Source organism: Leptodactylus fuscus, chromosome 2 (genome assembly GCF_031893055.1).
Source record: "Leptodactylus fuscus isolate aLepFus1 chromosome 2, aLepFus1.hap2, whole genome shotgun sequence".
In the NCBI taxonomy this organism is placed as follows: domain Eukaryota; kingdom Metazoa; phylum Chordata; class Amphibia; order Anura; family Leptodactylidae; genus Leptodactylus; species Leptodactylus fuscus.
This window is the reverse complement of record NC_134266.1, coordinates 252,546,842-252,618,930: the sequence shown is the minus strand read 5'-3', so window position 1 is coordinate 252,618,930 and position 72,089 is coordinate 252,546,842. Positions and strand designations below refer to the sequence as shown.

The window sequence follows — 72,089 nt, the reverse complement described above, 5'->3', positions numbered from 1 at the left end:
GAGCAGGGCCCTCAGTCCCATTGGAAGAAGTGACTAGTTCTCTGTAATGTATCTTTTTGTCTGTACTTAAACCCTGCAAATTGCACAGCGCTGCGGAATATGTTGGCGCTATATAAATAAAATGTATTACTATAATGATGAAACTGAAGCTGATGCTTTCTAAAGACAATATAGCTATATAAGGGGAGCAAGACATCAACGATTAATCCCAATTACATAATAGAAAGACAGTACGTTCCAAAATTTTTTACAATCTGATTTTCTTACCTATCCCAAAAATTTTTGGGTGACAGCTTAGCTTTTATAGTTAGTGGAATTTTCCTGGCCCTAATGCAGGCCGTTTGGAAAGAATAATGTAAGAGAGGAATCTAATGAGTTCCAGGCTCGGGATCTGGCATACTTCTTCGGTTTCTCTGAACCGACTACTCCTTGGGGAAACAATCAAATGGCATTTCAGCCGTCAGGAACAGATGATATTAATATTGCATTGCTTGGCTCAGCTTATCAAATATTTAGTAAAGAAAAATCATGTATGGCACGATGGCTGCACGCCTATTACGCCGTGTCAAATAAATTCATCTTTCCTGTACATGTATTGTTTGAACATCAATAATGTGGTAGACACGTAAAGGAAATGTAGTTCAGGATATCAACAAGGATTTCTATTCCTTCATAGCGAGTAGGCTCTATAAATAACATTACGGTGTATTGGAAAATCAAGGAGCGTTCCCCTACTTAGTAACGCAACTTATACATTTCTATATGGTAATCCCTACGGCGCTAGGAGTTGGCGCACATATGGTTTGCCATATTTTATCTCCTCTTAAATATTGTTACGTTTATTGGAGCCTGCCAATTCATTTGTCAAGAGAAATAGGGAACTGGGATGTGAAGTCTCAGGGGGCGTTCACACGTAGTAAAGTGGCGCTAATTCTGCCACAATAACTCGCGCAAGAATCAGCGCTGCAAAACAGAATCCCAGTGACTTCAATGGGTTCCGTTTAACACGCGTAACACATTGAAATCAATGGGTTAAAAAGCCTACCATTGATTTTAATGTGTTATGCGCACTAAACGGAACCCATTGAAGTCAATGGGATTCTGTTTTGCAGCGCTGATTCTTATGCGAGTTATCGTGCCAGAATCAGCGCCGCATTACACCATGTGAATGCCCCCTTAATACACGATCCTTTTGTTTCCACCCAATGTTTCCAACAGCTTTTATGCAAAACATCCCTTTGACTATACATACATGCATGCTTGGCTGAACCAAGTTTGTATATCTATGGGGAAGTTGAGAGGAATAGCTGTTGACGTTTACACCAATAGCTATGGTAGTTGTATGGGCAACACAAGACTTGAATATGCTTCTAGTGTAGGGCCAAATTTGTAGCAGAATGCGGTCACAAATGTTCAGAGTGAAACCTGAGTGCCTTACATTATGTATTTACCTCTTATATGTTCTCCCTCCACTACACAGACATACTGATAGGGAATGTAGATTGTGAGCCATATATGAGACAGTGGCTCACAATGTCTGTGAAACGCTGCGGAATATGATGATGCTATTTGAAACCCAATATACACAATCTGGTCCGCAGTGGCCCCCAAGCACAGTACAATCTGCCCCGCAGTGGCCCCACCCACACAGTACAATCTGCTCCGCAGTGGCCCACAAAAAGGATTATACCTGTATACTCCACAGTAGCCCCCTCCCCACACAGCATGAAATGGTCCACAGTAGCCCCCTCCCCAGACAGTACACACATACACAATATACTTACCTGAAGAGCTGCCGGGTGTCCTCTCTTCTGTTCACTGCACGCGCTGATGACTTACGTCATCATGCCCGCACCGGTGCAGAGGTCACACTCTGTAGTCAGTGTAGGCCACGCGGTACTACATACACTGACAGCGTTCAGCTGGATGTGAATTTGTACAACCAGCTGAAGGCAGCGATCGCTCACTAATGGGGAATCATATAGCAGATTCCCCGTAGGTGAGCGATCCGGGCGACCGCACGTGTGTCGGCAGAGGGAGCTCTGCGTGCCCTGCCTGGCACGCGTGCCATAGGTTCGCCATCACTGCCCTAGATAAACACGTACAACTTGGTCTGTGTATCTGCCAGATTTACTGACCTGAACATCAGGCTCGGAGAGGGGTTCTTAGCAATACAGTTATCTATAATGCTAATAGTCCTTACCTCCCAGGGACCGTGTCCCAAACCAATTATAGCACAGGACAGTATGTTGAAGGGAGGCAGGGACTCCTATCATTATAGATAACTATACTACTAGGAGTTTCTATCCTGGCATGATGTTCAAGCCAGTAAAAACCAACGAACACACATAAGCAAACTCTGTAGTCTGTATCTAGGCTTATTGTATGTGGTGGATCCATTAAAGGGATCCTATCATTCAGACATCATTTTTTCTAAGTGCCACGTCGGAATACCCTTAAGAAAGGCTATTCGTCTCCTACCTTTCGTCGTTTTCTCAGCGCCACCGTTCTCCTACAATCCCGGTCTCTCTCGGTATGCAAATTAGCTCTCTCCCAGCTCTGGGGACGGGCCCCAGCACTCAAACAGCACTGGGGGCATCCCCAATGCTGGGAGAGAACTCTCTCCAGCACCGCCTCCATCTTCTTCAGGAACGGCCCCTTCATTCTCTTCTTCCGGCGGTGTCTTCTTACTTCCAGGCCTCGGGCAGAGCAGACTGTGCATGCCCACATGCCCCGAGAAAATGGCCGCTTACAATACTATGCAAGCGGCCATTTTCTCATGGCCTATGGGCATACGCAGTCTGCTCTGCCCGAGGCCTAGAAGTAAGAAGACACCGCCGGAAAAAGAGGTTGAAGAGGATGCTGCTGACAAAGATGGAGGCGGCGCTGGAGAGAGTTCTCTCGCAGCATTGGGGACGCCCCCAGTGCTGTCTGAGAGCTGAGGCCTGCCCCCAGTGCTGCAAAAGAGCTAATTTGCATACCGAGAAAAACCGGGATTGTAAGCGAACGGCGGCGTGGAGAAGACGACGAAAGGTAGGAGACGAATAGCCTTTCTTAAGGCTATTCTGACGTGGTACTTAGAAAAAATGGCATCTGAATGATAGGATCCCTTTAAAGGGATTCAATCATTTGATTCCCAGTTTTCTTCCTAACACATAGGAATAGCCTTAAGAAAGGCTATTTTACTCCTACCTTTAGAAGTCCTCTCTGGGCCGCTGTTGGGTAGATATCCTGGTTTTCTTCGGTATGCAAATGAGTTCTCTTGCAGAACTGAGGGCGGGCCCCAGCACTCAAACAGCACTAGGGGTGTCCCCAATGCTGCGAGAGAACTCTCCAACACTGGCCTCTGTGTTCTTCTGACACGCCTCCCCGCGATGTCTTCTTCCGTCGGCTTCTTCTAGAGTTAAAATTCACACATGTGCAGAGCGTACTGTGCACGTGGCCACAAGAAAATGGCCGCAGACATGCGTAGTCATTTGACAGAGCTGACTGTGCATGCGTGAATTTAAAATGTAGAAGAAGCCAATGGAAGAAGACATTGTGAGTAGGCTTGCGAGGATGCCCCCAATCCTGTTTGAGCGCTGGGGACTGCCCCCCCAGAGCTGCAAGAAAACTTATTTGCATACCGAAGAAAACCAGGATTTCTACGGAACAGCGGCGCGGAGAAGACGTCTAAAGGTAGGAGAAGGATAGCCTTTCTTAAGTCTATTCCTACGTGTTAGGGAGAAAAAATGGGATTCAGATGATTGAATCCCTTTAAAGATTTTGCACTGGGGTCGGGAGCTTCAAGTATTTACTTCTACCATTCATCAACACAATTTACCCGTCTTCCATTCCAGCATCTGGAGATCACTTGGTACCATTTCGCCATTCCCTCTGTTACATTGTGTTCCCTGTAAAATATGTGGTAGCCATTAACACACCATTCTAATGGGGCACATATTTACCTAGGATATAGCTATAAATACAGATATTTAGTGTAACAAATCCAGCTCTCCCCCACAGGGCTATAGGGATAGAAGACATTCCACACAATACGTGGAGCACACTGGGCATGCTGTGGTATGTATATCTGTCAGGTCTCAGATTTCCTCATCATGATGAATTTGTAGCTATGTAACCCCTTGATCTGGATGTATCCCTTCTGTATATGGGGCTACGTCAGGCCCACGCTGCTACAAGAAGAATGCAATTCATTTTATCCCTGCACTTTAAACTGTTTAGCAGATCGGTATTCACAAACTAGCGAATGTTCCTATCTGCTTCACTTCTTCTCCAAAGTGTAGATTAAGGTTAGGAATAAGGTTTCCTATAGGGAAGAACATGGCAAGCAAGCTTGGAAATCGGAGCCATGTTGGCTTTTTGTTTTGTTAGGTAGCACGCTACTTTCTTCCCCATAGGGAAACATTAAGATTGTGTGCAGACCACATATTTTAGCACTGTAACCCCTTCACGTTTCTTTCTACACAGCAGCGCCCCCACCACCCGCTGTGCAGGGAACTTCAACCTAGGAGATTATACATAAAAGGTATTCCCAAACACATACGGTATTTACATATGTAGACAATTAAAAGTGAAATATTTTTGCAAATATAAATAATTTGACAAGTTTTAATGACGGTCTTTTGTTCTGATCGGTTGCCAGTGGATACGACCACGGATTCAGGAACTTTCTATGGTCTGGAACTTGTCAGAAACCCCCGACAAAGTAATTCCAGCCTCCCTTCTGCCCCTGAGGGGGCATTCACACGATGTAACGCGGCACTGATTCTTGCACGATAACTCGTGTAAGGATCAGCGCTGTAAAACAGAATCCCATTGACTTCAATGGGTTCCGTTTAGCACGTGTAACACATTGAAATCAATGGGAGGCTTTTTAACCCATTGATTTCAATGTGTTACGTGCGCTAAACAGAACCCATTGAAGTCAATAGGATTCTGTTTTGCAGCGCTGATCCTTACACGAGATATCGTGCTAGAATCAGCAAGGCGTTACATCGTGTGAATGCACCCTGAAGTTACACCTCAGTTATTATAAGGGGATGGCATATGTTAGGTTGCGTTCGGTGACCGTTTCGCTTCAAATATGCAGAGAGAAAGTACTTTTCTCTCCACCGATTTTGGGTGGAAACCCGGCAGACTCCATTATAGTCCACAGGTAACCGCTTTATAAGTGAATAGGGTTTCCATTTTCACTTCCCCGTGTGAACTTGATGGACGGAAACCTGAACACTAGTGTGAACCTAGCGAAAATAATACTGATATGGTATCAGTATTGAGGTTGCAGCTTCCATCTGGCCCATAAACCAAGGAGACCCACAGATTACCCGAACCACACTAAGGTGGATTAAACTCCTTATCTCCCATAACCATCACTATCAAGAATTTGCTGTAGGGATTGGGATTCTGTTTTGGGAGGCCCCGGAGAAAAGATTGCACCGGGGTCCACAAGACTTTAGTTACACCACTGCATACAGCTCTGTTAAGGCTGGTTCACACTGAGCTTTTTGCAGGCGGATTTTGATGCGGAATCCACCTCAAAACCCCCCTGCAAAAACGGCTGCCATTGACTTCAATGGGAGCTGCTCGCTTTTTTTTCTGCTAGCTAGTAGCAGAAAAAAGAAGCGAGATGCCAGATCTTGCTGCAGATTCCACGGCTTGAGACACGCTCTTGTTTAGGCCCATTCATTCGGGCCTAAAAAGGAGTGGGATGCCGCGACAGAATACTACATCGGCATCCCGTTGTGGCTAGCCACGCAGAAAAGATGTGTGAATAGAGATGAGCGAGTACTGTTCGGATCAGCCGATCCAAACAGCATGCTCCATAGAAATGAATGGATGCACCTGGTACTTCCGCTTTGACGTCGGCCGGCTGCTTAACCCCCCGTGTGCCGGCTACGTCCATTCATTTCTATGCGAGCGTGCTGTTCGGATCAGCCTCAGTACTCGCTCATCTCTAGTTGTGAACATACCCTTGAGGTGTCTGTTAATCTTTTGTAGATTTGCTAGTGTGCTTGGGATCATTGTCTTGTTGTATGTCCCAGTTTTGGCCAAGCTTTAGCTGTTGACTAGACAGCCTTACTGTCTATACTTTGGTATTAGAGCCCACCATCTCCACTTTGGTCTCATCTGTCCCTGAAAGTTTGTGGTTTGCAAAGAAAAAAACGTGCTGCCATGTTCTTTTTAGAAAGAAGAGCCTTCGTCTTGACAACCAAAACTTGTTCAATGTTTTTCTAATAGTGTTTTCATGAACCTGAACATTTAGCATGGTAAGCTGTAGAGTCTGAAATGCACAGTACTGTGCAAAAGTTTAAGACAGGTGTGCAAAAAATGCTATAAAAGTAAGAATTCTTTCAAAAAATAGAAGTGTTAATAGGTTATTTTTGTTAATTAACAAGATTAAGTGAAGGAACAAAAGGAAAATCTAAATCCCATGAATATTTGGTGTGACCTTTGCCCTTAGGTGGAGTCCTGGAAGTGATGATCCGGCCCCCAGAGCCCTGATCTCACCATCATCCAGTCTGTCAGGGATTACATGAAGAGACAGAAGGATTGGAGCAAGCCTACATAGAAGATCTGGACTCAGTTCTCCAAGACGGCGGGAACAACCTCCCTGGTGAATTCCTCCAAAAACTGTCTGTAAGTGTGCAGAGAAGAATTGATGGAAGGGCAAAGGTCACACCAAATATTGATGTCATTTAGATTTCCCTTTTATTCATTCCCTTTATTGTGTTGACAGACATAAACTATTAACATTTCTATTCCTGAAAGCATTCTTACTTTGCAGTATTGTTTCAACACCTGCCCAAAAATTTTGCACATCACTATAGTGTTGGGTTATTTGCACCTTTTCTAAGCGCTACATGGTCTGACCTTGAAGTCAATCTGCTGGGACGTCCGCTCCTGGGAAGATTGTCAACTGTCTTGAAACTGTCTCTACTTGTGAATAATCTTTCTAAATGCAGAATAATGGACTTCAAATTATGAAATGTTCTTTTAACCCTTCCCAGACTGATGGGCAGCAACAATTTCTTCTCTAAGATCATTGCAAATATCTTTCCTCCTTGGCATTGTGGTAACACATGCTTGAGTACTTCAGACTTGCAAACTGCCAAAACTTCTGCTTTTCAAGGACATTTGATTAGTAAAATATGCCTGATACTTACCCTCTAGTTTTCTATGGAAGCAGTAAGGGTGGACGTAGTTATTCACACGTGGCTTTTTACATCTTGGCTTAAGTTTGTTTTAATAAATATTACAAGGGCAGAATCTGTTGTCTGAGGTCATGTTTATCAGGTCATGTTTTATGTTTCGATACATAACACCGTAGAATTCGAAGAGGGTGTACTTTGTTTTCCGCATGACTGTATGCTGCCACTTTACCAGATGGCAATAACCCTTTAATTCTGGTGTCATTGAATCATCTGGGGTCTGAACTCACTAATATTAATCTGTGTGCTGAGAACATCACACTCTTCATCACTGTCCTTTGAGACTATCAGAAGAATACAGGCCACCATTATGAGCAGCAGAGGTTTCCATCAGGCCGTTACCCTGCCTTATATATCCGGATGCTTCAGGGGCTTTAATGCCAGTACTATTCAGTTTTGCAATGCAAGGAGAGAGCTGAATAGCCTTGAACCTAATTAGAAGTGACTGCCAGTCCCATTAAGAACAGGTTTATCACCTGTCATCTCTGTTCTTGACCTCTAAAGTCAGGTCATCTCAAGCACTCAACTGAGACAGTAACAAAGGAAACCAATAAACAAGGGTCACTTCACTGGATTCCACTGGATTTCTTCATTGCCCTCACAATGGATGACTGCCATCTCGTGTCCACGCTCATATTACCTTGTGCCTTTGTCCTGGAGCCAAGTACTTCTAACACAAGAATCATGAATTTTACTGTGGAAATATAAAGATTAAACAGAAACATAAGGCTTAGTTCACACGTGAATTACGTGTGGCGTAACTTGGTCCGGAAAAAAAACGCTTCCTAATTAGGAAGTGGTTTTTGGACCTTGTTGCGTTTTTTGGAGTGGTTTTTGGTAAAAACCGCTTCAGAAAACGCCAGGCGGTTTTCCCTTCCGCTCAGTGAATGGACCGTAATAAACTGCGTTGCGGTTTTTGCCAAATACCACGACGCGGTTTTTGCCAAATACTGCGACGCGGTTTATGCCTCCCATTCACTTCTATTGACTTCCTGAGGTGGAATCCACCTCAAGAAAGGTCATGTCGATTCTTGGAATGTTAGCGGTCTCCATAGCCCACCATTGTGAGGGGGTGGATTATGACGTGGATTCCGCGCCATAATCCGCCACTTCTGTGCCCGTGTGAACGGGCCCTAATAGTTTAAAGGTACAGTACATTCCCATCTGTATGCTATATAGACATAGATGTCGGATAAATGTGGGTTCCACATCTATCTCAATAAAGGGGGTGCAAGTGAATGAGAGAGCTGCACATGCGCAAGTTTCTTCAATAACTTGTATGGAAGTTCCAAAAAAAGCCGAAACTGTCTTGTGATATATGTTGATGCTAGAGGTGGGACCCGCATTGATCAGGCATTTATATGGAAATGTCATTGAAATCACAGTGGGGGACTGACTGTAAGTGTACTGCAACGGCTGTGGGCGGATAATAGTGACTACGGCGTCCAAGGGTTTTGTACTTGTTCTTCCGTGCCCTGTCCACTGCATAGTGGTGGTTCTGGTGAACTGCAGCGCTCCTAGAAGCTACTTTCTTTCTTATGGTAGAGTTGGAAGGGACCTCAAGGGCCATCGGGTCCAACCCCCTGCGAGTGCAGGTTTTCCTAAATCATCCCAGCTATATGTTTATCCAGATTCTGCTTGAAGATTTCCATTGATGGCCCACCACCTCCCGTGGCAGCCTATTCCACTCTCTCACTACCCTCACTGTCAGAAAGTTTTTCCTAATGTCTAATCTGTATCTCTTTCCCTTTAGTTTCATCCCATTGCTTCTTGTACTTCCTTGTGCTAATGAGAATAGGGGAGATCCCTCTGCACTGTGACTACCTTTCAGATATTTGTAGACTGCTATTAAATCTCCCCTCAGCCTTCTCTTCTGCAAACTAAACAATCCCAGTTCTTTTAGCCAAGATATACTATGTCCACGGCATTCCCTTGGTCCAACCATTCAGTGATTTTGTTGTAGAAGCAAATCAGGTTAGTCTGACAAGATTTATTGGTCATAAAGCCGTGCTGGCTCTGGTTAATTAATGCCTTCCCATCCAGGTACTGAAGTAAATGTTCCTTGACAATTTGCTCAAAGATTTTTCCTGCTATCGAGGTCAGACTTACCGGCCTGTAATTTCCTGGATCGTCCCTTTTCCCATTTTTGTAGATGGGGACAACATTTGCCCTTTTCCAATCTAAAGGGACCACTCCTGTTTCCCATGACTTACCGAAGATTATAGCAAGGGGTTCTGTTATTTCCTCTGCTATCTATTTCAGGACTCTAGGGTGTAAATCATCTGGTCCTGGGGACTTGGTTTCCTGTAACTTGGCTAAGTGCTCTCTTACTAGACCTTCGCTTATAGTCAGCTTGGAGTCCTCCTTCCCCTCATCTCCATCACCATTAATGTCGATATTTTCATTAGTTTCTTGGGAGAAGACGGATACAAAATATGAATTTAGTAGCTCCACCTGCTGTTCCACCATGTTAACTGTTTCTCCTTTGTCATTCTTCAGGACTCCAATGGTCTCCTTCACTTTTCTTTTAACATATCCCCAAAATCCTTTTACCTTACTCTTTGCCTCTTTTGCAAGCTTCAATTCGTGTTCAGCTTTAGCTGCTTTGATGCTTGTCTTGCAGAGTCTGCAGACTGCTGTGTACTCTTCCTTAGGTATAGTTCCCATCTTCCACTTTTTGTATGTTTCCTTTTTAGCAGGTTATGTAATTTTTTGGTCATCCATCCTGATATTTTTAGGTGCTTCCCATTTTTCTTCCTTCTAGGTATTGTTAGTTGCCCTGCTAAAGTCGAGCCTTGAAGTCTGTGTCTTCTCAGGTCTTCTTCTTCTTGCAACCCCAAACTCAAGTATAGCATGATCGCTGAATCCCAGTGTCCCTGCTACCCGTAGTCCCTTAACCATGTGCTCTTTGTTGGTTAGGACTAGGTCCAAAATGGATGTTCCTCTCGTGTTTTCTTCTACTAACTGGGCAATGAAGTTGTCTGCTAGAAAGGATAAAAATTTGATGGAGCCTTTACTCTTGGCTGTGTGGGTTTCCCAATGAATGTCAGGGTAATTGAAGTCTCCCATGATCACTATTTCATGTTTCTTTGAGAGCGTGGTCATTTGCTGTGAAAAAATCTCATCCATGTCTTCTGTCTGTCCTGGTGGTCTGTAATAAACGCCTAGTATGATGTCCTTATCATTGTTTTTCCCTTGAATTACTACCCAAATAATTTCCAGTAGATTATCATTCTGTAAAACTATAATTTCTGTGGAGATGTTACAGTTTTACAGAATGATAATCTACTGGAAATTATTTGGGTAGTAATTCAAGGGAAAAACAATGATAAGGACAGCTGATCCGTATGGGGTCCAGGTGTCAGACTCCAACAAACCACATACTGATGACCTTTCTTATGGATAGGTCATCAATAATATGAAAAGTCAATATGGGGCCAGAAAACCCCTTTAGGCTAAGGCCCCACGAAGTGTGCCGCAGCAAAGAAAATTCTGTGGGAAAAACCATGGTGACATCACATTGCGTTTTTTCCTGCAGAAAATCTGCAGAGGTTTTCCTTTCTTTTCCTTCCTTTATGCCGCCGGCGTTTCTGTAGGTATAAGTGACATGTTGCAATTCCCAAAACCGTAACAGGGTTGTAAATTGCAGCAGCTCCACTGCACGTATATTTTGTTAGAATCCCATTCATTTTGAAGTAACTGTAAAACGCTGTCTTTTTTCCGCAACGTTTCCACCGCGGCATTTATAATATAATTTACTTCTGTACAGCTTTATGGTTTAATGGGATTGTCCAACTCTTTGTTCACAAGGTTATGTTGTGCTGCAAGTAGGGTAATTAAAAAAAAAAAAAAGTACTCACCTTACCCAGGTCTTCAGTTTCCAGTATCGGCAGTCATGTGCTTCTGTTTGGCATCCTGTATGTGTCAGGTGATGGCGGCAGACAGTCACAGTGCTAAGTGGTGATCTCTTCACAAACAGCATCTCACTGTGAAGGAATTTGTGCAGAGGTCACTGCTGAGGCCTGACTGGCTGTAGTGGTCACCTGACGCAAAGAAGATGTCAGCCGGGACTTCTAAACAGGAAAAATTAAAGGGGTTGTCCAGGATTTGGAGGCCTATGTGGGTGTAAAATAAACCCCACATACTTACCTATCTTTGGCATTCTGTTGTCCAGTTGCTTTTCACTCCCATGCTGGCTCTTACTGTATCCGGAGGGGCTCACGTGACCAATCAGTAGTGGTCGATTGGTAAGGAGTCGGTGATGTATGTGAGTGAAGTCACTGTTCCCTCTATAGCACCTGCTCAGGCCACTGTTTGGTCTCAGAGGTCATGTGACCCTTGCCGCTAGCCCAGGACTGGACGCCAGAGCAGCAGGGCTAGATCTGTTCTATCTTTTCCCCTTCACACACCCAGCCTCCCCTAAATTACCTCCAATTTTTTAAAATTTTATTACCCCTGTAAATTTTTAACAATGACTTGGACACTTTTAAACGCCTTAAATTATTCTGAGCCATTAAACACCAATAATGATAAAGCTAAACCTGTAACATGTGAAGGCTGTAAATTACAATAACATCAGTGACTACCAGCTGCCCACTGACAGGTCACGCTGCGTCATGACGTCACATTCACGTCTAAGGCTCTTCACGAGATCATAGAGTTCACGGGGTTTTATTTCCAGACAAGACCCAGGCGGCAGACGGAAGGCGCGGTGACGTCATCACACAAAGCGGAAGGCGCCGGAAGTTGGCATTTGGCAGCTCTTTCAGTCCGCTGGACGCGAGGTCTTCACTGCAGCTTGTAAACTGGAGAAAATGGCGGTAGAGTCGCGGGTGACGCAGGAGGAGATTAAGAAAGAACCGGAGAAACCGATCGACCGGGAGAAGGTGAGGGAGCCATGCGGGATGGAGCCGCGTGTGCCCGGTAGGAAGGCGCCAGCGCTGCAGTGTTGTGGCACTGCATAGCCCAGCATGCATACTTACCTACACATAGAGGTGAGGGCTGGGAGTTGTAGTTCCGCAGCAGGCAGAGGTTGCTGATCCCGGGCCTATAACATGTACATGTGTGGACTGCTGCTCTGCCATTGACATGAATGAACTTCCAATGGTGTTGCTTTAATAATCATAATGTAGGTAATATATCTGATTATGATTTAGATCACAATGACCCAGTCCTACACGGCAGGCAGTCATACTTGTAGTCTGCACACTGTAGAGATAGTGTGGCGTGTAAACCCTCTACAACAGGCTTCAGGTATAAATCCGGTGCAGACCAAAATGCTGAAGGTACCAATTAGTCAGTCAGACAAATGAGGCGACTTTGCAGAGTTTAGATAAATTGTTGCTACAGCTTTGGTACTATGGTTTCTATGTGTCCATGGCTGCAATCTAAAGCCCTGTGTGTTCTTACCTTGTAGTCCTTCTCCCCAGCCTTTACTTCGTGCTCGTATGTGTTTGATGTTTTTCCCCCCTATATTGGTCGGAGGGGCTAAAAATAATTTCCATGGACATGACCTTGAAGCTACTGGTGAGACCTACCATAGGATATTGGGCTGTTCATAGTTACGTATTCATTTTGGTCCTTGTTGTTTCTCCAGACCTGTCCCCTTCTACTAAGGGTTTTTACTACGAACAATGGAAGACATCACCGAATGGACGAATTCAATCGGGGAAATGTTCCGTCTAGTGAGTTACAGATCTATACATGGTAAGGGGACAGAGCAGGTAAATGGCTTGTAGGCAGTGGTTATTGTTATTGGGGGGTAGGTTGTGAATCGGGCCTACTGGGCATTACAAGGATCCACAGCATCATACTAGACTCTGCTTCTGCCCACCTACAGCACTGCCCCATTTACTGGCTTGGACTTGTTGTAACTCCCTGCAGTAAATGGCCGGGGGGGTTAAGCGGCCGGCCAGTGTCAAAGCGGAAGTACCAGGTGCTTCCATTCATTTCAATCCGTGCGTGCTGTTCGGATCGGCTGATCTGAACAGTACTCGCTCATCTCTAATGCTGACCCCAGAACAATCCAAATGTTATATTCTAGTACTTTATCATATCACAATACATTGCCCCTAAAGAGGATCTGTAAGATATGTAGATAGAAAATATTTGTGCAAAGCTGACGGCTCAATTCCTTGCACTTAGCTTTGCCGGTATCTGCCCTGGTTCCACTGGTACCGGTGCCATTAGGTTTAGCTACAGGTATCACTGCATTGTCTCGGGGTTGTTCCTCACAGCTCAGTATCATCACGGGGCAGTGATATATTATATACCGTATGTCCATCATGGTTTTAATTCTCCTTGTTTTCAATAGGATGGATGCTACTCTGAAAGAACTCACCAGTCTGGTGAAAGAAGTCTACCCAGAGGCCCGAAAAAAGGGAACACACTTCAACTTCGCTATTGTTTATCCAGACACCAAGCGACCCAGCTACAGGTATGTGAGGGTGTCCCTGGGCCATGCGGTCATTGGATGATCTTGACTTGTTAGATGCAGCCTAGGAGCTCTGCTTCTCCTGTGAAGGCTTGTGGTCTACATGTTTTTTTAGTAACTTAAAGGGGTTGTTCAGACAAAAATGTACAACCCTCTTAAAGTTAAAATAAGCTGGGGACAGTGGGGGAAAATAAAGTATTCTCACCTGTCCTTATTGCTCTGGTGTCCTCTGGTGACTCCTTGTTCTTCTGTTCCACTGGTGTCTCCTAGCGTTAAGCTGAAGCCGCTGGTTGGCCTCAGCAGTCACATGACCACGGAGGCCATTCAGCAAAGGGCCTGAATATCACTACTTGTGACATCACGGGTCCTGAGGCTGCTGATTCACTAATGCAGGTAGTGCAAAAGAATGGGGAGGTGTGGGACGACAATGGAGCAATATGGACAAATATATAATATAATATATATGAACCTGCCATAATATCTATTGTTATCCCAGTGCTAGTAACTACATACTGTCCTGCTTGTTCTTACAGGGTTAAAGAAATCGGCAGTACAATTTCCGGAAGAAAAGGATCAGATGACGCCATGACGTTACAATCGCAGAGATTCCAGATTGGTGATTACCTCGACATAGCAATAACTCCACCCAACAGAGCTCCACCTCCATCTGGACGTATGAGACCGTACTAAATATTTTTTTTGTAATGAACTTGTTTTTTTCTTCAAGAAATCGTCATTTCATGTCTATTGTTCTGGCCCCCAACATACATACTTGACCTTAAAGGGATTCTACCATTAAAACCTCTTTTATTTTTGTAGATCAGACGTCGGAATAGCTTTTAGAAAGGCTATTCGTCTCTTACCTTTAGATGTGATCTCCGCCGCGCCGTTCCTTAGAAATACCAGGTTTTAGCGGTATGTAAATTAGTTCTCTGGCAGCGATGGAGGAGTCCCCACTGCTGCTCGAGAACACGATCCTGCGACGCCTCTATCTTCGGCTGGATCCTTCCCTTCTGTCGTCTTCCTCCTGCGTCACCTCCGACACCTGCGCAGTTCGCTCTGCCAGTGAGACACTAGTAGAGCCGACTGCGCATGCCGGCCAGTGGCCATTTTTGGGAGGCCGCTCTTGCTCTTATAGTTCAATGCAGGAGCGGCCTCCCAAAAATGGCCGCCATTCGCACTTGGCTCTGCTGGTGTCTCACTAGCAGAGCCAACTGCGCAGGCGTCGGAGGTGACGCAGGAGGAAGACGACAGAGAAGGGGAGGATCCAGCCGAAGATAGAGGCGTCGCAGGATCGTGTTCTCGAGCAGTGGGGACGCCCCCATCGCATTTTCACCATTGGGACCCGGCCCCATCGCTGAGAGAACTCATTTGCATACCGGTTAAAACCGGTATTTCTGAGGAACGGCGCGGCGGAGATCACATCTAAAGGTAAGAGACGAATAGCCTTTCTAAAGGCTATTTCGACATCTTATCCACAAAAAAAGAGGTTTTAATGGTAGAATCCTTTTAAGGACTTATTCAAATGAGCATAATGCTTTCGGGAAGAGATAAGCGGCTATAATACAGTCTGTACAACATGGATACATTGTGCGCGTCTGAATAAGCCTCTAGGGTTCAATCAATATGTCTTTTCTTTTTTTTTTTTTTTTTTGTATTGCTTTGTTGCTTGTATCTTTGAAAAATAAAAATGATAGTTTTAATGTTTGGGTCTTGTATGGTGATCTGGAATATTCTAGACCAGGGCTTCTATAACTTTTTGGACTTGCACTTCATCATTCGATCTGCTATGCCAGGGACTCGCCAGCAGAGAAATACCACCATGGAATGCCAAACAAGTGAGACATAATACCCCCTCTAGTGGCAACCAAAAGGAAACTCTGCCCCATTTGATAAAGTGAACATGACAGATAATTGTGATCTAGAAGAATTGTTCTGGTATCACAAGAAAGCCGAGATTCTCAGCTCTTGTATGCTGCCGAGATTGAAGTAGCCATAAAACAATTAGATTTATATTAGTAGTTAAAAACAATCAGGATTGTGATTTTTATTCGCAGTGTGAACTGCAACATATTAAGGGCAAACTCCTGACTGTTTTTAACTAGTGATATCTCCGGGTCTGTTATAGCTAGTATTTCAGTCTCTTCTTTCTTGTGATACCAGAACCATCTTTCTAGGTGTTACAAAACCAGAGATACAGCCATTTGAAATGACAATCTCTTCTTGGGCAAATACTTTAGCTTTAACATATTTACAATACAAATGTTTCTAAATTTTGCATACTAAGAGCTCAGTTAGGCTGTGTTCACATGGAGCAATTTGCCTTAGATTTTGGGCAGGATTTCACCCTTGAATCCAGAGCAGATTCCTGGAATCTGCATCCCATTGTTTTCAAAGGGATGCAGAGATCATAGCAAGACGCAGGGGAGAAAAAAAAAGCGCTTGATCTTGTTGCGGATTCTGCAGTCGATTCTGATGTGGTGTCCACAGCTTGAGACTCCCTCCTGATTAGGCCCATTCATCGGCATCCCTTTGCGGCAAAAGAATGTCGGTGTGTAAAATAATGAATTCCTCTTAATCTTCTACCGTGTGAATATACCCTTAGCGGGTGGCTAGGGAGAATGTCGCAGCTTGTTTAATAACTAAAAAGAAAGTTAGATGACCATTTTTGTCATCCATGTAAAGATTTTTTTTTGGCAGACTTTGTTTTCTTAAGTTAGTGCTATTAATGGGTTAATACACGCTCCCAAATACCTTTAGCAGCGTTGTGAGTGATCTGACTTTCTCTGAGAGCTTCTGGCATCCTCTGCGAGCTTCTGGCATCCTCTGCATTTGTTTACATGGGTATCTTCTTGCTGTCTTTGCCTACAACTACCATGATGCATTGCTGTTCACTCAGATCCTTACTCCCTGTTTCCCAATTGCAACCCTTAGTCTTAAATTTTGAATGATATACTACTTTCATATGAAAAATATCAAGCTCAGTAGGGCTTGAAAATTCCCATCAGACCATAAGCGGTGACTAGGGAATAGCGATGTGTATGTCTGACCATTGCTACTGTCCCCTGAGATCCCCATTCTTGAGAGTGGAGGTCCCATCAGGTGTGAGGTGTGCAAGGAGCTGGACCTACAGGCAGGCCACTTATGTCCAAGTTAGAGATCACTTTCTTGTATGAATAAAGTAGTTCTATGCTCCCGTCTCTGGCATCAAACGTGTCAAGTCATAGCCCTGGATCTGAAGAGACTGAACCACCACGACTAGCAGAAGTGACCCGGTACAGAAAGCATCTGCACAATGTGGAATAAGAGGAAGTGAATGAGTTGCTGGTAACTGGCCATTGTCATGTAACTTGCCCAGACGTGGCCTCAACTTAGGCTTCTTTTATGGCCTCTGACAACTGGATTATAGCCATAAAGACCTGAATCAGAACCATCATAAAGGATCTTCCAGCACTTTCAATTTTGGGTCCAGACAGGGTTTTCAGCTGCAACATGGACCCTGAAAAACATCTGTCTGGATGAGTCGTTGGTGCACCTAAGCTTGAGGTCTGTGACTACTGCTTAGCTACAACAACTTTTGTCTTATTGTATGTCCCTATGGTTTTTGGGTGCTATGTTGAACCAATACCAAAAACAATGCCTTGTGAGGCTGCTGTGTTACCCACTTCAGAGTTGTACCAGATTACAAAATCCTAGCTGCTCTGTTCTTCACACAGTGCCACACCTGTCTACAGGTCATGTGCAGTATTGCAGCCCCATTCATCTCTGGTTGAATTTAAAAATGACTTGGTCAGCTGTTGTATCATCATCTTAGGTGAAAAGTTGTGTCTTTCCAATACTGTACAACCCGGGGTGTAACTTGTGGAAATGTAATCACAGCTGTGCCCAGGACTCTTAGAGCACCAATAATGTGTCTCTTCCCTATATGAGAGACCAGTGCTATAAACAGTACATTATAGTTGGGGGGCCTACAAGCTTCATGTTATGCCTCTGTGTATGAACATTGCTCACATACAAAGGACTTTACTAGCTCTAACATAGTCACACAATGCATTTAGGAACAGTACAGAGTGTTATCCAGACCCCCTGACCTTAGTGTAGGAGCACGGCCATCATGTGCAGACATGTGAGTGTAGTTCCAGGTCTATAGAAGCCGATCCTAGTCACTACATCCACAGGTAGAGTAGGAAGTGCAGCTCTGGAGCACCGTGTTCTACTCTACAACATGAAATCCTCTCCTAACTAAGAACAGACATCCATGAGCATATGAAAAGTTTATTTGGGCAGAGATATTCTTGATTCAAGGACTGGAAAGTATTTACAACATTCATATAAATTATTTCTAGTGTTAATTATGGACTTTTATAAAACATTTCCATAATTCTAAAGCAACGTTAAGGATATAAACTGCTGCATGTTCAGTTTATATATTCATGAGTCGGAATGCTTCAGCCTATTATATGTACACATTCAGACCATTCACTTTAAATAAGTCTTATGATGAAGGGTGAGGAACCGATTGACTGCAGTCAAGGCCTGAAAAACAGCATAAGAGAAATGTGAATGTGGGAAAAAGCAGTGCAATATCCAACTCAAAAGTGAGCCCCAATATCTACATTGTCCAGTCATAAAACCAAATGACCTGTTATACCAGAACTCACAGATATCCAATGTTGCATGAAACAAGCTAGCAGTATTGTGCACTCATATAATACACATGGTATATAATGATGGGATGTAAAGGTTCATCCACCGACCTCCATGTCATCGCTCAGGCTCACCTGTTCTCTTTATTGTGAGATACTTTCCGCCATGATGGTTTGGTTTCATCCTTACAGTACTGAGATAATATCTAAAACAGAAATACTTGTATTTAAATGGTTATATATACAGCGCTGCATGGTTTTTACAGGGCTGTCCTGGCTACCGGTGTGAATGGCCACATAGCTTCACTGACTGTAGCTCTCTGGACAGTCACTGATGGGCCTATCAGTTAATGAGATTGTTTCTATAGGTCTCCATGTACAGCAGTATATGCTCATTTTCCAACGGAAAATCTGCAGTGCAACCAGTGGCGTAACTAGGAATGGCCCCAAGGCATCTATACAGACCCCAGAGTATAATGATCGGAGCCCCAGGGGAGGATACAGACATTAAAAAAAACAAAAAAAAACAAAAAAACATGTTACTTACCTCTCCTGGGCTCCAGCACACTCCCCGCAAATCTCTTCAATGTTGGACCAGACATCACCTGACCCAGGCCGGCGTTGCGATGCATAATGACGCTGGCCTGGGCCATGTGGCGTATGTGATGTCACCAAACAAGCCTGAAGCCTGTTGCAGCGTAGGAGTATTCCCTCACCTCTCCTAGCCCTCAAATCGTTATACTCGAGTATAATGATGTGTTTTTTGTTTTTTTTTATGTAGAGTGTGAGCCCCACACAGAGCTCACAATGTACATTATTTTTTGCAGATGGTTTTTTGCCCTTTGCGGGATTTGATCACCAGGACTCCAAGGCTGCAGTGCTAACCACTGAGCCACCGTTTTTTGGGGTTTTTGAGCCCACAGCCTCACTTGCCGATTCCCGCTCCTGCTCACAGCAGTATCCGCAGAAGGAGGAGGCCCAGGTGGCTGTGAGCAGGAGTGGGGATCGGTAGGTAAATAGGGTCCGTTACCTGCTTGGGTCACTCCAGCAGGTAACGGCCTATTAAAAGACAAACTAAATGCGCCCAGCGTACAGGTCTCCTAAAATTCTAAAGAATATATAGCAATGTGGATACCTGTGAAATATCCTGAGTGATGCAGGAGGTCATCTCTGGTCGGGTCGGGGTCCACAGCAGGTTTTCATATTCCGATACTTTGGGAGGAGATCTCAGCTTCAGACTGTGCTGTGGAGACATAACCAATATTCAGAGAGCTCTGACCAAGCAGCCTGATATAATTCGTCTGATATGTATATGAAATATTATGTGATGTTATTCTGTAATGTATGCCACATATCACCAAGCTCACTATGGGGATGATAAAGCATCAGTTTGGCCTTGCAGAGTAGTTGGATGTGCCATAGATCAAATCTTAGAATAATGTGAAGTATCAAAGCTGAAGGTGCCAAATCACTGACCAGGAAGGTAATGATGGTGGAGAATACCTTGAAGATGTCTTCAGTTAGACAGGAAGTCATTTCTGGACGGGGTGGAGTGCCGATACATAACTCCCTCATTTTGGGCGGTGACATGGTCTTAGTTGGGGCTTCATAATACTTCTCAGAATTCGAAGCAGCTTCTTTTAGGTACAGACTATGGGAAAGCTCCGGCCTTGGAATAGGTTCAGTGTTGTCCAGAGTTTTCTGAAAGAATCATAAAAGAACATAATATGTCACTGATGGTCTACTTAGATATAAACAGGCACATTAATAATATCACCAAGTGGTGCGCCTGCTGGGGTTATAGTATAACCCATACCATAGTCCCTCATATGTCATATCTATTGACGAATAATGTTAGAAATGGTTCATGGCAGGTGCAGCATGATCAATTATAGGGGATGAACCTCCCAATATAATCTTTTAGGCATGCCTTGAGCAGAACCGACTGCACATGCCCGGCAGCCACAAGAAAATGGCCGATTACACAGTAAGCTATATAAGCGGCCATTTTCTTGTGGCCACTTACACAGTAAGCTGGTGTAAGTGGCCATTTTCTTGTGGCTGCTGGGAATGCGCAGTTGGCTCTGCTCAAGGCCGATGGCAGAGCAGACTGCACGTGCCTAGAAGATTGAAACCCAGGACGGAAGAAGACGCAGGGAGAGGCGGCACTGGAGATTTCTCTCGCAGCATTGGGGACGCCCCCAGTGCTGCGAGAGAACTCATTTGCATACCGAAGAAAACCAGGATTTCTACTGAACAGCGGCGCAGAGAAGACATCTAAAGGTAGGAGAAGAATAGCCTTTCTTAAAGGGATTCTACCACTAAAACACATTTTTTTCTAGTTAACACGTCGGAATAGCCTTTAAAAAGGCTATTCGTCTTCTACCTGTGGAAGTGCTCTCCGACGCGCCGTTCGTTCAAAATACCGGTTTGTACCGGTATGCTAATTAGTTCTCTCGCAGCAATGGGGGCGTCCCCATTGCAGCTCGAAAACCGACCGCAGCGCCGCCTCTCTGGTCTTCGGTGTCCTCCCCTTGCTTCTTCAGCGTCTCTGTTGGACGCCTGCGCAGTACGCTCTGTTCGGCGAAGATTGCCAAACGTACTGCGCATGCGCGAAATTGCGGTCCCAGCCATAGTGCGGGCACCGCAATTTCGCGCATGCGCAGTACGTTGGAGAGCACTTCCACAGGTAGGAGACGAATAGCCTTTTTAAAGGATATTCCGACGTGGTAACTAGAAAAAAATGTGTTTTAGTGGTAGAATCCCTTTAAGGCTATTCCTATGTGTGATAAAAAAAAAATGGGATTTTAATGATTGAATCCCTTTAAGTGGATCACTGGGGTACACATTCATAAATGTCATGCTCACTTTAGAGTAGAGCCCTTTATCTGTTTCAGAGAAAGCTGGGTAACCACCAATATAGCTTCCATTACAGGACTTACTTGTCACCCAATTTTTGTGCAAAGTAATAAACTGACAAATCCCCTACTTACTGTATTTACCAAAATAAATCCGATGACTTATCTCTGTCTCAAGATACAAGAAAGAACTCCGATGTAAAATAAGAGGACAGGACTTACTATTGTGTCACTCTTCAGCCACTTGGTCTCAAAGCTGGGTAATGGTGGAGTGTCCAAAGTCTTAACCTCTGTAGGCGCTTTACTTTCTGACAGGTCAGGCTGCACATAGCTTATGTCTGTCTTCTGTACCTTAAGTCCAGGAGTGCAGAAAGCGGGAGGACGAGGAGAATCCATGGTGTCTGAAGCTGCAGAATAACACATTAGGTTCACTAGTTCTCAGGTACATTTGTCTTACAATGAACACAGACATTACATATAGGTGATGGAAGATGTGTCCGATCAGAGATCACTAAAATAAGATTCGCTTAGGAGCCCGGCTGTAGAGAGCCGTATAACCTGCAGAGGACGCTCCAATGTACTGTACAGTGTGACATGCTACATGAGACGGGTCTTAAAATCTAGAAGATGGCACATGCATCTGTTTCCACCATAAAATACAGAATGAGCTCACAGGCAGGAACGTACTATTTCTCATGGACAGATGGTCATCGAGGGGGTGGTGGCTTCTCACATCCCTTGAAGGGTTGGCGTCATGTGTCCCACTGAAATATCAACATATGCAGAAATAACTTTTACTATGCTTAGAAACTTCAAGTAGGTCTGTGTATTTTCATTTGCTCATACAGCCCCATATATATAGATTTTTCATGACGATGGCCTATTCACAGAATACGTGCTGGACCCACACAGATCAGCTGTTGCAGCAGCCTCTGGTTGCTGTAAGTGACTAGCGGACGGGCAGCACTACATTAAAAGTTGCAATTCCCCCAAACCACCATCTGCTGCCTGAGGCAAGATACTCATGTCGCCTGATGGCGGATGCGGCTCTGCGCACAATGATCTAATAATATTCAGAGTTAGGTTGACTATTTCCCCAACATCTGCAGTTAGGGGGCGTTATAATCAGAAATTATAAACTTTGTACCCCTGGGAGTGCTGGCAGATACGTAAGGTAGTATCTTCCCCTCCTCTCCCTATGGCAGTGATCATGCATACTTCCAGGGGCATATGACATATCTTAGTAGGGCGTACTCCGGCAAGTATCACTTAAGCCACAATTGGCCATTTTTTTTAGTATCTACTTTTGTAGCATTTGAGTTATATGCTGTGTTTGAGGATGAAGGACAGAGACATGGCAAGAAAGAACCTGATGTAAATTCCTCACACATCCTGATATTCCCATATTAGTATGTACCCCGTATAAATAAGCCCAGCGAGCGGCCGCACAACAAGCAAATGTTGAAAACGGGGATCATCAATTTGCCCTCATATATCCACGGGACATTACTCCAATGACACATACACGCTGCCGTCTACTCTCCACTCACTTTGCTTTGCCTTCAAGGTGCTCTCCGTCAAACTTTTCATCCATTACTTCAATGCCTTCTTTCTTATGCACCTTCAGTCCTGGGGTGCAGAACACAGGAGGCAGCGGGGAGTCCACACTATTGTAACCTACAAATAAATGGAGTAGCCGTCATCTCACCATAATACCAAACAGCAGAGGTCACAGATGAGCGAAATGACCTCTTTATAAAAATCCAGATTCCATTATAATGTAGAGATATTACTTAGTATTGTGTTGTGTCCGAGCAAAACATTCTAGCAATGCAGTGACTCAGGAACCATCTGACTGATCGCTTGTAATTACAATATATTGGGGCAGATTAAAGCTGGTATATAGGACGCTGACACAGGGACTCTCATGAAGAGGATGCGGCTTCCTGATCAATCAGTCAGACCCTGGTGTCAAAACTCTACACCAGTTAAGTTATATTAAATCGTTTGGGCCAAGCTATCCCTTCCGCGGACACATTCACACAATGTGGCAAGTTAGGTGCAGATCGGAGCTTGTGGCGCATGTTTGGCACAAGAAAGGGCCTGCACCAAATGTGCATCACAATAACAACCCCCCAGTTTCTCCTTGGCACATGCTTTCCCCTTATAGGCTAGGTTCACACTAGCATCGGGCTATTCATTGCTAAAACATTGCTAGGATGCTAAAACAGCGGACACATACAGAGCCTGATGGACCCCATTGACTATAAAGTAGTCTGTTGGGTGTCCATTGTACTTACAGAGCCTCACAATAAAATTCTTGCATGCAGAAATTTTCAGTCTGCCAATTCCGGGAAGGCAATGTGATGGAGACTCCAACGCAGATGTGAGTGTAAGCTTAGATACATGTGGGCACACATCTTACTCAGGGGTGTAGTCAGGTTATGCAGTCACTTACCGTTCCTGTAGGTCAGGTGTGCAGGGGTTGCCAGCAGGTTTTTAAAGTCCTTGGATGATTCCTTTGGTTCCTCAGGACCACTGTGGAGGAAGACGGGAGTAAGAAATACACCAAGATCTCTCTGACACAACCACAAGAATTTGCATTGAAAATCGATCATCTCAAAGAAGACCAATATGTATAATATGTGATGGAAATCTGACATGGATAAGGGGGTGGGGGAGGTTCCTGTATATTCAGTGTGTATCTACTAGTCTCCGCACACTCACGCACAGTATAAGGACATACCCCATTGGTAAAAGGAATGGCAGCAATCAAATACCAATCTATTCATACAGTTCCAGGAGGAATAACAGAGGAACAGCACGATGCAGGCTTCTAATACAAGATGCTCCAGCACCTGTTCTTATGTACAGATGGGACAAGGTCTGTTCCCGCCACCTACCTTCCCTTTTTCTTGTTTATTAGCGCTATCGTGTAGTCATCGTTCAGGTTTGCGCTGTATTCGCTAATCCCAAAGTGCTGGATCTGGGAGAAGTCTTCTTCCCGACGTAAGGCACACTTGGGGGTTTTCGCTACATTTACTGAGCGGATATCTTTATACAAGGGCTTGGGCTTTTCTTCTGGAACATTCTTTTTAGTCTGTAGCTCCCATGCTGGAGGCAGCTGGTAATGGGAGAGGCCAAAGTCAGAGAGCTGGGGGGCTCGCAACAAATCCCATGCCGCCTGCTTCTCAATGGCCGGTGGAGGAGGAGGGAGGGCTTGTAGATCTGAGCTCTGACAACTCTCCTCCGTACGCTCAGATTTCACCGCTTCAACAGGCACTGCAGGTTCTGTAAATTCATGAATAAAGTGTAAAATATCCATTAAATAACATTACATGTGACATGCAAGGAGCTGAATGACCGCTGATCAGTCTGTGGCCAAACTACTGCTTAGGTAGGGGGCCCGGCTAACCAGGGGGTTGTGGATCTATCTAGTGGGGTGGAAGGTATAATGGAGCCCTATGGATACATGTTCGGGTTAGTGTCTTACATTTAGTATACACACCTGGAAAACCGCCCGGTATATATATCAATAGGGCTTCATTCAGCTGATGGTGGTTAAGAGAGTGCCGTCCTCTGCGGTGGAGTGTGACGCTGCTTTACTATACCTATGGCCACCACAAAAAAACCTATACCTTTTCTTTTTCTTTTTTAAACCATGGGACCTGTTGGTGATATATGCCATAGCATGCCTATATAGTGACATCTTCCAGACATGTACCATGGACAGCAGGGTTTGTGTAAAATGCACCAATATCCAATGTAGATGCTGGAAGCTTTTCTGTACAATAAACATAAGTCTCCAATGCAATGTACACAGAGCCCATCTGAATATACCAGGAGCTCTGTATACTCTACAGCTGCAAATAAAACTGCCATACAATCACAAGACTGCAGCCGCCGTGCCTCCATCTCTATGTCATCCTAAGACTGTAAGCTCTTGCCCTCCCCAATATGCAAACACTGAACTTACTGTAATTCTGTGTGACTGGTGGCCAATACCGTATTACTACTGACATGTAACATGTATATATTCCATTACCTGGAGTTTCACCCTCTGGCGGTGTATATCCGTACTTCTGGAAGGTGTCTTTGACTTGCTGGATGTCCGAGGTGTTCCTCTGCTGCAGAACTTTACAGATCTTTATGAAATGATTCAGGTCTTGTCCCCGCTTGTCACTTTTATCAATAATGGCCTGAAGATCACTCTGTAAAAGGAGGGACAACATATGACGGGGGCAGAACAGGACACATGCTCTGGCTCTATGGATCCTGCACCTTATTACAGGGCTCTGAATACAGTCTATAATCTGCTGGTTTAGGCCCTGTACACATTAAAGCCCTACTTTTAGAATATCCTGTGTAAAGTTCCTGTTGTATATTCATCTGATGGAAGCCAAAAGAGTATCTTTTATGCATATGCCTGGGAGGTATACGGTAGGCTATACTGGGTAGTAAAGCACAGGCAGTTTTAGCATAGGGGTTTATAGAGGTCTATAGAGGAAGGGCGGGTATGGGGGGGGGGGGCCTTCCTATAGAAGTATACATGCCCCTAATATATACACCTGATGAAAGGCTCTAATGCTATGAGAACAGCTACCTGCTGGAACATGGGTTTCCAGAATCATCACATCGGCAAGGGGCAGTCATGGATAAACATCTAGGTACAAGGACACTGGGAGAATGCACGTAAGTCATGTGAGGCACAGCCTTACCATGAACAAGGCGCACCCTCTGTTGCTATAAGATCATTAAGACCGATGCACAACCCCCACTGCGTGTGAGAAGGTTCTCTGCTAAAACAGCCTGTGGATGACATCAAGCACATCGAGGGTTGGCTTAGCACTGACTAACCAGGACACTTGCAAGGTCTGGATATGGACGGCAGAAACGTGAACCCCAAGTTGCATATGGCTCCAAGATAAAATATATGCAGGTAACTGTGCCCTTGTTTCACAAACAGTCAACAGGGCAGACCACAGGCCATCTATACAATGCTCTAATGGAACATTGCCTATATGTAATGATCTTATGTTCGTCACCTTCATGCCTATTATTTCTGAGCGCAGGTCATGCAGCACTCGCATTGGAGATTCCTCTTCATAGTCTGCAAAGAGAAAACAAAAATCAAGTAGGAGAGAGTCCGGGTCGTAACAGTAGTACAGATACATTACTGTGTGAGGCGTCCTTGGTATATAACACTATGTATTTGCCATCACCCACCATGTCTATCAAGATATTAAAACATGAATATTTCTTTAAAGGAGTATATTGGGGATAGGATATGGATGAGCTACCCCGAAGAGAGGTCATCAGTATCAGGTCACTGGGGGTCGAACACCCAACGCTCCTGATGATTAGTTGTTTAAAGCGGTTCCAGCCCTTGGGTGATTACCACTGGCCTGTGACATCATGTTCATAAGATAAGATAAGATAATCTAGAAGTCATATGGCCTGTTTGTTTGCAGCTTGAATGAACAACTCCCTGAACGGAATACCGAATACAGATGTGAACCAGGCCTAAGACAACACCAGTATTATAAATGTAGATAGCAGTTCCTTGTTGTACTCACCAGTATCTTCCTGGCTGAACACTTGCTCAAGATGTGCCGTCTCCTTCTCCAAAGTGAGCGCCAAACTCCTTAATTTACTGAAGAAGTTTACAGTGACCGACATGGCTACAGAGAAGAAATAAGTATTACACAGAAGATATCAGCAGCTGTAGAGACGCCGCAGTCCGATGTACAGGATATAGTGGGAATGTATGGCATCTCCGATCTGAAGACATTCGCTAAACAGAAACTATCCAAAAACTGCCATTTTCTTGTGATCCCATCATGCGCAGTCAGCTCTGCCCGAGGCCTAGAAGACTGAAAGCCAGGAGGGAAGAAGACGCGGGGAGAGGCCATTCCAGAAGAAGATAGAGGTGGCGCTGGAGAGTTCACTCGCAGTATTGGGGATGCAGTATTGGGGATGCACCCGGTGCTGTTTGAGCCCTGGGCCCGCCTCCAGTGCTGCGAGAGATCTCATTTACAAACAGAAGAAAACCGGGATTTCTACCGAACGGCAGCATGGAGAAGACATGTAAAGGTAGGAGAATAGTCTTTCTTAAAGCTATTCCTACGTGTTACGCAGAAAAAAAGGTATCCAATGATAGGATCCCTTTAAAGGGGTTGTCGAGCTTTAAGCAATGTATGGCTTATCCTCAGAAGAGGCCATAAGTACCTAATCGGTGGTGGTGGTGTGTGGGGAGGGGGTGGTTGAGAATTGGCCCTCAAACTGATCAGCTGATTTTATAGACTGACTTCAATGAGCCCGGCCGCTATACAGGGGATGGCACCGTATACTGTATAGGATGGGCACCGGAAGTGGCTCCGGACAGCTGATCAGTCTCAGGGCCAGCACTCAAATCCCATCCATCAGTTATTTCATCCCAGAAAACCCCTTTAACATTTTTTTTAGTTTCTTTAAGCAAAGACATGGAAACTGAGATTACAATCCAGAATGACCCAAAAACTTGAGAATAAATAAAAGATTGGGACTTTATTGTTCTCCAGTATCACACAGCACTAGGTGTAGGGGACGTACAAGCTCCCAGACTCTCCTACCAGCACTATTAGGAAGATACAGGAGTAGAATAGTTAAAGGGATATTTTATTACATCATGTTATGCACTATCCACATGACGGGGCCCCTATATGTACCCTAAATAAACAGAGTGGCTGCAGCTAAGTCCGGCCAGTCCTATACATGTGAATGTAGTTGTAGAGCATCTTACAGAGGAGCCTCCTTGTTGTGATCAGCAGGAGCCCCAGCAGTCAGACCCCCGCTGATCAGCAGGTTACCTGAAATACAGGATTGGTCTCTAGGATAGGCTATCACTGATCTGTGGAGATCCCCCCAGCACCTGTACAGAGGGGCAGAAGGAGTGTCTGATGCCCATAGTTATCCAACCACCCTGATGTAAGACATTGGAGGACAGTCATACACCCTGTAGATAGGAATATAGCTGACAAGGCATGCTGGTACCTGTAGTGTAACCCCAGCACATATCTATATACACAGCCTGGGGGCGCTATAACACGCCCCGCACTCAGTATGAGTATATAACACGCCCCGCACTCAGTATGAGTATATAACACGCCCCGCACTCAGTATGAGTATATAACACGCACCGCACTCAGTATGAGTATATAACACGCACCGTATTCCGCACACTGACCGCTGTGCTCCGCTCCCGGCCGTCCGCCGCCGCCAACAAGTTGAATTTTTTTCTATGCATTGAACTTCAAAACTTTATTGACACAGCTGTCCGTGCACAGAAGTGCTACAAGTCATCGTGCGTAGGTCCTGGCATCGTCTTCTAGTCTCAAGCTGCCATCTAGTGGTGAGCTGTGGTAAGACAACTTGGTGGGAGTGATGCAAAATGAAGCAAATAAAGCAATGTGTGATGTGTAATGTCCTATCACTTGTCAAATTAGGAAAATGTTTGTTTTTGTACCGTGTTAGCCAGTGGTTATGAAATATAAAAAAAACAAAAAACTTTCAAGTCTTCAGTAGGTGATACCTTTTTAAATGGCTAACTCATAATGATGACAGAATATGACGTTTCGAAGCTTCCTCTGGGCTTCTTCTTCAGATATATCTAAAAACACTTTCTGCAGGCTGCATATTTATGTACAACTGGACACAGGGATAGGATTACAGGATGGAGGGGGGGGAAGAGGCTTGTTACTATATACATATAAAAACAAATAATCAATTCCCAGTTCCCAGGTTCTTTATCTTTATGGCTGTCTTAGTTCAGTGATTTGTATAGAATGACATGAACCCATGTGATGTATTCATTCCACTATCCAGAGTCTTGAATAGGGTCATGCACTTGTACTCATAAATCAGTCGCTGTTTTCTTGATTTAAAATTCCCTCTTAAAATCAAAATTTTCATGTCACTGGTGATATTATGATCTTCCTGGCAAAAATGTTTTTGCACGGGAAGGTCTATTCTCTGCCAAAACATTTCTGCCTTCAACGGCTATAAATGTAGCTGTACATAACCGGCAAAGCTACATTTATATAGTGGCAGGATTACAACTATAAGGCTGATGTGGCCCTCGGTGAAAATGAGTTTAACACCCCCGCCGTAGCCCACCATCTCCTCTCCACTCTATTGGCCTCATCACTCTCTGTTTTCTTCTTATCTTTCTGACCACTCATTTCATGTATCGTTCGCTTGTGGGATCTCTTCCCCTTGGTATTGGGGTTCCTCAGGGCTCGGTCCTAGACCCCCTCTTCTTCTCTCTCCACACAGCTCCTATTGGACAAACCATCAGCAGATTTGACTTCTGGTACCATCTTTATGCTAATGTCACCCTACTATATACCTCATCCCGTGACATCATCCCTGCACTAATACGGTTGTCACATTGTAATGTCAACTACAGTTTGCTCATGTACCCTGCGACTTGTAAAATGCTGGAGAATATGTTTGCACTATATAAAGTTATTATTAAGGTAAGGACTTAGCCTATATTAGCATATGTTATCAATGTGAGATAGCTGGGGGATTGATGCCTGGGAGCCTTGCCTTCAGCTAATATCAGTAGCTACAGAGCTGGAAATAGTAGTGAATGTAAAAGAGATGCAGTAACCTGGCACGGCCACTACACAGTGGATGGCGCAGTCTTTTAGCAACTCAGTACAAAGTGGCCTACAAAGTACACTTATCCACAGATTAGTGTAACCGAACAAATGCATACCGCCCAACCGTACCGATTTCCGCGGGACACTCACACTTTCCTACCCCTGTCCCGCGCAGCTCCCTACATGTCCCTTTAACGATTTACTGATCAATCATTCCGCCGATCACCGCCTGCTCTTATAACAGATAAGAGGCTGCGGTGATCGGAGGAACGCTTTACTATGGTTCAAGGACCTTGTGTGACATCACACGGTCACGTGACTAGGTGGGCGTGTCAGTGTCCCGTGCAGTGAAGAGAGAAGAGATCCGTGTAAGGTACTGAGAAGGGAGGAGGAAGGGGGGATGTGAGATGCAGGATGGAGAGAGAGAGAGTCTGTGTGTGTTTGTCATTATACCGGGGGACAGAGAAGGAGGGGGGACATGAAATGGAGCAGATAAAGGGGGCACTTAACCTGGGGGACAACTGGAGAGGGCATTAATCCGTGGGAGGAGCTGGAGGGGGACCTGTCTGCCTCTAGTTGACCCCTGCTTAATGTCACCCTCCAGCTACCCCTACGGATTAATGTCTGCTTCTAGTTGCCCACCGTTTAATGTCCCACTTCATCTGCCATTTATTGCCCCCTCTAACTACCTCCATTACTAATGTCCCCCTCCAGCTGATCCAGTTTCATGATTAAACTGGGACACAAGGAGAGGGACTTAATACTGAGGGGCAGTTGGAAGGGGGACATTACAATGTGGAGACATATAATTTACAGGTGACTGTAGGAGCATTATACTGTGTCGGGGGACATGAAAAATGAAAGAGAATGGGCGGAGTCAACATAAAAGTGGTCGGGGCTAAACTTGCTGCGGCGCACTATGCGTGCTGCACATTTTGTCTCTTTCTGTTGTGCAAAAGTTGGGAATGAACCAAAATCATGGTGGAATTTACTATCCCCATGCATAGGTTCCAGGTACATGTATGTGAATTTTCACTATAACTTGTGTATGACATCTCCTCTACCATTTATCATATAACCTATTCTGAATGCAGCAGCCAGGCTCATCTATCAGGCTAGACGCTACAGCGATGCCTTGGGTCTGTGCCAGTCGCTGCCTATTCATTATAGAATAAAATATAAAGTTATCACTCTCATCCACAAGGCTCTCCATAATGCCGCACCTCCATACATTTCCTCCGTCATCTCTGTCTATCGCCTAACCCGTGCTCTCCGTTCACTCAATGACCTCACACTTACATCCTCTATTATCAGAACCTCCCACGCTCGTATACAAGACTTCTCCCGAGCTGCACCACTTCTCTGGAATGCTCTACCCCAGACAATCAGATTAACTCCCAATTTCTACAGTTTCAAACGCAAACTAAAGACACATCTTATCAGACAGGCCTATCACAATGTCTAACGTAAACCCTTAACCCTCCTCTGTCCCCGCTCCCACATTTCCCCACATGATATGATGTCATCTCAGGCTAACTTTATAGGTCCAAGCTCCATCCACATGTTAAAGGACACGACTGGTGACGGCTCATAAAGCTTTATATTTGTGTAATGACAGTCACCTCTATTACAAAAGTGTCTGACCTCTGTATAAGCAATGCCGCCCCTGCTACCTCTTGTGTCACCCCCTCTACCTCATAGATTGTAAGCTCTTGCGAGCAGGGCCCTCAGTCACATTGTGGGAAATGATTTTCTTTGTAATGTATCTTTCTGTCTGTATTTCTGTATTTGAACCCTACAAATTGTACAGCGCTACGGAATATGTTGGCGCTATATAAATAAAATTTATTATTATTATAACCTTACTGTGAATTCAGTCTGGTTACATCTTGATGTAAGAGGAGTGGGTTTGACCCCTCACGCTGCTGATGTCACTAGATTGGTGACGCAACTATAATGCTATTCATAGTTAGATCATCAAGAAAAAGGAGTTTTAGATTAAGGACACCCATTGGGTGAATTCACTAACTCATCTACACCATCTTTAGCACATCACTCTTCTTGCACCAAGGATACAGCACATTTTTCCTTCTGCACCGTGCCTGACACTTTTTCCAACAATGGGCAGAGACCAAGGCAGACGGGGTACTCTCGGTCCAACAAATTTATTATAAATCATTGACTATAAGTATGGCATGAAACCTACAATAGTTACCACCTCCTGTGCACCTGAATTATTGTTACGAGGCTGGGCCCATCTCACATCAGACAGGGAAGTTACGACTGGCATACAGAATATTAGTCTTATAGAGTCCCACCAGCTTGGGTGTTACGGTTGGGATCATTCACACAAACAGTCCCTTCATTGATCGGCCAAATGTATGACAGCCATCTGAAATCTGATGTGTATCGCCGGCTTTAGGTCAATTTCAGACGACCATGCCGCACAATTATCATCACAGAACCTTATTTCTGGCCCAGAATATTCAGGGCTGAAATGTGGGACCCCCAATGTGTAGCCCTGTGAAAGCCATCTCATGTATTGTAACATTGAGCGGCCCGAGCAGCCCTGGCTTTAGGCCGGCATCACACGGCCAAGTTCATTAAGGATACGGTGCCTAGGCTGGATTTACCCAGCTCAGCTGACCTAGACCAATATGTCAAGTTCAATTCAGCTGTGCTCCATTTGGACCAGTTAGGCCTCATGCACATGACTAAGTGTGAAGGCCGAAAGAGGAATAATTTAATAGGATATCCGAATTTTGTCTGAGTAACTTTCATCCAACATTGATTTCAATAGGGGGTTCCTTTTGCTCCAACGTCATGGCGCAGGATAGGAGCTGCTCTATAATTATTGGCGGCACGTTCGATCATGTGCATGAGGCCTAAAGCGGAGCCAAATTTGGCTATATGATACTGCCCATAAGGAGATTCAACCTTCCTAGTAGTGATGTGAAGGCAGTATATACCATGTGAGGTCAAACAGGAGGAGAAATAAAAGACGAAAACAACGGGTAAGTAAAAGCAATTTATACATAAAAGCACAGTATGAATAGGATACATATAACACGGCTGAGTGGTGTGGTGTACAGTATACAGCAATGTAGGAGGAATGTCAGACCGTGGCATCTGCTAGTAGAGGAATCGGTCATTGTGGCGCTCAGACATGCACATCACCTTGTAATACTGCTCGGACCATCTGCTATCATTTATTTGACACTAGTGAGATACATCGAGGACTTGTACATTTGGTGATTTTATCGCCCCGGTATCATCCAGGGTCAGAGGATCAATATCGTCACAAAAAAAAGAAAACTGAGAAGTCAATCCTTGAATCCAGGCGGCAGGTTAGTAAATGTGATCTACTATGAAAGTGACCTGTCACCATCACTGACCAGCAGTGCAGACAGAGGACTCAGCGAACATGGCAAGGACTCTCTCCTGGTGTTGCATCATGCCACGGCACCACCTACCCCTTACCCTGAAGCTGGCCATACACCTTACGCCAATGTAGCCACAATCTGCCAATTGCAGGGGACCAGCCGCCCACTCACCTAATGGCAGACGGCCCCTAGTAGTAGAGGAGGGCAGCGTGACCCCCTACTTGGCCTCTATTCTAGCTTGGCAATGTTATGGTGATCACAGAGAGGACGTCCTCACCTAAAGGGGTTGGATTGTGTAAGTGAGGGTAATGCCGCACTGCCAGGCACAGCCCATAAAACATAAGTGGCGCTATTTTAGGAAAAGAGACAATGGTTTTTCTAACCTCATATAACCCCTCTAAGCTGACTCACAATATAAATTGTATGACCGGAGAACCCCTCCATAGGTGACAGGGATTTGACTGGCCATGTGGGAGCAGGAACAGAGCGATGCCCATTTTTCCACTGACCCATTCAGCTCAATGGTTGAGTCAGGTCTGTGAAAACAGTCCCAATAATCCAATCTGTGGAAAAAATATCACATTCCCGGGCACCAAATGGACAATAAACTCGGCCCCCCCCAATTAAGCTAAATGTATCTAATCCCATTGTCACCTTATATTTATTGCATTGTCTGGCTGATTTTCTCTCATGTCTACGGCCACCATTGGGGTCCACACCACTCATGTGGAGGGGTCCCTGTCCTGTTTAGGCCTAGTACATCTGCTCAGAGCTTCCTTCTCGGATACACCATTGGTTGCAGATGGCTACATATACCTGGTAATACTGGGCCTTGTATCACATTTATGTACCTCAATGTCCGTACACTCCAACTAATGGCGCAGTACTTGTCTCCATACTGGATATATCCCCAATATATACCCCTAGGTAAGGATACTGCAGAGACCTTCATGAATGTGACAAAACACATACCCAACACTGTATCTGACCCTAGTATCAGCCCCCTATACCCAGGCAGTGTCACGACATCCCATTACATGGCTACATCATCCTCAGGATGGCAAAAACTGAACCGTCTTCTGTTTCTTGGCGATTCCTCCCAAGCAGTAAATAGAATTAGACTTCATGAACAGAAATCCTTAACATGCTAATATCCAGCAGAAACTAGAAAAGAAACATATTCAACGTAAAGGAGTGACTTGCTTATGTCTATCTGCCCAACAGTCTTGTGGGATCACCATTGTCTTCATAAAAAAGCAAAAAAAACCAAACTTTATAAAAAGCGCCAGAGATCAACGCTGCCAGTATAAAAGGTACCCAAGTGTCTGCAGTATATCATACAGTATCTTCACAAAAAGTGGCAATCGGATGGCCTGTGCTTTTCTCCTCCTTTGGGTTTCTGCAGGGGATTGTGAGGAGGGGGATTCTTCCGCCTCCGTATATCATACACATGTCTATTACAGTATAAAGTAGGCTAGAAAAATGCTCCGTGTTTGCTGGAAGAAACAAAAATGAAATAAAAATTGCCGTACTCGTAAAAATGAATATATAAAAAAGTGTAAATGTGAGGTCAGCTCCCCATCTGATGATGGCGAAAATCTGCGTCCTTGTCCGCACTGACCGGGCCTGCGAAATGGACGAATGACACCTTCAGAAGTCCATACAATACTAGAAGATGCTGGAACTGGAGAGGAGATCCATTGATGGAGGCAACCTACTACCCCCTAGTATGTCCTGAGACGCTGGGGTGGTAGTCTGAGGCGAGCCGTACCATGCCCACCATTGTTGAGGCGGTGGTATTGTAGCGTGGTAGTATTTAATCTTCAGCACCCATACGAAAGGCTTGGCAAGATTTGCTTTAGAGAGTCGCAGAGGGAAATTATTGCATGGTGTAAAAGTCAGACGCAGACTAAACCGGAAACTGTAGAAGAGACTCCTTAAGAAAAAAGTTGCTATGTAATAAAATTCAATGTGTAAAACTGCGGTTATGTTGCATTAATGCACTATGAGGATATTAAGGCAATGGTTTCCTTTCTTCGGAGACATTCGCTGTTGTGCATGGAGACTGTGCAGGCTCTAGAAGATCCTCTGGGATCCATGGATCCCTCTTGTTGGCATGATACTGTGGTACGGTGGCATAGTCCGTGCTGCACATTACCTGCAGAACGAAAGAGCAGTGAAGAATGAAAGGAGGAAATTGCCAAATTTTCCAGTTTTGAGGTTACCCAATCAATTCTGCCAGCAGGTGGCAGTATAACACTGTGAAGTCTTCGAGCGCTCACGTTGCTGAGAAGACTTAGGAGTTTTCCGAGCACTGATGTATTTTTCATACTAATGACCTATACAGGGTGTGTGGGTTGTTCTGGAAACCTCCAGGTCCCAGATGTTACTGCAGTGCAGGGGCAGCGAGTACAGCGCAGCCACCAAGTAATAGGAACGGAGATTGTACTACTCCAATATCACTGCTATACAGTGTAGAGGGCTGCAGCTCCACTCCTATTACTGGAATAGGAACAACCTGCACACACTCCCCATCCACTGCTGGAGCAGCTATGTGTGGGGTCCAGGTGTCAGCCCCCTCCCACAGATCAGTTACTCGTAATATAAATATAGAACTTTTTTTGCACTGAGCTGATCTACAATAGAAGTGGTTATACCACAGTAAAACACAGAAAAAAAAGGGGGGGTTCCTATGAGCAGCAGTTCTATCACCGCCCCCTTAGTAGGGGGGAGCAGCCAAAATCAACAATAGACCAATTGGGTAAAACCCAAAAAAATATATAGATAACTGCGCTGAACCAATGTTCAAAAACACGATTTTTATTGAAGACACCTATTAAAAAACACACAAAGTGTGTTTTTTAATAGGTGTCTTCAATAAAAATCGTGTTTTTGAACATTGGTTCAGCGCAGTTATCTATATATTTTTTTGGGTTTTACCCAATTGGTCTATTGTTGATTTTGACAGATCAGTTACTATCTTTGTACCACTTCTTCTAATAAATGTATTGTATCCCATTGGATGATTCTATCATATATCCATCTGTCACTCCATACACCTTAGCAAGGCTGCAGCGTAGAGCGCCTATTTTGGTTTCTGCTTTTAAGGATTTTGTCCCCTGCAACTTCGGTTGCTGTGGGTCAAACATTTTTGTTATTATTTCTACCATTTGGAATCCAAAGGATACCCAAGAAGCGACCTGATGAGCAGCCCTCACTCTTCAAACCTGGCATAGGGCGGGTTCACACCAGCGCCCGGTCTCTGTTTTGCAGGTTTCTGTTTCCTGCCCGAGAAACTGGACAGGAGACTGAAACTGGCAGGCAGTTTTCAAACCCATTCATTTCAATGGGTTTGCAAAGTGTCCACCCGTGAGAGTCTTCTGGTCTCCACGGTAAAACCGTATTTTTTTAAACTGGACACAAAGTTGCACATGGAGGACTTTGTGTCTGGTTAAAAACAAAAAAACCCCTGTTTCGCCATGGAGAGCAGAAGACGCTCACGGGCGGACACTGAATTCTGGGTTTCCGTCTCCTGTCGGCAGAAAACGGAAACCTCAAAACGGAGATCGGGCGCTGGTGTGAACCCGCCCATACTCATTTAGTGATTGCAGACCACAACCTCCCCTAACCACTTGGGAAACAAGGGGATCCGGGCTATATTGTAAACCCTTATTGGTTCCGCACAGGAAGTGCTTCGGTTTTATTTCCACCACACATCCTGTAGATAGTAAAACAAGCATTAGAGGACTGGACTGGAAAATCCCTTTAGGCTGAAGCCCCGCGTTATAAAATATTACATTTTATAGTACGTGCAAAGTGAATGGGATTCTGGCTCTATGTGGGGCTTTAGCCTTAAAGGGGTTTCCCAGATACTGATGAACTGGCCAACACCTGGAACGCTTACCAGGAGCAGCGGCGTTGGCAAAGACACTGCGCTGGAAGAAGATGGCTCTGTACATCAGGATATGGCGCGGTCTGCTTCACTGTATGACGTGTGTTTTGTGGCAGCGTCATAGGGAAGCATGCTAAGTGCTGCGGGCTTACTATTTACTATGGTAAAGAATGGACACACATGCAACGCCACCTCTAGGCAGCAGATGGAGGCACTACATTTACTGTGTAGTCCTCCGATTGGGTTAAGGGTCACATTAGAGGCCCCATAATAAACCATGCAGCCTTGTACTTAGTATTAGATGTGTACAGGTATTCTGCCATATCATGTAGGGGCTTGGCAGTGAATGGGTTACACCATACCTTATTCCCTGCTCTGTTGAGCAGCAGTAATTGTGATCAGCTCTCCACCAATATGGTTACATGGTTCTTCTCAACTGAAAAGATAGGACATACGTCACAACATTATCCAGTATCTCACATCACACCAGTATACCGCCATAGAGACGACAAATCACATCAGATTATTCCCAAGGTTTAGTATCATAATCTCTATGGAAAGCGCTGGCATCTAACACTAGGGGGCAGGAGAGTGCTGGGGTGTAGTAATAGAGAACAGGGGGAGATTGATGAGAGATGAGATTGACGGCAGGGAAACAACCACTTTTCATTACCCTTTTTTCCCTACACAGATTTCCCCCCACCCCAACCCAAAAAAACCACCCTCACCTCTTTGTGCATGGTCATCTCCACTATCCACCCATTGGCTGTCACTTCCAAGCAGTCTGTTTTGGGACTCGCTGAGAGGTCTGGCTGGAAATGGTTGGCTTGGACCGGCACTAAAAGAAATAACACATGAACCCGATGCTGATCAATAATACATTGATGGAACAACTGCTAATACATTGATAAGTGCAGCGCTCAGTTACTACATGTGGGCAAAGTGGAGAGATGGAGAAAAGAGCTGATTGTACTTGTTATGGTGCCCTGTATAGTCAGCAACATGGACCACATAGCCGGGCTAAGCAAGAAGACCACTGTGACTATACACGTCTTACATGCCAGGACGGAGGGGAGATGTCCTGTGGCACTGCCAATACAGGATAGTCACTGCATGCGGAATGCTTGGGCTGATAGATAGATAGATAGATAGATAGATAGATAGATAGATAGATAGATAGATAGATAGATAGATAGATCACACCAACAATGACTATACACACCAGCACTGTATTTCTATCTGCAGATTACAGAATAGATCCCTGGACATACATACTTTTTGGAATCACTCTGGATAGCAGAAAGATTTTGCTCTGGATCCCCAAGCACAAGGCGAGTTGGGAAAGAACATCCGTCTCCTAGGCTGTAAAACAAGAAAATAAAAAATCATTAAAAACCCCTCCAATTTCTGCCTTGAGGTCCTGGAGCTACAGCTTTAGTTATGTGACATTCCCATGTGCATCTCTTCTGAGTATGTCTGTGTATTATCTATCTGTATATACTAATGTAATGCAATGCTGCAGGTTTAGTTGGTGCGGTCGAGTCCCTGACATCAGAGCTAGAAGATCTAGATCATAGCTAGAGGCCCTCTAAAAGATTAGGCATTCAGGCTCAGGAGCTTCAAGTTTGTGCATCTTCATTTTTTTATTATATTATTACATTTTAATTCTATATTTTTTATATCATTCTTTTATCCAGCATTTCTCACGTGAAGCTTGAGTTTACCTTGTAAATATAGGGAGCAACCAAAATTTCTTTTCATCTCCAAACACTTGTCGAACATTCTTGCTGAAGCCGAGGGAAAAGCCATCTTTTTCAGGACCGGTTCGGAAAGAGGGAGCTCGGAAAGCCTCTAAAATAAACGGAACACAAAACAGAAGTGGATATTATTCTGCACCCAACAGTCTGGAACTGTGACTAGATCAGTATTTTGTCCTATGCCATGGCTGATACACAGAGAATGGAGCAGGAAGCAGACAGCGCTGTTCTCTGTGTAGTGAAAGAGTCATTACAGCTTAGCTCCTATACAAGTGAATGGGAGCTGATGTCTGGGTAGTGGCCAGACCAGGTACTGCAGAACAGCTGTCTGCTTTCTGCCCCATTCTCTGAGTATCATCTTCTGAGCACAGCCGATCAGTAGGGGTGTCAGACTCCTCCAAAGATATGAGATTCAAGGCCTATCCCTTAGATAGGCCATTGATATTTTTATCCCAGGAAACCCCTTTGACTCATGGATGTCAGACTCTTATTTCCCCCTACTGGGCTCCCATATGCACCTCCATAGACAATAACCATTAGTATATTGTCTATGGAGGTGCATATGGGAGCCCAGTAGGGGGAAATAAGAGTATAAGAGAGGCATCAGGAACTGATCTGCAATGGTGCCCAGGAGTGGAGGAAAGCATAGGAACAAGGAGCACTAACTATCTGTCTCGTCTTAGGTCTATAAAGGGATAGTTTGACACCCTGTATGCAGACTCCATACCAGACCTTTATATAGACTCCAAACTATTTGGGGTTCACATAAAGGTCTGGAATGGATGGGTTTGGTCTAGGATCCGTAACAATAGGGAAGAGATATGGGGTCAGAATTGAAGTTTCCATTACCTATAGTAGATCTGTTCTTCCCAACAAGCCAGCAGTGATAGCTAAATAAGGAAAGTATACTGATAAAGAACATGGCCGACACGAAGAACAGGAAAAGGACGTGGAACTTGGCTCTGGTATCTGGCAGCTCATTCTGAAAACGAAGAGAAAATATAAAGTAATTCTATAGGTACCATCTGTATAATGCACGGTCAGAACATGGGCCAATGGGATGTGTGTAAGTGATACCAGATGTAATAATTACCATGTTATAAAAGGACGGTCTCACAAGTACACAGACATGTTCCCTATAGGGATGATAACGTAATTATATAGGGTCTCAGACTCTCTATTGGATACGTTTATAACGCATCTGAGATAGGAGATTACACTGAATTGTAGGTCACTGTGCACATTAGCATAGTCACCCAATAATTCAGATGTATGTATGATGTGGAGCAAGGGGATTTTCAGATATATTGAGGGTCTTTCCTTTACATCAGTAGGGTCTAACTAGGCCGGTCCATTGTTTACCCCCAGTCCATACCCCAGAGCTCCATACACTTCGTAGTGGCTGTTTTGGTTCTGTCATCCCAAACATGTCTGCCTATGTGAGACTGTCCCTTTAACACCATCATCAGTAGTGCTACTACGTGCCTATAGACTGGTTATACTCTTGGGCCGAAATGGCAAGACGTGACGACAAGTTGTACAACATTGTATGATGAAATTATCCTGTATATAATATAATAGCATTTACAGCAGCCTATATACAGACGGACAGATATAGGATTAGACAACCAGAAATTCGACAAGAGTGAAGGCATCTAAAATACAGGTTTGGACTGCAGCCTCAAGAGATAACCAGAGGTATAGGCAGGGTGCGTACGTATGGACTACGTGCAATCTACAGCAGCGACCACCTACGTCCACATACTATAGACCTATTGTCCTTCACACCTTCTTCTAGTTCCCCAAACTTCAGGTCATGCTTTATGGACCAAGACAGGAGGACTAGCCTCATGTCAATTCACAGAGATGACCTGACAGTATAGCATTAGGTCTGGTGTGGGGTAAGGACAGACCGAATCTATTAGGAGATGCATTGTGGACAATCCCTATAGATCCTGCAGATGGGGACGGCTCGGCATGTTGGGATGGAGCAGTCATGATTCGGTGGTTTTACCTGGGGACATGTTTCTTCGGATTTGCTGCGGCAAAGCTTTACGCAAACAAAGACAGTTCATTAGACAGTAGAATGATCTGATCGGCACATGAAGTGTATGGAGAGAAGACGGGAACACACAGGTGGACGTATGGGCATCACATAATGATGAAAGCAATGCATAGCCTCATCCCAACCTAAATATCCAAAATCAATACCCAGGTTACACAAATGGATCTCCCCATACCTAATTATCTGCTGACCCTATTCAGATAACCCCCCATATAGCCATTTAAAGGGTCATCAATATTAGATCCGTCAGGCTCTGAAATTCGGCACTCCCATAAGTGATGTGTGGGGTACGAGGGTTGCAGCCTCATCACCACTTACCACTAGTGCACCATCTCGCTTTGTATAGTGGTTCTGCTTAGTATTGCAGCTCAGTCCCATCCATTTAAATGGGAAGGAGCTGCACAGCCACGTGACCAACAGATATGATGTCATTGGCTTGAGAAGTGAGATTGCCTGAGCGTCATGGCTTCTTCAAACAGCTGATCAGCGGGTGTGCTGAGAATCAGGACCCCAATAAATTTTATAGTCCTGGAAATTCCACCTAACATCGTGAAGGTGGCCACGCACAGACAAATGTCATACAATAGACACACAATGGCTGAAGCTAATAATGTCAGCAGTATTGGCTTAATATTGAATATATATTGGGGGAAAGAAGGATCCAGTAGTTGGATTTCAATCCATCATCTTTCCTTTTCCCTATGCACATTAATGGTAGAGCCGGGAAGAATAGTTGTTAGCGAAACGAGAGTTTAGGATCTTAAAGGGGCTGTCCAGGGAGTGACATTTACCTCCATTCCTCGGGTGACGTCTTCATGCCAGACCACACTGTTTCAGACCCCCAGGACACATGATCAGAGCCAGACCCCACCCCGGGGTGCCCCACCACCTCCCTCCTCACCTTTTTGCACAAACAATTACAATAGGAGGGCTGGGGGTGGTGCAACCCAGGGGTCAGGGCTGGTTCTGATCACATGACCCAGGGTCAAAGCCAACCCAGAACCGCCGGGTCCAGCATGAAGAACCCTCTAGTGATAGGAAGGTAGAGAAACGGAACTCCCCAGAAAATACCTTTAAAGGAAACTGGTCAGGCACGGCCTGGTGGTGCAGGTGGCATGTTATAGAGCAGGAGGAGCAGACTGATATAGAGTTTTATGGGAACAGATTCACTATAACGTGTGCTTTATTCATTGCACTTCCTTACTTGTCCTAGGTGTCCAATTGGCGGTCCTAGACAGCGACTGTATGATGGTGCACACAGAAATAGCTCCCAATTACTAAACAGGACCCGTAAGTACAGAAAGGGACTTACATGGATGAAATACAAGTTATACTGAATATATTCCCATAAATAAAGATCTATCCATCCATCTCATTCTGCACAGCTCCTCCGGGCCTTATAATATATTGCCAAAAGATAGTAAGTGACTGTTCCCTTTACTGGGCGTCCTTGGTTCTCTCAGAGGAGGGACCCTCATCTACGATAACAATGGCATCTAGCGGAGCGGTACACTAGGCAGGAAGACCCTGGCCAAATGTCATTACTATCATGCAGAAACAAACACACTGTAATGACAACCCCCCCCACCAACGAGCCTTTTACTGTGAATGCTAGCCACGTGACATCTGGGGTAAAATAGCAGATGACTGAGACAATAGCAACAATTACTACATAGCTGCAAGTCCCCATGACTCTTCTGTCCATAGAGAAACACTGATGTCACATGAAGCTTGCCGTATCATTAGGAGGCAGAACACTAGCCTTATGGCGATCACACTCTGGATTTCATCTCCTTTTCATGTGACAGGTTCTCTTTATAGAGACAATACAGAGAAACCTGTCGATATTCTAATTCTGTATAATAAGTGAGCTAGGCGGATGTACAGTATGTATAGTATCTGAGCTTTCACATCGCATCCCAGTGATGGCCCTGCTACAGCTCCACCCCATTCAAGTGAATGAAACTGAGCTGAAATACCAAGCACAGCCACTATACAATGTACGGCACTGTGCTTGGTATTGAGCGAGGAAGCTTACCTGAACACTGATCGGTGGCGGTTTCAAGTGTTGGACCCCCACCGATCCTATTAATATTACAATGTTGAAAAACTTATATAGTATTGGGATATATATTTTTTTTTTTTTTTAGAAAACATTGGTGAAGTATAAAAGAATATGGCATCTAAAATTATAGAGATAGATACACATACATATATACACACTTTACATAGATGATCCTTACCGTCCAAAATCGGATGAAATATTGTAGAACGGTACCCGCAATGAAGAGGCAGTACAGCAAGGAGTACATTAAGAAGAGCAGGAAGAACTTGTAATTGGAAAATCCCACACAGTTATTCACCCTACAATTATAATAGAAGAGACATCGCTGAACCCAACAGCAGCAAATATAAGGCACATCAAGGACTAGGAGCCGCAAAGACGCCGCACATACCAGGGGCAGTGGTGATCCATCTTCAAGACACATCTGCAGGAGACAAGGATGGGAAAACACAATATAATAAGACCACAACAAAACTGTAAAGACGTATTACAGAGCGTCACCACATAAAAGGACCGCATCAAAGTACAGATATACTAAAATAATAGCTATATCCCGGACAGGGTGCTGTGGTTAAAGGGGCTGTCAGATTTCTACAATTACAGGGAGAAAAATAAGCTCATTACAGGTTGTCCAACTCCTAAGACCCCCGGTGTACAGCTGTGATCTGTAAGGGAACCTGGCAGCAAGTATTCAATTGTGCTGCAGCACCCCCGCAGGAGAGATGAAACATTACACGAATCCCAGGTCCTTCAGACTGCTTGAAACTACTTTAGTGAAAGAGAGCCTGACAATAAGAGTGCTGTACAGGGGCCTTTAGTAATAGGAACATGGCTTGCTATACAGATATGTAAATCAGCCGGTAAGTGCACCAGGAGCAGCGCCTGGTTTGGAATATAGTTTCCCTATAGAGGCTTTGAATATTATCTATCTATCTATATCTCCTATCTATCTCCTATCTATCTCCTATCTATCTCCTATCTATCTCCTATCTATCTCCTATCTATCTCCTATCTATCTCCTATCTATCTCCTATCTATCCATCTATCTAAGCTCCAGGGGTGTCACTAGATTGCAATTCCAGAGCAATTTGGGTAGTCAGGCCCCACCCCTAATGCACCTACTGGATGATTTGCATATCCATAAAAAGATCATCTCTGCTTTGCTCCATTGATTTGTGACAACAAAGGTATGTTTCTTCTCCTATTCTGCCCAGTGAGAGTCTCAATTACCCTGCCCAAAATACATAGCAATTGACAACTCTCCCTGTATCAGTGTGTGTATATGGAAAGCTGCCAATCATTGTGTGTGGGCGAGGTAATCAGGACTTTTATTGTCCCTCCTAGAGCTCAGCTTCTCTCCACTATCATATAACCCTATATATCACAGAGCTCAGCTTCTCTCCTCTATCATATAACCCTATATATCACAGAGCTCAGCTTCTCTCCTCTATCATATAACCCTATATATCACAGAGCTCAGTTTCTCTTCTCTATCATATAACCCTATACATCACAGAGCTCAGCTTCTCTCCTCTATCCTATAATCCTACATATCACATAGTTCAGCTTCTCTCCCTCTATCATATCTTGTCCTCGGTTGGCCAGCAGATATCTCTCTTATTCGCTGTGGATCTTCTACTTGTGGTACACACTGTCCCGACCGTCTCCTTCTAATGGATAATGTTTCCTCTGCTGTATATAACTATGAAACCACCAGGCCTCAGGGACCCTGGATACGAGAGAGGTTGAGTGCTTTTAGTGGGGTCACTGAACTCTGTATTGGCTTCTAACATCTTCTTTACTCCACAAAATGGAACATTGTTCCGGCTCCTCTTTAGGCTCCTTTCATAAGTGAGTTATTTATACAGCTGTATATCAGCTCCATTGTCCATTATGTATTCTGCACTGAATCTATTTAGTCATTTATCAGGAGTCTGCAGATATAAATATTAGTAATGGCCAGAATATAGAACCTCTGATCTACAGGCATATAGTGGAGTCCAGGGTTCAAATCCGACCAAGGGCCACATCTGCATAGAGCTTTATGAGGTTTATGTTCTCCCCAAGTTTGTGTAGATTTTTTCTGGGTACCTGGTATCTTCTTCCAACACCCCAAAAACCTACTGATGGGTTATTGCCCCTTTCTGGAATTGGCCCTGCTGTGTCCAATAAGGAATTCAGACTATTACCACACTGATGTGAATCCTAAGCATCTCTGTACAGCGCTGCAGAATATGTCAGGGCTATATAAGCAACAGGACATACATAAGACAATGCAAAAACTTACACGTCACAGGCCGAACAATGGTGGCATCGGTCAGGCTTGATCAGTTGACATCTTTCACAATATCGGATTGCTAAAGGATTAAAAAAAACAAAAGAAAAATTGTAAATTTTCTACAACAGATCAGTGGAACAGATGCTTGTACTGGGCAGAGACGTCTGTTATTGTGATAACTGGAAACTTTTCATATGGAACATAAGGACAAAGAAAAATAAAAAATCTGATCACATAGTTAACATTTATAATGCCGAATTAGAATCAGAAAATGGAGGCAGATAATGTATGATAAAAATAAAAAAAGATACAGCCCTTTTAAAGGCATAGTCTCATGAGAAAGTACCCCTCCCAGTTTAAAGGAAGCCTACCAGCTACCCCAAGTATAGTAGGCTGTCACACCATGTCACAAAGCACAGTGCAGTGATACCTTTGTTATGTATGTCACTTTGTAGATTTGGAGGAATAACAACCTTGCAGTCTTATGAGGGCACTGGTGCACTGGGGGCAGGCCTTCAGCTTCCTGGAGCACGGTTCTTGCTGCTCAATAGGATAGTGATGGGGAGAATCAACTCCCACAGAACAGAGTGGTGCAGTCAAGAGATAGCTTGGGTCTGAGCGCCAGGAGCAGTGTTCCGAGGAGATTTATCCCCGCCCACAGTGCTCAGGGGAGCCGTAGCCCCGCCCACAGTGCGCTGGGAAGCTGTAGCCCCGCCCACAGTGCTCCGGGGAGCTGTAGCCCACCCACAGTGCTCCAGGGAGCAGTAGCCCCGCCCACAGTGCACCAACTGCCTCATTTGCTTAAGACATCAAAAGTATTTTTCTCCAAATTTAGAAGCATGAGGTACATAACAGAGGTATGATACTTATCACTGTAATGTGCTCTATGCCATTATGGTGGCGTCTGAATAGAATTGGGGGAAGTGGTAGACTCCCTTTAAAGCTGAATGTTTGGACGTTAAAGAGGACCTTTCACCTCCTGGGGAACATGCGGTGTAATACACGGCTAGAAAGCTGACAGAGCGCTGAATTCAGTGCACTACTGGCTTTCCCTTTCTGTGCCCCTGGTGAAGAGCCATTGGTGCTGATACCGCAGCTCTTCACTGTCCTAAGGGCGTTCCTGACAGTCAGTAACACCCTTCCTCACAGTAGCATCTATAGCGCTGTACTGTGAGAGGGGACGTTCCTTACTGCCCGGTGATGGGCGCCGCTATAGACGCTGCTGTGAAGAAGGGTGTTCCTTACAAACTGTTAGAAACGCCCTTCTGACAGTGAAGAGCTACAGTAACGGTACCGATAGCTCTTCACCTGGGGCACAGAACAGGAAAGCGGATAGTGCACTGAATTCACCGCTTTCTAGCGCTGTATTATACCGCATGCGCCCCAAATGGTCAAAGGTCCTCTTTAAGTTGGCTATTACTTTTGCACAGGGTGTGGAATTGGGACTAGTTCTGAGAGGAGTCGGAAAAAAGTTGACATGAAAATACAATTATTAATTCTATTCTATTATTTCCTTCACTGACAGAAGTGAACAGCTGATACACCATTTACTGGTATCTGGAGGGCAGGTTTCTTATTGTAAATATTACATAAGTAGCATACATGACACATACATAGCCCTTGTAACACTTCATTACACTTTGATGAAAAACTGCTCCCCCTCCCCCAACAAATTTGTGCAAGTCATATGCCCCAGCAGTGAAAAGGTTAAAAATCCTCTGGCCCTCCCATTAGCAGCACTAAGTGATCCATTGACGTTAATCAATTCTAACTACAATAACCTTTAGCCCCCAGACTAGCGCCAGATACAACCCAGTGCCCAGTTTCCTCTTCGGGCTCCGGCTCAGCTGGTATTTTGCCTGGTGAAATATTGGGCGAGGAGTTTTGGATGGGACGGAGCCTGGAAGGGACAGCACAACAGGATTTCCTGACTGATCGGATTAATTCCAGCTATGACGTGACGTAAGATTGCTGCCAATAGATCAGCGTTGTATGTCTGCAATGCCGGGCCCAGCCATGCCACATGTACAGTCATAGTGAGTGGAGAGGACAGTCACTCTGTACACAGTGGGGAGAGGAGCAGGATATCGGACATGCTGTGCCCCATAGCTCTGGTTAGGCTACAACATGACATATTTGGCCCAGTGGAGGATCAAAGTGAGGAATATTGCATCGGGCTCATCTATTGCTATCACTGGGATAGTCCTCTATAAAGGTCTTGTCTAGAATTAGAAAATCATGTCTGCTTTCTTCTAGAAACACCACCGTGACGGTATCTCTGCACTGCACCCATACCCTATAGGTAGTAACGGATTAGAATATGGCCTGTTGTGGCGGCCACCTATGGAGTCCAAGGTCACTCAAATTTCTCTCCAACTTTAACAAGTGAATGCCCTGCGGGAGCAGCAGAATTTAAAGGGGTTGTCCAGGAATTAGACAAACTCCAGAGGAGGCCCTTTAAGGCTAGTCTTACACGGCCGTAATGTAAGTCCGCAAATGGTCTGCAATTGAGGGTTTTGAGGGTTGAGAGTCTATGTTGCTGATCAGCAACTTGCAGACCGTACATTCAATACGGTCGTGTAAGACCAGCCGAAATTCCGTTCACATGGTTGCAGAATACGGTTAATGCTCTGCAGGGTCACTCCTGCACTCGCTCCTGCGGGGTCACTCCTGCACTCGCTCCTGCGGGGTCACTCCTGCACTCGCTCCTGCGGGGTCACTCCTGCACTCGCTCCTGCGGGGTCACTCCTGCACTCGCTCCTGCGGGGTCACTCCTGCACTCGCTCCTGCGGGGTCACTCCTGCACTCACTCATTGAGCACTTAAAGTAGAAACATATTACGGAGTTGTCACACATGTATTTGTACAGAGAATTATAGGGAGGCCATTCTGATGGGTGGTAATATTTGGATATCAGCATGGGTGCTTCAATAGACAAGCTTGTATGTGGGCCCACAGACATGACAGAGGGGCTCAGTCACCTCCACTCGGCAGCTGTGACACTTGCACACTGGACACTTTGTCCTGCAGTCACTTGGTGTAATGACATATCCTCCAGTATTCTCACATCTACAGCTGAGAGGCCTGGCGGGGTATTGTTTGGTGCTCAACTACACGGACAAGGACACAGTAAAATCAGCTCCATTGTGACTGCTATCGTAAACATGACATATATAGCACAATGCAACACAGAAAACACACACACACACACAAAAAAAATGTATAAAACTCACTGCCACCCTCCTCTCCTTGCATCTGGTCTTAGTAAGTCTAGAATTACAGTGAAAACTTAAATATACATAAAAATCTTCTTTGCATCTCCAATGAGATCAGAGATTCCCCCTCCTCACTGTCCTTTAAGACAACTGGCTGCAGCAGGAGCCTCTCCTCCTCCATGGTAAAAAAATAAATAAAAATGAATCAGTAAGCCCCACCCTCTTGACTAAACTCCAACTCCTCAGTTACCAGCTGGAGAAGGAGCAGATGATTCACCTATTTGCTCTCTGAAGGATTTCTAGAAGATGGCTTGCATCACGATCATGCAGACTGACCACTGGATTTTCTTGTCCATTTCTAGGTTAGGGGGATATTGTCACTCCTTAGGGAGAGACCACCATATAGGTGTGTGGAGACTTGTTAAGCCTTTAGCACTCCACTTTGCAAGGAAGTATGGGAAGAATATGCAAATCCGCCTTCCATGATGTAATTAGGAAGACAGTTGCTGCCTCACTGTCTTCCTAATTACATCATGGAAGGCGGATTTGCATATTCTTCCCATAGTTCCTTGCAAAGTGGAGTGCTAAAGGCTTAACAAGTCTCCACACACCTATATGGTGGTCTCTCCCTAAGGAGTGACAATATCCCCCGAACCCTGTCTAAGCCTCTCACCTCTACCAGGTTATAGTCCTCTCTACATCGGGCTGAAGAGATCCAACCAGATCGAAACAGCTGTCCTCGATTGAGAGACTATAACCTGGTAATAATCCCAGCGTCATTGCTAAACAAAGGCCTCTTGGAAGGTCGGGCATGAGGCTAAAGGGAGCAGCCATTATTGGGTTATTTCACTGGAATCCTGTCTTAAGACGGGCTTGCACATTCCAGTGAGCGCCCTCTATTGGTTTGCAACAATGAGGCAGCAACTGTCTTCCTAATTACATCATGGAAGGCGGATTTGCATATTCTTCCCACATTTCTAGGTTAGTGTTCCTTTAAGCCAATGATATTCCTCCACACTCCGACATAAGAGGGGATTTCCTGATCTTACCCATCATCCTCATCCATAGGTGATCGGTGGTCATTCAACACTTGAGACCCCTGCTGATCTCCAAAGCACTGCAACTTCTTCTCTGTGCATAAAATACATAGCCACATGTCTGTAAGTCAGAGCTCCTCCATGTGCTCCGCTCCTTGACGCTGTGCCAAATGGGTCGATGTTCTCAGATATTTGTTAGAAATCTAAATTTAGCTCATGTTCCTATTAATCCTCTTCCTAAAAGGGTTGAGCAATTAGCACTGCCGCTGTATTATTTCTAGCCACAAAAGCCATTGCATTGTGGTCAGAAAGTGTTCTCAGCCTGATCCCAAACTTCATTCACGGGCCTTCCGATATAACAACGGTACCCGCCAGTCCATTCAGCTCAATGCCAGGCACCCGGAAAGGCGCTGTGTATTCTCATCACATACACAAACACAAGAGGAATGTACAGCACCCGGCTGTCGGGGACACAATGGATTAGGCTTCGCCAGCGTTTGTCTAGTACGGCTTTACAGGCCTGGTTACCTTGTTCACGTCATGCTCTCTTTATACTCTACATATGTTCTGGGAGCTGAATACACCCATATGAATACACCCATAGAGCCCCATTTATACTGTCACAGTACACGTGGAATACACTGGTATATAATCCAGACACGAAGAGCACCTTAGGTGGACCAAAAACGATGGAAAGATAACCTGTAAACCAGTCTACCAAATGCCTTATAATGTGGTTTTACGTTTGCACAAAAATTAAGAGATCAGCTATTTAAAGGGAAACCCTGAGTTAGTGTTTAGTAACAGGAGACATGGCCCAGCCGGTGACAACTCTGCATTTGCATGCTGCGGTGAAAATTCACTGTTGGACCCCAAGACTGCATGCAATATCTTTCCAGAGCTCATCCCTGTGGGCAGGCATCGAGCATGTGGTCAACATGATGCATCCCTGCTTTACACACTACACGTCCCAGAAGTCCTGCGTTCTCTTTGTGCACTCCGGAGCACGGCATTTAGATATACGTGGAAAATCTGCACCAAAATCTTGTGCAGATTTTCAGACATGTGCAAATTTTCCGCAATAAAATCCGCATGTAACCCTGATCGTGTGCATGTTCCCTAAGTGACAAAGACAGCAGTCAGAGAGGATACAGGCACTGGTGTGTGAATGTGTACCATAATATTAGGGGAGACATGCGCCACTCAGGACAACAAAGAAAATAAGAAGGTCTGAGGTGATGCGGCTATATTTTGGAGAACAGAGTCCTAGCACCGGCATCTGCTCACACACCACTATTGGGGCAGCAAGGAGAAAGAAGAAACTGTATGTTTGCATAAAAGATTCAGGTACAAAGCGCACGATCCCCAGTGCTTACAGCTAACCATATATAATACGTGTGATGAAAGAAGCCCTTTTATGTAACTAATATTACTGAATCATATTATTCATAGGTGAATGTATGGTTTATGCCGGTGTTACCAGTCTGCTACATTGGTATGTGTGTATAGGAGTAGTTTCGGGTGGGGAGGGGGCTGATTCCCTAGGACGGTGCGTACGTGACAATACATCACCCAGTTCATTATATGATCGCTAAGTGTCTGACATGACAGTGAGTGGTAGACGGGGAGCAGCTGCAAGCACCAGCGCATTCAGCCCATTAGCGATGTACATCGTTCTCCAAATAGCAAAGTGGCAACAATCTGAACAACACAGGAACAAGGAAACACACAAGCATTGTGGATGCTCAAAAACACCACATGCCGAAAAATAACCCAACCACGAGAAAGAAACCCATGGATGAGATTTTGCAATAGAAAGTGCACCTTCATGGTCATGTCCACTGGCCACCGACTACCACCAACTTTAAAACTCTGCAAAATTGGATGACTTTATTTTGAAAAACTATGTACCATCTTATTCCCTATATGTAATTTATTTGTTCATACATTTTGATGAGATATGACGGTGACGTCTATGGAGAGAGTAGGCCCAAGCTGGCAGCAGTGGCACGAAGAGAAGTTTCTGGACACAGCCTGGGTTAGCATTTGTCCTTCACCCTTCTCTCCCCAACAAGTCAGTCACTGACTAATGACATTTTAACATCTATGAAGCAGCTGCTAATCCCTCGGAGAAGTCACAGCCTCACCTTTGGTGGCGGTTGTGGTGTAGATTGGCAAATCCTTAGCGGCTCGCCTGAGGATTTCCTGCTGGTATTCTTGCCTCTCCTCCTTCTCGTACAACTCCTTGTCAGACTTGGATAAACAGAACTGAAATAAGGACACGGGATAACATTAGACTGGTGAAGACAAACATTGGACTGTGTGATCAGCGCAGATTAAGTAAAGTCAATAGAGCGGCAGCACCAGCTGCTCATGTACTGTAATGGAGGGACTGGTAACTATTGACTCAGGAAGTGGGCAGGAGGATAGCACGCACATGGCAGCTTCCAGGATATAGATCTATTACCTCTATTTATTCCCCTGTCATTGATCAATCACCTTCTGACATGTCGTAGAAAAGCTATAAAGCGGGCACTGGAGATTACACCTTCCAGCGATTTTGTTGTAACCTGACCTAGCTGCCATAAGGAAGTCACTGCATAAACACCATGTTACTGAGGAATACAGTTACAGCCCTGGGAAAACAATGAGATGAGGCCTGGGCTTACAGAAAATGGGGCCAGGGACACAAGCAAAGTAGACCCACACAAGTAAACCAAGTAATAGCTGGTATAAGATTAGGCCAGACAGTCTGAAGATGTGTCACATTTATCCTCCAGCATCACTCAGGGTGTATTTTCAGGCCGCCTGTCTAAATATACACTGTCTAATAGTAAATCTGGGTCCAGGGGTCAGTCATATTCATTCACTGCTTTAGTACCCGAACAGCACAAGCTACGCTGGCTACCAGTAATATAGACCTGTAGGTGGAATAGGCTCTTCTTACATAGGCCGCACTTTGAAGATGACAAACCCACTTTATAATGGAAATTTACTACAAATTTTAATCAATAAATTTCATGGCATGAAGTCACAGAATGGATCGAATTAGAGATGAGCGAATACTATTCCAAATGGCAGTTTCGAATAGCACGCTCCCTTAGGAATGAATGGACGCAGTCGGCTCCAGGCGCTTAACCCCCTGCGCGCCGGCTGCTCCCATTTATTCCTATGCCGTTTCGCATCTCTAGATATAATCAGGTACTGAACACCTGTCAGATGCATACGTTCGGAACGGCTTTTTAACGCAAGGTACAGAACTTTTTATTATAGGACGGCACTTTTACGTACAATCGTAAATCTCGTAGAATAGCTGGCACCCGCACATTACTACTGAGCAGGCAGTGATAGCTCAGTCTGACAGGTCCTAGGATTGACTGGTAGGGCCGGATTCACAGAATTAGGGCCCATTCACACTACAGATACGCTGACTGATTCTGAACGTTAAAACACGTTCAGAATCAGCGTGTATAAAGCAGATAACATTCATTTCAATGGGAGTCGGCATACGAGCGCTCCCCATTGAAATGAATGGGCTGCTTTTTTCTCTACGAGCGCTCCCATTGAAGTGAATGGGAAGCGCTCATGTGTACGGCTCACCCGGCTCATTCCGAGCCGTACATCCTTTGAGGACCAAAAGATGAAACCTTGTCTGCTTAAAAAGTGGTGACATGCGAAAACCCGAGTACCCCATAGACTGTCATCGGTTCCGCCGGGGCTCCACCGAAAACAGCAGAGAGAAAAGTCCTCTTAATAGAATTTCTTTGTAATCGTACCCCATTAGGCGACATGAATGTACTGGTAAGGTATTTCACGCCATGACAGCAGACCAGATAGATACCATAGCCATACACGGGAAGATGGCTAGCACCTTACCTCTGTGGACGGATTTGCTGGACAGGAAAATATAGTCTTCCAGTAGGACCACACGAACATGATAAAAAATATGTGAAAAAACACCAAGTAGATAACTGAAAGGGCAAAAAAGAAAGAAAAAGTCAGTAACAGATGATATGGCAGCACACGCGTCAGGCCTAAATGCTCTACTTCAGACATGACAACCTTTAGCTGGCCAGTGTCTGATGGCTATGGCTTGATGCCATTGTGTACAAGGCTATGCTAGGATGCCGAGACATTGTAAGAAACTAAAACAAATCTGTCGGAATCCTACATTGGATGTAAATCTGTTCTTAAACTCGGACGTCGGGTTCATTTATAACAGAATACATGTCAGTCATTGTATAATGAAAAGTTAGATCATTTTTCAATATTATTTTTGTATTAGTTCCTCTGCTTGCTGTCATGTAATTCCATAGGACAATAATCTGTCCTGGTCATGTGACGGACACGGAGCAGAATGAGTGACAGCAAGCAGAGATCTAGAAAATCAGTGTTAAGTGTATTGGAAATTTGCACAACTTTTCAATATACAAACATTGGCATTTGTCTCTTACTATTGATCAACCTGGACAGTCCCTTTAAGGCATCATTCCTATTTAGCGCTGCCCATAGACGTCAGATCTTTGCAAACAGAAGCCTTAAATTTTGTGCAATGTAAAGTCTATGAGACAAGAAGATTTCCCCCCCGTCTATTTTGGCTGGACATCACCAACACCAAAAATTATGGCAACATGTACATTAGCTCAAGAATTTCATAAACAGATTTATCATTTTACAAAAAAAACTCACCTTTCTCAGTGTTTGATTTTATGGTAACTGCAATGAAAGAAAAAGAAGAAGTCGTATTAATATCTACAATATTCACATTTTAGCTGTCTGAGCCCATATACTGCAAATGGTGGCTATGAAGCAGTACACAACATGAACTGTCAAAAGCAAGCTTATGGGAATGTGCTGGTGTTTGCGAATACAGTGAATGGGGGTTGGGCATGTCAAAAGTTCACCACAGGGCCCCGCCATTCCTAATTAGGCCACTGGATCCTATTATAGTCAATGGGGTCAGGTGCTGTCCAGTGGTCCGGTTCTCCTCCATCTGGCACTTCCTATGGAGAGCCTAACACAGGGGTAGGGAACCTTCGGCTCTCCAGCTGCTGTCAAACTACAACTCCCAGCAAGCTCCATTCACTTCCATGGGAGTTCCAAGAGCAGCAGAGCAAGTATGCATGCTGGGAGTTGTAGTTTTGCAACAGCTGGAGAGCCGTACGTTCCCTACCCCTGCCCTAGTAGGTATCTCCCCCCAAAAAGAAAAAAACCTCCTCTGTCCCTCTCCTTCTGTGCGTGAGGGCAATAGCCCGTACCCACTGTTTTAGATCAGAACACTGCCATACAAGACATAATAGGATGACTGGTATGGACTTTCAGTTGCAAACATTTCTGCAATTTGTCTCCCGTGGGTGAATTTCCCAAGTAGTGAATGAAATACAGCAGTGAACTGGTTAATCAGAGTCAATAACCCGCACTATGGTGATAAGCAGTTACTGCACCTTATTTTGTTATGAAAAGTCACATGACGGCTATAACAAGGAACAAGTCATTTTCATGTGTCTACTCTACTGCTACAAAGGGCAAAACACAATATTGGTCAAGCCATGTAAATACATGACGTAAGGGAAGTTACTGAGCAGTCTGTCAACTTCCTCAGCAGAGACATACAAGACCTGCAGGCTATACAAGACATTCCTGAGACTCCTGGTGTGTATGTGACCACCTATGGTAATATACTCAGAACAACAGCTCTGCAAACAGGCCATCATGTTAGTCACATCACTGTATATACGAAGGTAAATCCCCCTTCTGAGCATGAAGAGAGTCATTGAGATACAACTCATTTGTTTTCAAGGTATTCCGGTTATTAAAGGGGTTGTTCAGGAATTAAAGTTTTTTCTGTAGGCTGGGGAAGATGAAAAAAAAAACAAACAAAATAAATTGCACTTTGTCCCTGACTCTCCAGTGTTCCCCGCCACTGTCCGGTCCCAGTCTGTTCCGGCACAAGTTCTCGCAGCACACAACCGCAGTGGCCTAAGGAAAGGACCCAAAATATCAAAGGTGATGTATGTCAATGACATTTTGGGTCCATTTCTGAGGCTGCTGATAGGCTTTAGCAGTCACATGCATTGAGGACTTCCGCCAGTACAAGCCCCAGAGTGCCAGGGACAGAAGAGTAGGTTTTAGTTTTTATGTTCCCCGAAAAAAAAAAAAAAAAAAATTTATCCTGGACAACCTCTAATTAGAAGTCATCAACTGAAGACTGTGGGGATCCGACACCCAGGACCCCTTCCATACAGAGGATTGGATGTGTGTTGTGCATGGCATCGCAGCGGACCATGTAACCTATGAAAGTAACGTCACATGACCCCTGCTGATCTTCAATGGATGACCTATCCTAAGGAAAAACCCTTTCTAGCAAACCTCCAAAAAATTATATTGCAATTGAAGACAAGAAAAACTGCAATATATCTCTATATTATAGAAAAATCCTTCTTTCCCCATTTATCAGATTAGTTCCCTCCCCACCATATCACTATAAGACCTCGTACCCAGAACGGAGATGGACTGTCCTCCTCTACTCATTTTCTGTCCGTTTGTGGCAGTCCCATCATGATCAATATAGCTGCAGGTCCGAGATGCAGGACCCGCACCTACCAGATATTTAGGGAATATCCCCTGGCTACAATCTCTCCACTGACAACCCCGATAAAGTGAATAATAAACCCACAATAGCCATTGTTATTAGCCATTCACTTGTCCAGGACGTGATAGGGGATCCCATTTTATAAAGGTCATGTATGGTGGACGTGTCGGTAACGAATCGCCAATAATACACGCGGCTATCCCTACCGGCAGGTGAAGGCTCCAGCAGAGTCCTCCGCTGACTGCGGCATCAGTCACTAGGCAACCGCTTAAAACTTTTCGGCCTTAATGAGATTATTCATATGGGATTATTAACGAGGCCCCGATGAATAGTGAGGATGGAGGCATCGAGGAAATACAGGATGCGCTCTACTACTCTTAAGGGTCCTGTTCACTTCTACCTCTAGTATAACCGAGAGACAAGAACAAAGGATTTTACACAAGGAAGGAACATCATAAAGAACTTTCTCACAAAGATGAAGCCATTACAAGACGAGCTGAAATCTGGGACTCTTCAGGAGAGTCGTCTTCTCCTGCAAATCTCAGCATCTGTTCTTCTAACTCACAACCTCTGGCTCTCTAACCCGGGACACTTTTATTACAGAAGTGTGGATTCTGTGGTGAAGATCACGACATAGATAAGAAAAGGTCATTCGTGGTGACCTGTGTGTGTCGGACCATCGGAGAATGTCCGCTAGATGGTTTCCTTCTTGCATCATCCCATCCAGCTCAGCTTGAAGGACAAGTCTCAACTCAAATAAAAATGGAACCGGTTTTCCCTTTACAGTACAAGCCATGGTGCTCAAAACTTGTCAAAGAGAAGTGCTCTGAAGTATTTCTGAGGGTGGTCTTGCTGACCAGCATGGCGGCATTAAGTATGGGCATACATAACTTGGGTCATACCAATGGGTATAATCCCAATGGAGCTGTCTCCGCCAACAGTGGGGACATCTATGTATACTGACAGAATTGTGGCAGTCTGTAGTCTGCTGAAGGAATCCCTGGAAGAGAATTTATCATCCCATCTACACTGGTTTACTGGCGTAGATGGGTGTTAATGTGATGCATGGCCTTTCTTGGGCCAAATATACTCCATATCCCTATGGACAGAGTGGGCCGGGGTCTCCTCAGCCCAATATATTTATTATATGCACTACTGACAAGAATTATAGAAGATTATTTATTTAGGCCGATTCCTGACTGATGTCGATTTCCATTCTGGCCCTGGGCCTTTATTAAAGAAGAACTCCCATGATGTGTATATTCATCTGACCACTAACATTGCTAATTAAATTTCTACCTAAATTTTTCTCTTCTACTAGGCCATGTGCCCTCACCCAGATCTAACAAAATGTACATGGATTGATTGAGGAGTAATAGAGATAGCGGAGAGTCACAATTTGGAAAGTTCTGCGGAATAGGTCGGCGCTATATAAATAAAATGTATTAATACCTGACTCAGCTATGGAGACGGAGCGCAGCCTCCCTAACTATATACTTATAGTCTCATAAATTATTTAGAAGGCTACAGAAAAGGTAAACGACACTGTCCCGCAGGATATAGTGCTGTATACAGCTGCCCATCAGCTACGGTGCAGACAAGATGGAGTCTGATCCGGAGAAGAGGAGAATCTGGGTAGTAGGGATATGGGGGAACTTGTAGCGACTGACGACCCCTTTAAAAGGGTTACACCAGGAAAATATGGAGATGCTCATAGCAAATATTCAATGGGGGACTTGTAAAACTTGTAATGCGGCTAGGCAACACCTGAATATTTACTGTAAGCAGTGGGTGCAATTCTGAATGTCCTCTATTGGGGGGAGGGTGGTCATGCATGGGATTGCAGCCTCGGGATGGCCACTACCAGTATTAGCAACCGAGCTTTCTTGCAAAAAGGTGGCTACCATAGACTGGACCTCATGCAAGCAACTGTGTAAATGGCGCCGCTTACATAGCACATGGCTGTATTGTATATTTTTTATCAATGCCTTTTGACATGGAGGTGAGAGGTGAATTGTAGGAATTTCCTGCCAACAATACAGAATACTGTAGGTTATCCTGGGTAATGTATAGCACATGCTTCACCTTTCATATAATACTACATTATGGCTATGTCTTCTATGGACCTCCTCTCACGCCTCAGGAGCCATCTGCATCAGCACTCTCCGCCTGACAAGAGGCACCGACACCTGCCATATGTCACTAGCCATCAGGTCTCGCTGCTGACAAAGTCCTACAGAAGACGCCTTAGGCCATAATAACTCACAGTCACAGCATGTGCAGGACGACAATGTTTTTGGACCTCTTTCCTCCTAATAGACACAAGCACAGAGACTAGTGTGCCCATGTAAGATATAGATCTCTATTCCAGCAATTTACAGCCCCTGGATTAGGTCAATGGGCCGAGGCCACCCCGACAGCCTTCAGCTAATCCCTCTCCAGGTAGGGGCTATAAATGACGGCTCTATTCTGCTGATGGTGCCAGGAAGCGCAGGGACAATATGACTGATAGTAGGGAACTGTTGTAACATGTGTAAAGGGGAAGTCATTGTCCTAAGCCAAGAGATATATAAAAAGCGGAAAAATAAAATTCTCATGAACATGACCATACATTCATAGACAACTAAAAAATTAAAACATTTTTGTAATAAAAAAACCCCAAAAACATATATATATATATATATATATATATATATATATATATATATATATATATATATATATATGTCAGAATTTAGTTATCGGGAGGACACTACATGTATGAGAAGATAACCCGACCACAATAAGGACATCATGGCTGGTTATCAGGAGGACACTACATGTATGAGAAGATAACACGGACACAATAAGGACATCATGACTGGTTATCAGGAGGACACTACATGTATGAGAAGATAACCGACCACAATAAGGACATCATGACTGGTTATCGGGAGGACACTACATGTATGAGAAGATAACCCGACCACAATAAGGACATCATGACTGGTTATCGGGAGGACACTACATGTATGAGAAGATAACTCGACCACAATAAGGACATCATGGCTGGTTATCAGGAGGGGACACTACATGTATGAGAAGATACTCCGACCACAATAAGGACATCATGGCTGGGTTTCAGAGTATAGAAAGTTCCTGCAGTAATGGTCGTATCCATCGGCAGCCAATCATGACACCACACTGTCAACACCAAGCCTATAAGCACACAACCGTAGTGCTTTTTTTTTTTTTTTTTTTTTTTTTTTTTACTTTCTGCAAAAATGGATTCCCATTCCACAAACAACATGTCTGCATTGCATCAGTATGTCACCCACAATCGCAGATCCACAAAAAGGACTTGTACGATCCCATCCACTAGTATAGGATAGTCTATGCCTCAAATACGGCCAAGAATAAGAGGACCTGCTCCATATTCTGCAAATAATTTCTATGGCTCAGAGACACCGATCAGTAAAAGCTACAGATGTGTGTATGGGGCCATGGAAATAAATGGGTCCGTATACTATGCGTATTATTTGTTACCAATATACTGAATAAAATCCCTACGGTCATGTGCATGGGGTCTAAGGTGGTTAAAGAAAATCCTTCCAACGTTGCAAAATGTTTAATTATTATTAGTGTGGGAACTGGTCGCCATACTTGGGCTTTCCACGGGGGAATCATACGTATTATAGGATTTGTGGTCTTTTATGCTTTTTACATCACCCTCTTGGCTTCCCATCAAACAAGCCCCTACAAAGACCTCTGTCACCAAACATGTCCCTTACCGTCACACCCTTATATCGGGCTTTCAGAACTCACTCCAAACCAGAAATGTGGCCCACCCATATGAAACCCACCCGGTTCCCAAGGTTAATCTCTGATGTCGACCTTATGGATAGGTTTCACAGATACTTGACTAAAAGAGTAGCATCAAGTGTGTAATAATAGTCCACGTACCCGACCCTGGTGCATGTAATAATAAGCCTATGGGGGTGTCCAGTCATGAAACAGTTACTGCAATGTGATGTATTATATATAGAATATTGCCAAATATACTGCATAATCCATAGCGTGTGTGTATATATATATATATATATATATATATATATATATATATATATATATAATTTAATGGCCATCATGGAAAGAGACCCCCACCATGAATTGCAAAGAGAAGCATTCACTATCCTGCTAACTCCACTACACAGTGTACAGAGCTTCTGACTGTATATTACGCAGATAAAGCAGCTGACTGGTCGGGTGTCAGACTCTGACCAATCCTATAAGGATCAGCCATCAAAAAAACCATGCCCAGGGTTAGAAAAACAACTTAACCTACCCACAAATAGTAAATGGTATTGCAGCTCTTCATGTCGATGAATAAGAGTTGCAATACCACACACAACCTATGGACAGGTGTGGCGCCGTTTCAGAAATATGGCAGTCGTGTGTTTTCTGATTCTGAAAAATGCCTTTCCATATAAACCTATGGTTTGCGGTAGAGATTACCATCATATATACCGATATGATATGTTATAAAGAATCAGAAGAACCTCTAGAAAAGGTTGCCGCTTTTCCGTGTGGCCTCAGCCTAAAGCTGCACATAGACAATAACAATAAAAAGGAAACCCATTCTTACTTTACTACAGTCTCCACTTCTAGGATCATTACAACATAATAGGATACTTCCGAAACACATCACAAGCCCAGAGAGGAGCACTTGACACCCGTGTAAACAGACACACTCATAGACACAGGCCTCTTAGTATATATCCGGGCACACCGTAACATAATACTTGTTATTACACCCAGAGACATTCACACTGCTGCTATACAATACACCAACCACACAGGACATACACAAAAACATCAAAAACACAGAAATCCCATAAAGGATGGACTCTTGTAATCCACATACACATGTAATGTAGGGGAAGATAAACGCAATGCAATGGGGATTGTTGGTGACGCGTACAAGAGAGTATATAATGTATACTGCCCTCCCCGAACATGGGAGGGAGATGTAGTCTACAGTCACGTGACCATGAAGATCAGCTATTCACATGACGGTATGTTGTCATGCACTGTCAGAATAGAAGTCATGCTCTATTTTCGTCCATGTACTGCAATGTAGGAGTGATTCGTAAAAATGGCGCCACTCATCCGAGGTCTTAGTGGTCGTCTGACACCTCTAGTAGAATTAACATCCAATGGATAAAAAGGTGTGAATGGGGTTAAGCCCAACTGTGCCCCAATGTCAGTCCCCTTTCTAATCCTATTGAAATTTTTGGGATCAGCCATCACTCTATAGGTCGCACGATATGCAGGGATCTCTCACACTAGCATTGGGGGGCCCTAACAAGGGACAAGTGGACCACTAAAACAGACATTACACATGGAGCCGCGCAAATCCCATTGACAATTATTGACCATCTTTTGAAGCTGAAAGCGGTGCATAAAAGAAGTCAGGTCTTTTATTTCCCCAATTTTTAGAGCCTCTGACGCAGATGTGACCCGGCCGTTCAGATTTTTTCTTTCTAATTTATATACTTTTTTGACTATTCTATTAAAACCCCCGACACCACCTTTAAGATTCTTGTCCTGTATACAACGCTTTGTACATCCTATGTACCCTGTTTCCCTGAAAATAAGACACCCTCCCCCTTCACCTCCTGGACCATCTACAACCGGAAGTCATGTCGGCGCTCCGCTAAAGAAGCGCCGACATGACTGCCGATTGTCCCCCGCTCCAGGCGCTGCATAAGACAGGTCCTATATTTCGGAAGAGAATTTAATATAAGACACTCTTATTTTCGGGGAAACAGAGTAGGTATTCAGCAGTTGCCCTTTAACGCCCTTATACAACACAGCTGTCGGATAGGTCACAGTCCGGGGTTTGCGGCATTCAATGCAAGTACAAAAGTCAAAAAGTTACAAGAATATTATGTAGGAAAGCTACAAAACAAGTTCTGCTCACTTTGTACGGTAGAACTATGCAGCAGCAGGCCTGTGCGGTGACTGGTTTCGCCCATAGGTGTGGCCCTCCGTACTGTACACATCACTGAGGACATCCTGCTAGTAGGTGGAGAGTCATACCTATGTATACAGTCATCCTCTATAGATCCTATATACGGTAGGTGTCCTGTATCATATCGGAGGCACTGCTATGTATATGACGTTGCCTGCTGGGTCTATTGTTTATGTATATTCTAGTGGACAACACCGACATGGAGCTGTATTAAGTGCTCCAGAGCAGTCATTCGTGAAGTTCATGCCAAGAGTATAAGGGAAGATCCCTGAGGGTTTTGTAAAAATATCCAACCGTGTTACTACAACTACCTATCAGATTACCTCCAGGAATAGATGGACTACAGGACCTGTATATACTGGATGTAAAGTATTATTCTAACCATTAATAGGGGTCCCAATGGAAACCCACAACCAGATATGAAATATCTATTTCACGTATACTATACAATAGTAAGAGATGCAAAAAGTTAACAATGCACCTTTTTCAATAGTTGTCTTTTATATAATGCACAAAACGTATCGTACAGTACAAAACCACAGACGGGTGTATACGGGTCAGTCTATACTGCACTGAATACATAGCAGCGCAAGAAAACAATGCAGCAGAGCTTAAGGCCTGACAGCTGCAGAAATCCTAATCCTTTAGTACTAATCTTACAGAGATTGGACTCGTCACTGGATTTCTCAGACTAACAAGGGCAGCATTACCCCAAGTGAGGTGGAAAGGTTCTAACTTTCTGCAACTATGACTTCTAACCTTAACAACACAGGGATTAGTAGTCTCAGTTCTTAAAAGTGAACTTGTCAGGTGAATTTTGATGCCCTATCTGATAGCAGGATATGATAGAGGAGAGAAGCTGAGCTCTGTGATATATAGGGTTATATGATACAAGAGAGAAGCTGAGCTCTGTGATATATAGGGTTATATGATGGAGAGAAGCTGAGCTCTGTGATATATAGGGTTATATGATACAAGAGAGAAGCTGAGCTCTGTGATATATAGGGTTATATGATGGAGAGAAGCTGAGCTCTGTGATATATAGGGTTATATGATAGAGAAGAGAAGCTGAGCTGTGTGATATATAGGGTTATATGATGGAGAGAAGCTGAGCTCTGTGATATATAGGGTTATATGATAGAGAAGAGAAGCTGAGCTCTGTGATATATAGGGTTATATGATAGAGGAGAGAAGCTGAGCTCTGTGATATATAGGGTTATATGATGGAGGAGAAAAGCTGAGCTCTGTGATATATAGGTTATATGATAGAGAGAGAAACTGAGCTCTGTGATATATAGGGTTATATGATGGAGGAGAGAAGCTGAGCTCTGTGATATATAGGGTTATATGATAGAGGAGAGAAGCTGAGCTCTGTGATATATAGGGTTATATAATAGAGAGAGAAACTGAGCTCTGTGATATATAGGGTTATATGATAGAGGAGAGAAGCTGAGCTGTGTGATATATAGGGTTAAAGTTTCACAGCTGCCAAAAAAACAAATCACAGACATAGGGGTAATTTGATAAATATCAACCATTGTGGAGTATAAATGACTTGACAGGGATCACATTAATAATCCCTAATCTGTAGAGAACCAGTATACTCCCTGCACTGGAGCAACAGTCACGCATACCGTCCCACATACAAACCCTTAAAGGGAATCTTCACCATTGAAATTGCCCTTAAACCAGTTTTATGCTGCGGCAGGGCCGGTGTAATCTGGCTGCAGAGAAAATTGATTTTTAATCTGTGTATTGATAGGTTCATTGGCGTAGCTGCACCTGCTGGAGCGCCCGGTTTTCCTCTGTGGTCAGTGCCCAGTGCCATCTTTTAACAAAGACTGACAGGTCATGACGTGCGGCCAATTTTACTATGACCCCAACTGCCCCTAGAACACCCTATAGAGGGTTTACAAGAGATTTTGGCAATAGACTCCCTTTAACATGACTGTTCCGTCTGCCAGTAAGCGGTGTTATGTAAGAGGGACGTTGGTGACGACAGGAAATGTGTTGTTCTGAAAGCGTCCTAAAACAAAGAGCCCGACCACAGGCACAAGTACAGTCACACTCCCCGGAGACTGCAATTCTATCACACAAGGAATGTCACAAGATACAGCCATAGGGGAGAGTATGTGCGCCCTGAGGACAGGTATACGCTGCTCTATAGGGAGATCCTACACTCCATAAAGAGAGAGATATGGATGGATGGATGGATAGGAGATAGATAGATAGATAGATAGATAGATAGATAGATAGATAGATAGATAGATAGATAGATAGGAGATAGATAGATAGATAATCCTGTGCTCATTATCAGGGGTCCTAGAGGTCTGACCCCACCAACCGAACACATAACCCATATACGATATCACTCCAAAGATCTCCATTAAGTGTATGGTCAATGCTACGTTGCGGCTAGGTTATCACAAATATGTTCCATACACAATACTTGAGGTCGCCCACAGAGGGCATCACTAGATTCTGCTAGGGTCGTTTGGTTATTTTCTCCCCGTGTCTATGATCTGTTTTGCGTCTAGACCAGATAGTTTCATTGATTCTGTTGCTGAATATGTTACCAGACACACCAGAATGCAGACAATAATTTTCTGCTGATTTCATGACATCGTAAGTCAATTTTTTCTTTTAATAAATACTTCTGATACTAAAGCTTACCTACAACAGGTGAAAATAAGACACTTTGTAACAGATCTTATTAAGAAGATCTGCTTCCTCCTCCACTTATTAAGTCATTCTCCTGCTCCTTATCTTCAGTCTGACTATTTACATAAGATTGTTCTCACACATAACGCTCTATGGAGAAGGGAGGGTGGAGGAGGAGTCTGCCTCTGGCTAGTTTACTGATTTATTGCCTCATTCTTTGCATTAGTAGCCTCTTATCTACAAACATAGTAGTGTTAGGCCTTGTTCACATCTGCATTGGTAATCTGTGGAGATGTGGCGGCAAGCACATGGACCCCATTATAGTCTATGGGGTCCATGTGCTTTCACTGCACACCGCTTGCAAGTGCGTTCAGTAGTCCGTTTGGGGGAGGGGGGGGGGTTGTCCCCATGCCGACTCCCCTGAACGGACTACTAAACGCTTTTGCAAGCGCTGTGCACATGGACCCCATAGACTATAATGGAGTCCATGTGCTTGCCACCACATCTCCACAGGGAACACACAGACAGGAAAGTACTTCACAATCTACTTTTCTGTTCGCATGATTCGTCTGGGCAGCGCGTGGCAAGCACATGGACCCCATTATATTTTTTGAGGTCCATGTGCTTTCACTGCAAACTACCTGCAAATGTGTTCGGTAGTACATTCGGGGAGTCCCTATGCGGATTACCAAATGCAGATGTGAACTGAGGGTTAGGGTAAGTGCACAGTCTTTTTGGTGCAGATTTTGACGCTAAATCCGCACTAAAATCAGCCTCCGAAAAAGCAGAGAATAGCAGAATGCAGCAGCAGTAATTATTTGAGTGTGTTTTCTAGCAGCCTCGTCCCTCCTCTCCTCTCCATAGACCAGTATGTAGTATACTACACAGCATGAAAGGTGGAGAAGGAAACAGATTTCTTTAAGGAGATATATTACAGAGTTTATGATATTCTTCTGCACTATTCATGTATGCAGAGTTTATAACCCGGAGGTACACTTTAAGCTTCACACTGCTTCGGTGGTATCCGGTTACAGGCATTTTCTCTCACAGATCTAAATATCTATCAATATTTAAAGGGGTTTCCCATCCCCCAATGCATTTACCATACTGACGGGCTATTCAGAGGATAGAAGCTGGTACGGCTGCACTGATACAGCAGCCATAAGATATAGTAGTGCCCGGGCGGCGGATGCCGTTTGCTCCTATTCAAGTAATAGCAGGGGCACCGCAGTGCACTTACATGACCAGTGCTCCATTCACTTCAATAGGTCTGCTGGACATTGGGGTCTTGGGGACACCACTAAAGTGAAAAGTGCACCAGCCACGCAAGTGCAATGGCATTTCATTCAGGGGGGGATTTCAGACCTCCAATGGATATTTTTGACAATCCACTTCTATCAGCTTATGTGGAGGTCACGCGCTTCCCGCCCAATGGGTTGATGGTGGGATCACTTGTATGATCGATCCCATCATCTATTGGACGGTCACATGGTCATTCTACACCCAATGTGTAGGGCTGCGGTGACGTCACTCAGTAAGTCAGGGCCTATACATACAGCTCTTAATCCTATAGAAATAAGGTTTGTACGGGGCAGATAACAGGTCTCTGTTGTGTGCATTGAATGTCTGGGCATGTGACTTGGGTGGAGTTCGAGCGGGGCAAAGATCCGGGCCAAGGATATTGGGTGGTGGTAGAGGGGGGTTGTAAAGAGGTCACCAGAGAACACAAAATCTATCGTGTGCTCGGGAATCTGGATCACATTCTGGGAAGTAAACCAATGTGTACAATACAACTCAGAGTGTGTAATACATATCAGTACGCACAAACATAAGGTGTGCACATAATATACACCCGCTATGTACACACATAGTATACCGACATACTAGGAATGCATAAGCACATCATATACTGACATGAGGACAGTGTACACACAGACGTTATATACAGACACACAAGGACGGCGTATACACAGGTGCCTTACACTGACATGAGGACAGTGTACACACAGACGTTATATACAGACACACAAGGACGGCGTACACACAGGTGCCTTACACTGACATGAGGACAGTGTACACACACACACGTTATATACAGACACACAAGGCTAGGTTCACATCTGCATCATAGTTTCGCTGCAGATTCTGCCTAAAATTGTCAGGGAGAGAAAAGTTCTGCAGGGAGGAATTTTCTCTTCACGGCTTTCAGTATAAAACCAGAGGAATCGCAACATCCCCATTATAGTCTAGGGGTAAGCGCTTCTTAAGCAGACGGGTTCTTTCCATCGTTCGGGGCCCCATGCAGACCTGAACATTAACGTGAACCTAGTGTAAGGACAACGTACACACAGACGTTATATACTGACACACACGAGGGCAACGTACACACAGACATTATATACTGACACACACGAGGGCAACGTACACACAGACATTATATACTGACACACGAGGACAACGTACACACAGACATTATATACTGACACACGAGGACAACGTACACACAGACGTTATATACTGACACACACGAGGGCAACGTACACACAGACGTTATATACTGACACACACGAGGGCAACGTACACACAGACGTTATATACTGACACACGAGGACAATGTACACACAGACGTTATATACTGACACACGAGGACAACGTACACACAGACATTATATACTGACACACAAGGGCAATGTACACACAGACGTTATATACTGACACACACGAGGGCAACGTACACACAGACGTTCTATACTGACACACACGAGGGCAACGTACACACAGACGTTCTATACTGACACACACGAGGGCAACGTACACACAGACGTTATATACTGACACATGAAGATAGTCTACACAGCCATTCACACTGATATACAGAACAGTGTACACTATATACAGACATAACAGGACACTGTATATTTTTATTGACATATGAAGATAATCTGCACACATCCTGACAAATTTGGACAGTATACAGAATATGCCGACATATGAGGACAGTGTAAACCCCTACAAACAGTATACTAAGTACCATATACTATACACTAATACTACACTGACATCTGAGGACAGTGTGAACACATACATACACTTGTATGAGACACTGTACACATAGGAAACATGAGCACAGTATATACATAATACAGTCACATGAGAGCTATATACAGTATGTGCTATACTGACACATGAGGACAGTGTACATATATATTAATACAGGCACATGAGGACAAGGTACACACACAATACAGTCACACATGAGGACAGTGTATACACATATGTATATTACACACACACACATTACAGTCACACACATACATATTACACAGACACCAGTGTCACACACCTTACAGTCACACACCAGTACGCTGCGCACACACACACATACATACATACATATTACACGGCCACCCCAGTGTCATGCACACACAGCACCTCATGTGCAGCCAGCCCCGGCAGACGTCAGCAGGAAGCTACTCACTGATACACAGCTCCAGCACGTAGGCGTAGTAGGACCAGCACACGACCAGCGTGATAAACACCACCGGGATCCAGCCCGCCACCCGCTGGCAGCAGCGCAGGACGTGAGCCGGCGCCATGATCCCGCAGCAGCTGCCGGTACAGAGCAGCTACTGTCACTGCACGGGGGGCGGAGCCTGTAAGCTAGCTGCTGGCCTGCCACACCCACCTACAACGTCAGCACTGACGCCACGTCACGGGGAGCGCAGGGTGGTGGTCGGGGGCCGAGCTCTGCGGTGCAGTGTACGGTGCCGGCTCTTCTCCTAGTGATACTACTGAGCGGTGACCAGTGCGGGGCGCTGTACACATCCCATAGGGCTACTGATATATATAATCTCTATATACCCTGCAGTGATAGGAAGCGGTACCTGCAATTAACCCCTGCACACCCTGACCAGTTTCATTTCTTCGTGTTTTTGCCTGACAACTTGTACTTTGTAATGGCACCGTGTATTATTCTGTGCAATGTATTATTCTGTGCAATGTATTATTCCGTGCAATGTATTGGGCAGCTGAAAAAAAATCCAGAATGTGTAAGAGGAAAACCCGCCTGTGCGCCATTTTCTCATTGGTTTTGGTTTTACGGCTTTCACTGTGTGGCCACAATGACGTTTCCTTTATTCTGCGGGTAATATTAGGGAAATATAGTTTTATACTTTGCAAAATACAAAAATTTCGCCATATTCAGACACGTGTTGTAAGGCTTCACATTTGCGGCAGGTGTCCATCCGGCACGTATCTCTCTACAATCCTCAGATGAAAAAATCCTTCAAGGCCGACTTTTTGGTCCTGATAGACGCCATTATAGTAGATGGGGTCCCTCAGGCTCTGTTGGCGTCCACTAATTTACCAGTCTGTCCGTTCCTCTAGTCTTCCGATGGACCAGAAGAACGGACACTTGGCGTTACTGTGAGCCTAAGGCTGGTCTTACACGACCGTAATGTAAGTCGGCAAATGGTCCGCAATTGAGGGTTTGGGGTTACTAGGTGGGGTGACATAGACACAAAAGTCCAGTTTCTTTAGTCCAAAACAAAGGTAGAGTTTATTTTCACTCAAAAAGGTAGTGCAGCAACAAAGGAAACAATACAAAAATAAATCCCTGCCCGACTAGGCTCTAACTAAACACAGAATAGGTTACCTCACTTAGAAGAACAGAAATCCAAAAGCTAGAAGAATCGTTCAGGACACAGCTCCAAAAATATGACCTCTCTGTTGGCTCTCCAGCCAAGCTCTGCCAAAGTGTTGCTGCTGGAGCTGGCTTCTTAAGGAGACTCTCTGCAGCTGAGTCGCTGCCGGAACATCCCCAAAGTGTGGACTGGAGGGGGGGTGGAATGACAGGTCCCACTACCAACCTACCTGCCATTCCTAAAAATCCAGCCCAGTAACTGGAACTTTGAAATAACCCTCAGCAGACAATAGTTATCTGTTGAGAAGCGTTCTTTCTGGAGTTTTCTCATCTCACCCACCTTAGTAGTCTGGGATGTACACCCCCTCCATTACCTGACCAGCCATCGGCTAACAATATATTAATATTTTGTAATACCTTTTTTCCATATAGACGTGAGTGTGATGCATCGGTATTAGGATAAACAATACAGTCTGGATAAACACATTGAAATGACTGGGTACACCTGGTTTACCACATGTATCTGATATGTGGACGTGTGAAAAATTTGAGTCAATGGCCCAGATTTACTGTTTAGACAGTAGGCAGGGACACCCTGGTCTGCCAGATACACTATAACTCACACCACTAATGATACAACAAATCTACCTAACTGGTGTAGCTCCGTGACCTGGTACACTACATGTGCTAGAAGAGGCCGGAGCCTGTTAGTAATTCCGTGCCTTGGCGGGTGCCCAATTAAAGCTGCTGTATGGATCACCAGTCTTAATAAATTCCCTCCAATGTTGTAAAATTCTGGCTCCATTCTGGTATAAACGTAGACTAGACAGTGTTACCATCCAGCGTCAGTCACTGTGATAAATCTAGTGCATTTTCAGACTTCCTGTCTACATTCCTGTTTTTAAAGTGTACCTCCAAAGATGGTGAAGATTAGAAACTTTGTAATATATCTTATTAAAGAAATCTGTTTTCTTCTCCACTTTTCAGGAAGTTCCTTTCTCCATATTAGTCTATGAAGAGAGGAGGGGTGAAGTTGTAGATAAGAAGCTGATATTACACAGAATGAGGCAATACATCAATTAACCAGGCAGGAATAGCTTCATCCACCCCTTCCCATCTCCATAGAGTTGCATGTATGAGGCTGAATACGGAGATGGATATAATGTAAAGAAGCAGGTATATTGAAGATGAGGAGCAGGAGTGCAGCTTAATAAGAGGAGGAGGAAACTGATCTCCTTACACTAGGTTCACACCAGGGCTGGGGTGTCCGTTGAACGGGTCTGCATGGGGACCCAAAAGACGGAAACCCTGTTTGCTTAAAAAGCAGTTACCTGCAGACCCCATAGACCTCACAGTATAGTTATTTATGATGCTAGGAGTCCCTACCTCCCAGCGACATACTGTCCCATATCAGTTACAGAACAGGACACTATGTCGCTGGGAGGTAGGGGCTCCTAGCACCATAAATAACTATACTGTTAGGATTATAGTTTATGGGGTCTGCGGGTTTCTGCTCCCAGAACAAATTTAAAGATGTTAAGGGCTCGTTCACATCTGCGCCCGGTCTCCGTTCTGCAGGTTTCCGTTTCCTGCACAAAACAGAGGCAGGAGACGGAAACCTGCAGGACTCTTTCATACCCATTCATTTGAATGGGTTTGAAAGCTGTCTGGCCGTGAGCGGCAGTGAGCGTTTTATGCTCTCTGCCACGAAACCGTTTTTTTAAAATTGGACACAGAGTCGGACATGCAGTACTCTGTGTCCGATTTAAAAAAAATGGTTTCGCAGCGGAGAGCATAAAACGCTCACCGGCGCTCACGGCCGGACCCGGTCTGACAGGTTTCCGTCTTCTGCATGCAGAAGACAGAAACCATAGAACGGACTGCCGAACGCTAGTGTGAACCTAGCGCCAATCGGTCTGACACATGGCCGTGTGCTCCTCCTCTAAGGGTGCATGCACACTGAGTAACGCCGGGCGTGTATGAGAGCCGTACACGCCGGCATTACAGCAGACTGCCGAACACTTCCCATTCACTTCAATGGGAGCGCTCGTAACAGCGGCGTTTACGAGCGCTCCCATTGAAGTGAATGGGAAGTGTTCGGCAGCCCTGCTGTAACGCCGGCGTGTACGGCTCTCATACATGCCCGGCGTTACGTAGTGTGCATGCACCCTAAGGCTGAGACCATGTTGTGGAAAAGCTGCATTTTTTTGTTCCCTTTTCTTGGAGCCACACAAATCTCTTATACTTCTCTCATCTGCTATATCCATTACAGGTTTTGGCTCAAAAAATCAACACAAAATTTGCAACACAAAACTAACTGCCTTTATGTGTGGCCTCAGCCTAAGCCCTCTGTAGGTGACCGTGGCCAAGATCAGTGTCCTATGTGGGTTTTTCACACTGACCCATTCATTTCTATGGGCCCATGCACATGACTGTGAATGACAGTCTGGGCCGCAATATATGGAACCGGTCCTAGTCCTGTCTGATTTTGCGGCCCTGCTCCAGTGGCTCCTAAACCACCAAAATGTTAATTCATTAACGTCTCCGCCGTTTGGGTTCGTGATGTAGAGGCGAACCGTGAAAGCAGTGACTGCACACGGAGCCCAGCAGACCCTATTGACTATAATTGGGGGCCATCGGGTGTCTAAAGTTTTAAAACTGAGAGCAGCGAAGAAACTTATTTTCAGCTGTCTCTGC

General features: G+C 44.5%; 3 protein-coding genes across 4 annotated transcripts; 1 reads left to right on the top strand and 2 right to left on the bottom strand.

The window, feature by feature from the left end:
- Positions 1–11,925: 11,925 nt before the first annotated feature.
- On the top strand, positions 11,926–14,703 carry SAP18 (Sin3A associated protein 18). The gene is made up of 4 exons (XM_075262968.1): positions 11,926–12,097; positions 12,808–12,917; positions 13,525–13,647; positions 14,178–14,703. The coding sequence occupies exons 1-4, from the start codon at positions 12,026–12,028 to the stop codon at positions 14,332–14,334; spliced, it is 462 nt and encodes a 153-aa protein (XP_075119069.1). The 5' UTR covers positions 11,926–12,025; the 3' UTR covers positions 14,335–14,703.
- Positions 14,704–18,421: 3,718 nt separating this feature from the next.
- On the bottom strand, positions 18,422–26,827 carry SKA3 (spindle and kinetochore associated complex subunit 3). The gene is made up of 11 exons (XM_075262967.1): positions 26,725–26,827; positions 26,194–26,258; positions 25,194–25,359; positions 24,052–24,439; positions 23,607–23,686; positions 22,699–22,825; positions 21,836–21,912; positions 21,371–21,555; positions 19,794–19,991; positions 19,426–19,533; positions 18,422–18,496 (listed from the first exon to the last, which is right to left on the bottom strand). Exons 1-11 carry the CDS (start codon positions 26,825–26,827, stop codon positions 18,422–18,424), a joined length of 1,572 nt encoding a protein of 523 aa, XP_075119068.1.
- Positions 26,828–32,808: 5,981 nt separating this feature from the next.
- Positions 32,809–68,393, bottom strand: ZDHHC20 (zDHHC palmitoyltransferase 20). 2 transcript variants are annotated; one of them, XM_075266070.1, is made up of 14 exons: positions 68,229–68,393; positions 54,174–54,200; positions 53,361–53,455; positions 51,632–51,752; positions 45,243–45,312; positions 43,347–43,379; positions 43,134–43,254; positions 40,840–40,875; positions 39,675–39,807; positions 38,793–38,919; positions 38,344–38,430; positions 37,797–37,906; positions 37,431–37,504; positions 32,809–35,334 (listed from the first exon to the last, which is right to left on the bottom strand). In XM_075266070.1, exons 1-13 carry the CDS (start codon positions 68,344–68,346, stop codon positions 37,467–37,469), a joined length of 1,116 nt encoding a protein of 371 aa, XP_075122171.1. In that variant the 5' UTR covers positions 68,347–68,393; the 3' UTR covers positions 32,809–35,334; positions 37,431–37,466. The 2 variants fall into 2 exon arrangements, with proteins under 2 accessions (XP_075122171.1, XP_075122172.1); XM_075266071.1 differs by lacking the exon at positions 40,840–40,875.
- Positions 68,394–72,089: the final 3,696 nt, after the last annotated feature.

Excerpts from the sequence above, each read along its gene's own strand:
- SAP18 (XM_075262968.1), top strand. The coding sequence starts at position 12,026 with ATGGCGGTAGAGTCGCGGGTGACGCAGGAGGAGATTAAGAAAGAACCG. Across the intron at positions 12,098-12,807 it reads AACCGATCGACCGGGAGAAG|ACCTGTCCCCTTCTACTAAG; the intron begins GTGAGGGAGCCA and ends TTGTTTCTCCAG. Across the intron at positions 12,918-13,524 it reads GAGTTACAGATCTATACATG|GATGGATGCTACTCTGAAAG; the intron begins GTAAGGGGACAG and ends TGTTTTCAATAG.
- SKA3 (XM_075262967.1), bottom strand. The coding sequence starts at position 26,827 with ATGTCGGTCACTGTAAACTTCTTCAGTAAATTAAGGAGTTTGGCGCTC. Across the intron at positions 23,687-24,051 it reads ATAAACAAGAAAAAGGGAAG|TGGTCCTGAGGAACCAAAGG; the intron begins GTAGGTGGCGGG and ends CTTCCTCCACAG. Across the intron at positions 19,534-19,793 it reads TAACTGAAGACATCTTCAAG|CACAGTCTGAAGCTGAGATC; the intron begins GTATTCTCCACC and ends ATGTCTCCACAG.
- ZDHHC20 (XM_075266070.1), bottom strand. The coding sequence starts at position 68,346 with ATGGCGCCGGCTCACGTCCTGCGCTGCTGCCAGCGGGTGGCGGGCTGG. Across the intron at positions 54,201-68,228 it reads CGTGCTGGAGCTGTGTATCA|TTACCATAAAATCAAACACT; the intron begins GTGAGTAGCTTC and ends CTTTCATTGCAG. Across the intron at positions 40,876-43,133 it reads ATTTCATCCGATTTTGGACG|CTTTGCCGCAGCAAATCCGA; the intron begins GTAAGGATCATC and ends GTTTGCGTAAAG.